At 36.9% G+C, this 60,753-nt stretch overlaps 1 protein-coding gene across 1 annotated transcript; it reads right to left on the bottom strand.

Moving 5' to 3' along the window:
* Positions 1-17,871: 17,871 nt before the first annotated feature.
* On the bottom strand, positions 17,872-38,271 carry CHMP2B (charged multivesicular body protein 2B). Its single transcript, XM_037833855.1, has 6 exons — positions 38,000-38,271; positions 27,266-27,357; positions 24,376-24,570; positions 22,465-22,567; positions 18,575-18,681; positions 17,872-18,379 (listed from the first exon to the last, which is right to left on the bottom strand). The coding sequence occupies exons 1-6, from the start codon at positions 38,031-38,033 to the stop codon at positions 18,269-18,271; spliced, it is 642 nt and encodes a 213-aa protein (XP_037689783.1). The 5' UTR covers positions 38,034-38,271; the 3' UTR covers positions 17,872-18,268.
* Between the last annotated feature and the right edge of the window lie 22,482 nt (positions 38,272-60,753).

The following is a 60,753-nucleotide window of genomic DNA, read 5'->3' as shown; positions in this document are numbered from 1 at the left end:
TTTTGTGATGTGTAGTTATAGAAAATTGCTGTGTGAAAACTTGAGTCATAAACCACTAGTATGTAAGCTTCAGTAGGACAGGAAATATGTCAGGCTTGTTTGCTATCATTTCTGCTGTGCCTGAGAAAGTGTTTGTTCATACTAGGTGTGCAATCTTTGTTAAATGAATGAACATTCCTTTAACAGTGACTACAAACTTGAAAGTTGACTAAATTTAAGAATGTAATCTACTTTTATAATCTCATAATCTGGAAAATCACCTGGGATACTATCAAAAAACTATCACTTTTGTTTTAATTGGTTAGAATCTAATTCATTAATAATAATTTTTAAAAGTTTGATATACTGAGTTTCTCAATTCAGGGAATTGTATCTCAAGGAGCATATTTATTTCATTTATAAGAATGCACTTCTTTGAAGCTTGCAGCAGAAGCAAACTGTAATGTGTTATCAATCTAGAAGTGTCTGATTTTGCATTCTGTATGTGAATGTGCTGGCAATATTGATCTAACATACTTTACATAACAAAAATGGAAACAATGAGACCATTTTTTATTGTTGATTTAAACTGCTTACAAATAAATTATACTATCCTATTTTCTTGCTTTTTATATTATTAACATACATATATTATACAGGCAATAATCTACTTAAATCATATATGTATGTACCCACATAATCTCTATCAATTAGATGGTTAGAAATTTCAACATATTAAAAAAAAGTGATGACCTGTGTATGCTTAAGTGCAAAACTAGCCCTCAAGGGGTGTTAAATACAATCTACATATAAAGGCTTATATTATGCAGAAGTAAATTCCAAATTATTCAGCCATGGAGATGTTTAAGTTCCTTCTCTGGATAATTCAGTGTTTGTTTCTTCACCAACTCAAAACATATTAATTGAGGAGGGGCTTCTTTAGTTTGTAGAGGACCAGGACAATAGATAGACAGATAGTTGGATGGATGGATAGATAGAAACATAGATAGACAGATAGATAGATAGATAGATAGATAGAATGAATATATATATTTCTTTGAAACTTGTAAATAGAAACAAACTGTAATGAAAAATAAATCTAGAATAGTGAACTTCTTGCATTTTGAATATGAATCTGCTGGAAGCATTTAACCTTACTTTATATATAAAAAATAAGTATGTATATATGCTTAGATCATAATAGTATTCATCCATAAAGTCATTCTTTCCAGGTTTAGATATAATCAGTATTAGGAACCAAAATTCATCCCTAAAATAAATTATTTTGAATCAATACTTAATATTTGAATATCAATTCTTCAATTATTTAGCTATTTATGAGTTGGTTGAAATGCACTGGTATTTACTGTTAACTCATCTGTATTAATAAGTTTTGACATTGGACAATCTGACCAGTAAGTGTCTTGGAGTAGGTCTATTGGGATCTATTCTATTTGGGGTACGTTGTACTTCTTGAATCTCTAATTTTCTGTCTTTTATAAGAGTTGGGAAATTTTCAGTGAATATGTCGTCTATTACTCTTTCTGCCCCTTTACCCCTCTCTTCTCCTTCTGGGATACCCATAACACGTATATTTGTGCATTTCATGTTGTCACTCAGCTCCCTAAGACCCTGCTCATATTTTTCCATTTTTTTCACCATCTGTTCTTTTGTGTGTATGAATTCGAATGACCTGTCTTCCAGTTCACTGATCCTTTCTTCTGCCTGTTCAAATCTACTGTTGTGTCCCTCCATTGTGTTTTTCATTTCCTCCATTGTGGCCTTCATTCCCATGAGTTCTGTCATTTGTTTTTTTAAGTTTATGAATTCTTCTTTATGGTCAGCCAGTGTCTTCTTTATATCCTTCAGCTCTTTTGCTATGTCTTCCTTCATTTCATCGAATTTATTTAGCATTAGTTGCCTCCACTCCTGTGTCTCAGCTGAGCTATTAGTTTGTTCCTTTGGCTGGTCCATGTTTTCGTGTTTCCTGGTATGGCTTGTTATCTTAAGTTGTCTAGGCATCTGATTTTCTTGATTAGTTTATTTTGGAGCTTGTTTTCTGTCTTTTACCTAGTGGTTTTCTTGTTAGTTGGCTTTGTTTTCTGGCCTCTGTTATTCAGTTCAACTTATTCTAGACCTCTAACTTAGGTTCTATTTAGTTGATCAGAATTTTTCCCCTCTTGTTTTTTCTGTTTCTTGCTCTGCCTCTATGTAACCTTTTTGTGAGTGGGTCTCCTCAGATATGGTCGACCCTAGTCAGATTTTCCCAGTCTAGTGAGGCCCAGGTCTCATGGGGAGGGTATGGAGTTTTCCTGAGAATGAGACCCTCCTATGAGGCCTTTAGAATTGGTGCTTTTCCTCTCCTGTCCAGCAGGTGGCGCTGGCCAGCCCACAGCTCCCCCACCAGTGTAAGGAGGTATGGAGCCTTTAGTTCTCCTGGTGACTCTGATCCTGTCAGGGGCGTGGCTGACTGAAGCTGGAATCTGAATTCCAGCCCCTGGGGTCTGAATTCCCAGAAGGAGGACTGCCAGTTGAGCTGGGCCTCCCTCCACTCTCCCAGTCCTCAGAATTCCAGTTGTCTCTCAGGGGCACTATTCCCTTCTCCTCTCTCCTCTTTGGGGCCTCTCCAGGTAGATTCCTTGGTCAGCCTGAGTTGCCAATTAAAGACAGGGCTGGAGGCCTTCAGTAGTGAATACGGAACTCAAAGACACTGTGGGTACTCTGTCTCCCCTCAAGCCCAGCCTAGTCCCTCAACCTGGGCTTTCTGATAGAAAATAACCACATATATTACTTTTAGATTAAAAAAAAAAAAAAAAAAGGTAGAAAACAAATAAAGAAAAATAAAAAAGTAAAAAAAAAAGAAAAAAAAAAAAAGAGTCTCTTTTAAATGTCTTTCCCCAGCCTGGAAGTTTTGTCAGTGTCAGAATAGAGCATTTAAAGATATGCTTTGGGCTATTGTCTGATAATTACTCTCCAACTGCTTCAGTTCCACCCCTGCCGGGGGCTATTGAAATGCAAAAAGATAAGGGATCAGTGAGAAACCAGAAGGGACAAAATGTAAGGGAAAAAAAAAATGGCTTTTTTGGAGTCTGGGAATGGGTGCCCGCTTTTATGTGCCCCCACTTCTTGGAGCCCAGCCCTTCTTTAGCACCCCAGCTCCCAAAGTTAGTTAATTAATTTGTTAATTAATTCTGCAGTTGAGGCTGGGTTGAGCCTCCCTTCTTGCCCTCAGCAGATTGCCGTTTTTTGGTTTTTTTCTTCCCCTCCTTTCAGGGAGCCGGCAGCAAGACAGTCTGTGAGGTCTGGGTGGGGAGGGGCGCCAGACCCCTGGTCCGGGAAACTTACAGTGTTCGCTGCGATCTCAGCTTTTCCTCCAAATCCAAACTTGTGTCCAATGTGTGACTGGTTACTGGAGACCCTGAAAACACTGTTCCGTATAGTTCTTGGGTAATTGCCAGCTGCTCTAGGGGAGAGACGAAATTCTGCTCCTCACCACTCCGCCATCTTGCCCCACCTCCTGTATTAGTAAGTTTTGAGACTACACTTTTTAACTACATTGAGACTGTATTTTCATAGACACTAATGGACCTTTTAAAAATAGAAAATGGTTAATGTTATTTAGAATCCTAAACTGTGATTAAGATATAAATGGCATGTAATTCAATGTACAATATTTATTTGTTCATCCTTTGGGGAATAAAAATCAATGGCTGAATTTAGCTATCCAGGAGTGAATAGCTCCTTGTGAGCCTCTCTCCAATGATAAGCCTCAGGAATTCAATAGACTCATCCATTAAAATGGGAAAGATGTGTTTGTCATTTATACTTGATTGGTGCATCAACTTTAACTATCACAAACACAGGCTAAGTGGCCATCCTCCAGGGTTCCACTACCCCTACCTCTTTTACTATTGTATGTGTCGGAAATAAAGCGGTGCCTGTAAGGGAATAAACGCTCTCTCGGTTCTGGAGGAGAAAAGAATTTATTTACAATCTTGCAAGATGTGGGCGTCCAGCCAAACACGCGGGAGGCTGGCGCGCCAGAGGAAGAGAATGGCGATGTTTAAATCCCCTACTCCTAATTCGCAAGTCCCTCCCCTGTTTCCCCATTGACTGGGTACTACAGAGGTTACAGCCTATCCGAGAACACTAACTAATTCATCTTTTGAGATTTTAATTTGTACAGCCAATCCCAGAGAGCCAACTAGCTCATTATTGAGATTTTGAACTGATTAGCCAATGCCCCCCCAAATTTTTATTTTTTGCTTTTAGTTCCCGCCTCTGATACTACCTCATGTCTCTTTACATCAGGCAGATTCTCTCTTCTCTTTGTCTGGGGCTTGTTTAAACTGGTTTTGCCTCCATTTCCCTTATTCCATGCTGTCTCTATGTGAAAACGAAACTTATTCCTTTCTTACAGATTCCCTCCTCTTTCTTTTTTAAACACTTTTAGTTTTCACATTTTAGATTCTCAAATTTGCTAAGGGCTTTTTCACATTCCTCATCATACGGATCTTTCTTATTTTTGATTCTAGTGGTTTTGATGGGTTTTTGAACTAGCCTTTGAGCACACAGGATTATGTAGCACCCAGCTGTTATAAACATTTTGGCTGGAATGATAAGGAAAATTAAAATAGATGTTGCAATTCCTTTCCATTTCTCGAACCAATTTTCCAACCATTCTATGAGTGGGTTGTTAATGCTAGAATTCTTTTCTAGTTTCTGAAATAAGGCTGTTAAGCCTTGTAGGGCTTTGGTGATAGTTCCATTAGGCGCGGTATTATAGGGGATGAATGTGCGACAATTTCCCCCAACTATAGCACAGATGCCTCCTTTTTCAGCTAGCATCATGTCTAGGGCCATTCTGTTTTCCCATGCCATTCGGCTAGTGGCATCTAACTGTTCTGCTATTTCTTTAATGACATCCCTGGTATAGTTGATAAATTTTAGCTGATGATTGACATTTTTATTGATGGTGACCCACCAGAATAAGGACGATTTAAATTCTGCAGCTACTTGATTTTTAGCTTTAAACTCATTAGGAACTTTCTGGGGAACCCCTATACTATCTACAAACATTTTTTTATTGAAGGAACTAGGTACACTTTGTACATTTTTCTTTTCTCCTTTGCCTTGGGTTGGTACTTTTTTATTACTTTCAAATGCCAGGGTAAATGAGATAGCCAATTGAACCAGAGCACAGGTTCCTCTCCACCTTTCAGGTAGTGTTGGCCAGAGGATGCCCTTCCCACAGTACCACCAGAGGTCTGCTCGGGGTATAGTTAGGCTGGAGAAGTTGCCAGTACTATCCTTGCTCACATTCCACACCTGTGTACACAAAGCCATGGTACCAAGATCCTGGAGCCCTTCTTCCCATCTGGAGAGACAGGCAGAGTGGTTTCCGGGACCGAGGTGAGACGCTGGTATGGCTTTGACACTTCCCTTCTGGACTGGAGGGAAAAGGGAGGACAACGTACTACAACTTTCACCAGGAGTAGCATTTTGAAAGAGGAGTGTTATACATTTAAACTCCCTTTCATGCTTTTTCATCCCCAAGGGGAAGGGCATAATCTGAACAGTGGGTTGTTTGGTTGTACAAGCATAACAGTCACTTCTGTTTAGACTCTGGATGGTATGTTTGCCCCATTCTACCCAGGCATTTGTATTTCCATAACCTGTCTCTATTTCTGTGGTTTGCTTTAAGTCTTTGGTCTTAAGTGTTCTAATGACCTTGGGGTCAATTTGAACTGGAGAGTTAAATTCCAGCCAAGTTTCCCTTAATGGTTTTTCCTCCAATCTGGGTAAGACCCATCCCTCATACTGTGTGGTCCACCAAGCAGTGTCCCAAGAATAACAGGGGTTAGGTGTCTCATAAGTTATACTCTCAAATGTTCGCCCCCCAACAATCTTGCTTTCTATTTGAACAGTCTGCTTACATAAATGCTTATATTCCTCACTCAGTTGTTGCTGACGTTTTAGATTTTTACAGCTCATTACTTGACAAACATCAAATTGTACAGTTTGAGACTTTAAGCCTTTGACTACACTTATAACCAGCTTAGCAGAACCTGTTACTCCTTGAATATAGAACATTATGATCAGTATAAGCAATTTCATCATTAAGCTATACACAGAGCACAATGCAAACATAGGGTTTAATTCAGCCCTTCCTCCCTCCTAGTATGTTCTTTCAACTGTTGCCTATTTAAAGTGATCCTTAGGGGATCTGAGGTAGGAGTCACTTTCCAGGATTCAGGTTGAGTTGCTGGATACTTATCGTCTGGTTCAGGCACCGGTCCCTTCACTCGTGTGTAATGAGTCCAGCCTCTTTCTGCCGTTCGGACTGCCGTCTCAGTTGTCAGCAAGACCTGATAGGGTCCTTCCCAGATCGGTTGAAGTTTGGATTCTTTCCACGACTGGATCAGAACCCAGCTGCCAGGCTGATGTCGATGGGCAGCAAATTCAAGAGGCGGGGTCTGAGCCAGCAGTCCACGGTGCCTGAGAGATGATAAAGTAGAAGACAAGGCCAGTATATAATTCTTAAGAAAAAGATCTTTTGTGTCTAGGGAGGGGAGCTCTCCAGTCCACCTGGGGAAAGGCAAACCAAAAAGCATTTCATAAGGGGAAATTCCCAGTTCTTTTCTAGGGGCAGTCCTGATTCTTAGTAGAGCTATAGGTAAGCACTTGATCCAAGGTAACTTTGTTTCCAAAACTAATTTAGAAAGATGTTTCTTTATGGTTTGATTCATTCTTTCCACTCTCCCAGAGGATGGTGGATGCCAGGGAGTGTGGAAGTCCCAAGTGACACCCAGGCTTCTCATGACATTCTGCAACACACAGGAGGTAAAGTGACTGCCATTATCAGAGTCTATATTTTCCACTAACCCATAACGGGGAATGATTTGTTCAAGGATAACTTTAGAAGTTCCCAATGCTGTAGCTGAGGATAGAGGGTAGGCTTCCACCCATCCAGTGAGGTGGTCGACAATTACCAAAATATATTTTAAACGACCGATTGGTGGCATTTCAGTATAATCAACTTGAATGCTCTGGAATGGTCTCAGGCCCGGCTCTCTTCCCCCTTGTACCTGTTTTCTTAAAACCTTTTTATTAATTTTTTGACAAATTATGCACCGCTCACAGATTTGTTTAGCAACTGTATAAAGGCCTACACATCCAAATTGTCTAAGTACTACATCACACATGGCTTGTACCCCCCAATGACTCCCCTGGTGTAGGACTGCTAATATCTCCCTCATTATTTGTTTATTTAACATTTGTCTGCCATCTGGGAGAAACCATTTCCCCTGATCATTTAAGGTTGCTCCTAACTGTTTCAACTCTTTTACTTCTTTGGCAGAGAATGTAGGGACCCCAAATTCCTTAGGGATAGAGGGTATTAGGATCATTATTTTTAAAGGGGGGTAGAGAGAGGCCTCCTTAGCCTTTTCATCAGCCAACCTATTGCCTTTTGCCTCAAAAGTAGGTCCCTTCTGGTGTCCATTTATATGCACCACTGATATTTCTCTAGGTAAGAGTAGATTGGTTAATACTTGTTTCACCAATTCCCCATGAACCAGTTCTTTTCCTTTGCTATTGATTAATCCCCTTTCTTCCCAGATCTTTCCAAAGGTGTGGACTACCCCAAAGGCATACTTAGAGTCAGTGTATATTGTACCATCCTTTCCTTCTAATAATTTGAGGGCTTGATTTAGTGCATACAATTCACAAGTTTGAGCTGACCACTTATTGGGCAATCGGCTAGCTTCTTTTACTTCACAAGTTATCCCATCCACAACTGCATAGCCATTGTGCCTTTCTCCTTCTAGGACTTTGGAGGATCCATCTATGAACAGTTTTTCCCCCGAGTGCAGGGGAAGATCCCTTAGGTCAGGTCGGACTCGAGTTTGGTATTCAATTAGGTCTAAACAGTCATGCTCAGGGGTCTCTACTTGCTCAGGCCCCTTCCAGAGGAAGGAGGCCGGGTTTAGGCTATGATCTGTTGTTAAGACCAAATCATCTTTTTCCATTAGGATTGCTTCATATTTTAAGATTCGAGAATCAGTTAACCATTTCCCTGCCCTTTGAGACAGAATAGTTCTCACTTGATGAGGAGTACTAACTACTAATGCCCCTCCAAAGGTTAATTTCCTGCTTTCTTCTACTAAAAGGGCAGTTGCTGCAATGGCTTGAACACACCCAGGCCACCCCCTAGAGACTGGATCTAAAACCTTCGAAAGGAAAGCCACCGGCCTTCTTTGGCCTCCCCAGATTTGGGTTAGGACCCCCAAAGCTGTTCCCTTATCTACTGTAACAAACAGGTGAAAGGGTTTTTCGAGGGAAGGAAGTGCTAGAACAGGAGCTTGCACCAGTGCCTGCTTGAGTTCATTTAATGCCTTTATTTCCACTTCCTCCCATTCTATCTTGTCAGGCTCTTCCTCTAGTAATTTTTGGTATAGCTCTTTAGTTCGAGATGCAAAAGAATCTATCCACAATCTACAGTACCCTACCAATCCCAGGAATTTTCTTAGCTCTCTTTTTGTTTGAGGAAGAGGCAACTCTACTATGGCCTGGATTCTTTCTGGATGGATTTTTCTTTTTCCTTCACTTATGAGGTGGCCTAGGTACTTAACTTCCCTTGCTACAAATTGCAGTTTACTTTTAGATACCCTTAATCCTTGTTCCCCTAAAAAGTTCAGTAGATTTTTCGTAGCTTGAGCCACCACTTGCCTTTCTTTACCTGATATTAATAGATCATCTACATATTGCAGAAGGGTGATTTCAGGTGGGACTGGAAATTTTTCCAGTACCCTCTCTAACTCTTGCCCAAAGAGATTGGGGGACTCCGTGAAACCCTGAGGTAAGACCGTCCATCTGTATTGCTGCTTTCGCCCATTGAAGGGATCTTCCCACTCAAAGGCAAACAGGTCTCTACTTTCTGGATCAAGGGGACAGGCCCAGAAGGCATCCTTTAAATCTACTACACTAAACCACTTATGATGGAAGGGAATTTTACTCAGGAGAGTGTAAGGATTAGGAACTACAGGGTGTCGAACCTGGACAATTTTATTAATGGCCCTTAGATCCTGCACCATTCTCCAGCTACCATCTGGTTTCTGAATGGGGAGAATGGGAGTATTAAAAGAGGACATACAGGTTTCCAAGAGTCCATCCCGAAGGAGACCCTCAATGATGGGTTGGAGTCCCTGTCTTCCTTTAAGAGGAATAGGATATTGTTTCTGGCACACGACCTCCCCTTCCTTTTTTAACTTGATTTTAATTGGGGGAATTTGCAACCCTCCCCTGTTTCCTTCTTTTACCCATACCTCCTCCTTAATGTCTCTTTCATCTTCTTCAGTGAGCAGGGCCAAAACCTCAATCCGTCCATTCCTTACCTCTAAATCCAGTCCCATAGGTATTATTAGGTCTCTTCCTAATAAATTACTCCCAGCTTCTGGGATGTGCAACAAGGGAGCTATGATTTGATTATTTTCCCAACAAATGTTAGTAGGTTCAAGAATGGGAACTTTAAATCCCTCCCCTTTTACCCCTGTGACGGTGAGGGAACTGCCAGAGAGCCTGGCCCCCTTTGGAAGATGATTTACAGAGGAGCAAGCTGCTCCAGTGTCTACCAAGAATGTAATTTCCTCTTGATATGGGCCCACCTTTAAATTTACTAAAGGCTCCCGGTGGGCTTCTGAGATGAGGAGCCTCTGACTCTCCTAGTCTTCAAAATTCATTAGCGGTATAACTCGACCCTCCTTCTGTAAGTCTGGGCACTCCCTTTTGAAATGGCCAGGCTTTTCACAATGATAACACCCTGCAGAGTTCTGCATTTTCCTTGCTCCTTTTTTTTAAATCAGCCCAGCCCCCTCCCCTATCTCGCCTCTGTCTGCATCCCCCATTTCCTGTTTCTAATCTTTTCTTGACCAAGTGGTCAACAGTGGCTATCATGACTTTAGTCTGCTGCTTTTGTTTTTCGTCCTCCCTTCTTACAAATACTTTCTGTGCTTCCCTTAATAACTCCTCCAATGGCTTATTCATCCATCCATCTATTTTCTGAATCTTTTTCCGAATATCAGGCCAAGATCCCTTCACATAGCTGACCTTTAACATTCCCTGGGCTACAGGGTCATCAGGGTTCATACCTGAATATTTCCTTACTTGTTCTCTCAATCTTTGTAGATAAGCAGAGGGAGACTCATCTTTCTCTTGATTTACCTCAAAGGCCTTATCCAAATTTTGAGATTTGGGTACCGCCAATTTTATTCCCTCTACAATGAGGTCTCTGAGATCCTTCATTTGTGCCCTATCCTCTTTATCATTATTATCCCAATCAGGGTCAGTATTTGGAAATTTTTGCTCTGCTGCCATCACCCCTTGCCCTGGCGGGTGTTGCCTTTCCCATTCTTTCATAGCAGCCCCTCTTATCATTCCTCTCTCCTCTTTTGTAAAGAGGATGTTTAATATGGACATAAGTTCAGACCACGTGTATAGGCTAGAGCCTAGGAACTGATCTATTTGCTCAGCCAGCCCCATTGGGTCCTCTATTAGCAATTTCATCTCCTTCTTAAAATTTCTTACTTCTGCACTCGTTAATGGGGCATTTACATACCCGACTTCCTTTGGCCCCATAGGCACCTCCCTCAAGGGGTAAAGGGATTTAACGGGGTGATGTTCCCTTACTCTCTTTCCTTCAAGAGTTTTTGGAAATGGAAAATTCTGTACATCCTTTTTGCACTGTATTAATTCTTTCCTCAACCATTGATGGGTCATATCTGGTGGGGCAGTTGGCGCCGATGGGCCTCCTGATTCCCCTGGAACCTGTGCGGACCTTATTAGGTCCTCAGACTCTAACAATCTCTGCCCTGGGGGAGGAGGGGAATAGTAGGGAGGAGGAAGGCTTAATAAGGGGTCCCAGGGTTTAGATTCTACCAACTCATCTTCCAAGTTTGGGTTTTTATCTTTCACAAGGTAAAGGGGAGTTTTTTTGTTCTTTAGCCAGCACGTGGCATAATCAGACTCCTCCTTAGAAAAGGGTTTCTTCTCATTAACATAAATTACAAGGTTGGCACAGAGCCAGTCCTCCTCTGACCCATACTTTGGCCAGAATACGTCTGGTGGTGAAATGCTTTCTTCAGTCCAAATGTAACAACAGTATTTAATCATTTTCTTTTTGTCCTTTCCCTTGGTCCGATCGCTATCGGTCCAATATTTTAACATCCTACCTAGTGGGCTATCTGGAGGGATGTCCCCGAGGGACTCTATAGGTGCCCCCTTTTCTTCTTCCCCGGCCGGCCAACTGCCTCTATTTCCCATCCTGAGTCTTGTCTGGGCTTCTTTCTCTCAGTTCCTTTCGCTTCGTCTGTCTCTGGCCCTTTCCCTCGCGGGAGAAGGGAACCGCAGATTGAGACTCCGCACTCGCTTCGTGCAGTATGTCGCACGTCTCAGTCACACACAAGCAGCTCCAGACTCATCAGGAATTCCCGACCACCAAGGCAATATATTACTTTCCTTACCTTGGTCCGTGCACGGAGTTGCCTGGTCAAACAGAGGCAAGCCCTTTCCCCCTTTTCTCATCCACAACCGGCAGATCCAAGCGTCTGGTCTCGGGCCCTTTAGCTGCCGGAGATGGGCCCCCAATGGCGGAGTCCGAGACCGCTCAATCAGCGGGGCGCGCCTTCCCTTTGTCCACCTCGGGGGTCCCCCTCCGAAGCTTTGGATCCCGGACGAGCCCCCAAGTTGTCGGAAATAAAGCGGTGCCTGTAAGGGAATAAACGCTCTCTCGGTTCTGGAGGAGAAAAGAATTTATTTACAATCTTGCAAGATGGGGCGTCCAGCCAAACACGCGGGAGGCTGGCGCGCCAGAGGAAGAGAATGGCGATGTTTAAATCCCCTACTCCTAATTCGCAAGTCCCTCCCCTGTTTCCCCATTGACTGGGTACTACAGAGGTTACAGCCTATCCGAGAACACTAACTAATTCATCTTTTGAGATTTTAATTTGTACAGCCAATCCCAGAGAGCCAACTAGCTCATTATTGAGATTTTGAACTGATTAGCCAATGCCCCCCCAAATTTTTATTTTTTGCTTTTAGTTCCCGCCTCTGATACTACCTCATGTCTCTTTACATCAGGCAGATTCTCTCTTCTCTTTGTCTGGGGCTTGTTTAAACTGGTTTTGCCTCCATTTCCCTTATTCCATGCTGTCTCTATGTGAAAACGAAACTTATTCCTTTCTTACAGTATGCTGTTCCCCAAACTGGGGGACCTGTTAAGTGAAATGAAAAAGCCCTACCAGAACTTGAAACCAGGAAGCAGCAGCAGAAGCTTATCAAAACAGGAATCCTCAGTGGTAGGGTCCCATCTCCTGAGGTGGATAAAACCTGCACTCAGTTTGGATTGGTGTCTCTTCTCCAGCACAAGTGGAGCATGAGGAGCTGCCATCTACTGACTCAGCCCAGGAGCAGTTTTCAGCCACCCCGGGAGACCAGTGTGATGAGACTTCTTCCTCTGCTCTTTTGGACTCTTTGTGCCATGTAAATGGAAGGGAGATTATTTGCCCTTTCTGGACTTTATTCTGTGCAAGTAGTAAAAGGATCGTTTGCTGAAAATTTCTATCGTGTCCCAAACCTGTATTCCTATGACACATTCTTGTAGCAACTGCTCCACCGTATTGTTTGTGGATAGGAAATATGTGTGTGTTTTCAAGTTCGGGGAGGGACAAGAGAGGGGTGCAGAAACAGTAGGGGACCTGAAGTCAGACTTCACAATCCTCTGCCCTTCTCTAAGGCACATCCAATGCCATTGACTCTTAAAGGAAGGAAGGTTAGAAAAAACAGTCTTAAGTCCCGTTATGAGATTTGGCTTCTAAGGGAGGGAATTGAAAGTTGAACTGCTTTTCTATAGCTAGGAAAATTATTCAGGCAGAGTAAGGGCATCAAAGGAGTAAATTTATCATTGGTCCCTTTTCAGACTTCAAACATTCCTCAGCTTACAACACCTTTTATTTTAATATAGACATGTCCAAGATAGGAATACATATTTAAATTAGGCCTACAGGGATCAGGCTAGAAGTGAGGCTCCTAGGCATCCAGGGAGAGAACAAATGCAAACATGAAATATAGGCATACTTCACTTTATTGTGCTTAGTGGATATTGCATTCTTTACAAATTAAATGTTTGTGGCAACCCTGCATCCAGCAAGACTGAGAGCACATTTTTTTCCCAACAGAATGTGTTTACTTTGTATCCCTGTGTCACATTTTGGTTATCCTTGCAAAATTTCAATTTTTTTCATTACTATTATATCTGTCATGATGATCTGCGATTTGTGAACTTTGATGTTACTATTGTAATTGTTTTGGGGTGCCACAAACCATGCCTATGTAAAACAGCGAACTTAATTGATATGTCACATGTTTTGACTGCTCCACCAACCAGCCATTCCCCTGGCTCTCTCCTTCTCCTCAGCCCTCCTTATTCTGAGAAACAATATTGAAATTAGAACAGTTAATAAACCTACAATGGCCTCTAAAGGGTTCAAGGGAAAGGAATAGTCCCACATCTCTCACTTTAAATCAAAAGCTAGAAATGATTTTTTTCTCAGCATGTCAAAAGCCAAGAAATGCCAAAAACTAGGCCTCTCATACCAAAAATTAGCCAATTTGTGAATGCAAAGAAAAAGTTCTTGAAGGAAATTTAAAAAGTGCTACTGGAGTGAATACATGAATTATAAGAAAGCAAAACAGCCTTATTGCTGATAAGGAGAAAGTTTTAGTTGTCTGGATAGATCAAACCAGCCACATTCTTTTAAGTAAAGCCTAATCTGGAGAAAGGCACTAATTCTCTTCAATTTTACGAAGGCTGAGAGAGGTTAGGAAGCTGAAGAAAAGTTTGATGCTAGCAGAGGATGGTTCTTGAGGTTTAAGGAAAGAAGCCATCTCCCAAACATAAAAGTGCAAGACAAAGCAGCAAGTACTGATGTAGAATCTGCAGCAAGTAATCCAGATCTAGTTAAGATACTTGATGAAGGTGGTTAAGCTAAACAACAGATTTTCAATGTAGATGAAACAGCCTTATATTGAAGAAGATGCCTTCTATTACTTTCATAGCTAGAGAGAAGTCAATGCATGGCTTCAAAGCTTCAAAGAACAGGCTGACTTGCTTGTTAAAGCTAATGCAGCTGGTGACTTTAAGTTGAAGCCAATGCTCATTTAATATTCCAAAAATCCTAGGGCCCTTAGGAATTGTGCTAAATCTACTCTGTACTCTGTACATGAAACAACAAAGCCTGGATGACAGCACATCTGTTTACAATATGGTTTAGTGAATATTTTAAGCCCACTGTTGAGATCTACTGCTCAGTATTTTGAAAGATTCTGTGCTGATTTGGAGCTGTTATCTATCCCAGAAAAGACCATATTCTTTAGTCCATTCTTATGGATGCAGACCTATTGTGGGTGGGACCTTTTGATTAGGTTGTTTCAGTTGAGATGTGATCCAGACCATTCAAGGTGGGTCTTAAACCTCTACTGAATCCTTTTTGAGAGGATAAAAGGCAGACATTTGGAGAGACAGCAGAGAAACAAGAAGGACCCACAAGAAAAAAGGAGAGCCACTGAAACCAGAACCCAGGAAAGAACCAGTAGATGTCGCCATATGCCTTCCCATGTGACAGAAGAGCCCTGTATGCCAGCAGCCTTTCTTCAGAGAAGGTATCCTCTTATTGATGCCTTAATTTGGACATTTTCATGGCCTTAGAATTATAACTTTTAACTTAATAAATCCCCATTATTAATAGTCAACCCATTTTCTGGAATATTGCATTTTGGCAACTTTGCAAACTGAAACAAATTCCTTTCAAAATACTGTGCTGCTCATTGACTAGGTACCTGGTCACCTAAAGGTGCTGATGGAGCTGCACAATGACATGCATGTTTTTTTCATGCCTGCTAGCACATCATCCATTCTGCAGCCCATGGATCAAGGAGTCATTTCAACTTTCAAGACTTATTATTTAAGAAATACACTTCAAAAGACTATAGCTGCCATTGATAGTGATTCCTCTGATGGATCTGGGCAAAGGAAAGGAATCCCCATTCTAAATGCCACTAAGTACACTCGTGACTCATAGGAGAAGGTCAAAATATCAACATTTACAAGAGTTTGGAAGCTGATCCCAAGGTTCAAGACTTCAGTGGAGGAAGTAACTATACATGTGGTGGAAACAGCAGGAGAACTATAATTAGAAGTGTAGCCTGAAAATGTAATTGACTTGCTTCAGTCCTCATGATAAAACTTTAATGAAGTGTTGCTTCTGATAGATGAGCAAAGAAAGTGATTTCTTGAGATGGAATCTACTTCTCGTGAAGATACTATAAGCATTGTTGAAGTGACAACAAAGGATTTAGAATATTACATAAACTTAGTTTAGATAAAGCAGTGGCAGGGCTCAGATGACAGAATTGTTTGGCAATGAAAGATTTTTAAATTAAGATATGTACATTGTTTAGACATAATGCTTTGGCATAGTTAATAGACTATAATATAGTATAAACATAACTTTTATAAGCACTGGAAAACCAAAAAAATTGTGTGACTCACTTTATTGTGCTATTCACTTTATTGCAGTTGTCTGGAACTGAACCCACAATATCTCCAAGGAATACCTGTATACATCACTGTGTAGGCAACATAAAACCCACAGGCTGCCAGATTCTCCCTTCTGGTCTAGAGGATCACACTCTTGCACCTCCTTTCACCAGCCCCTGCCATGACCAGGTTACTCCCTCCAGAGCCCAGTCTGTTTAACATAAGATCATCTGGCAGATGTTCACTTTTATGTTTTCTAAGACTAGTTGTTACCATCATCTGTATTGACATTTTCATACCATATTCTACTTCTCATGCTGTGAAGTCTTCTCCATGACTTTTATGTTTGGCAATAACTGGCATTGGGGTGCATCCTTTTTGGTACTAGATATTGCTATATTCTGCTCTTTCTATTGGTAACTCCTTGTTGGAACACATGGACACACTTTAAAAACAATTGCTAAAGAAACCCTTTTGCTAAAAAGGGAAGTTACAGGAAGCAAGTTTTCAAAAAAATCAACATTTTTGTTATGTTCAATCTATAAGAATCATAATTTCCCAATCTTTAAGGGCCCCAAAAGTTTTAGTTTTAGCAAAGGACAGAGTAACATTACAAATTTATAGTGATTGTGAAAGCTGCCACAAGAGGATTTTATAAATGTAGCTGAATCAGAATCGCCCCACTCTCTCTTCAGGTCCAAAAGTCTGTGGTATCCATGTTTGACTGGAAGGAAGAAATCACTAAAACGTACATATCTGAATATAAGACTTAAAAATGTTTATACCCTAGAATGTATAGTAAAGAGATTATCAGATCATTATAATATGAACCCACTGATTCTTAGGCTTATGCCACTCACAAAACACCAGTCCTGAGCCAACTGCTAATTTTTAAAAATATAATTTGTGTTAAAATGTAAGTAGCAGTTATCTAATTTTGCCTTCAGGAAAATAATAAAAACCATTCATTTGAAAAATTACCAATTACACTTAACTTAAATTTTAGCAGAAGCCAAAAGTAGAGTAAAGCACAGAAGGAAAAAAAAAAAAAAAAAAAAAAAGCCAAAAAGCAATAAATCTTTATCGGGATTTTTTATTTAAACAAAATAATTTATAAAAACAAAAGCCCCTACAAGTATACAAGAAAGTAAATAAAGTTAATTGGCATTATTATAGACATCCAAGAATCAAAAACCTGTTCTGGGTTAATATTCCATAATCCAGTAAAATTTTTTGACCTGTCAATTTTCAGGGAAACTGTGTATTCAATACTATCAATAATGAAATATAAACTTTGAACATTAGAAAATGGATTATGAATTACAAACTATATAGGCTGGCTTTTCTTTGCTTCTACCAATTCTTACACCAAATGTACCCTTGTCCTAAGACTTATTTACTGTTTGTCAAAATTGGTCTAAAATGTCCATCATCCCCAATTACCCAGGTTATATATCGCTGATCCCCTCCAAGGTTTTTAAGGTGGGATGTGCTGGAAATCATATATTACAAAGCCATTTTTCAAAACTACTCTATTTCTAAATTCTATTTCTAACTAATCTTCCACTTTTCATTTTCCCCTCTTTCTCTATATATACATTAAACATGATAGCACCTTTACCTGAAAAAATACTGCTATTATGTTAATACACATTTAGGCAGTAATTTCTGACAAAGTTGTACTTTATTTACCAGGAAAAAATGTTAATTTTTATTTTAAAAATTCTGGTTGAGTATAGTCATTGAAGTAGTACTTAATTAAAGGTGATGGCTTCAATTTAGAGGGCTCAATAAATACATTAAACATTTCAAAATTAAACATTAAATTATAACCCATTTGGAGAAAATCTTAGTTCTTTAAAGACCAAAAAAAGTGGCATTTTATTATTATAAAATGTTATTAATTCAGTATTTGGTTTTGCTAATTAGATTCAGTTTATTCTTATAGGCTTTATCAAAAAAAGTCTGGATAATTTTTATAAAAGGCCTAAATTTTAGTTTTAAAATGTAATTTTTTTTCCTGCCAGTTAAATAATTTATAGATGCACACAAATGTTTGCACTATTTAAGGCAGGTGCCAAGCACATTTTAAAAGGTAATAAATTTACCAACTAGAATGTTCTCCCAAAGGAAAAAGGAAAAAAAAAAAAAAAAAAACAGAAACAAAAAATAAACTCATGACAGTACTTTTTTTGACAGATGTTTAAATAGCATTTTTCTTTTAGATCATTTAACAACCATTTGGCAGCTGAACAACCTAGCATCATAATACATAATCACTTACAAAAACAAGCAACAGATACAGAATTAATGATATACCTTTAATATTTTTACAAGTCTCTTTAAGTTGATGCCCACTGGCATTTAACAAAATTTTTGTATTCAGTGTAAAAAGATTTAGACATAAACTGACATTAAGTAATGAATATAATTTCTCTATGCCATGCAGAAAAGAAGTCAAGTTTTTACACATCATCACTTCTATATAGTTCTAATTAAATCCAAACTGCTCCCATTTTTGCATCATTGTTATTCTTTGGCAAAAGACTCTTTTGAAATAGCCATGGGTTAGGAAACAACTGTTCACTCATGGTCTTTATTTTTGCAAAATAAATTTGTTTTGTAAAAGGAATCTGCACTGTGCCTGGTTTATACTAAGTAATTATAATTAAGCAAAAAATATTATGACGTTTTTGGCTAATCTACTCCTAAAGCTTTGAGTTGCCTTTCAATCTCTTCATCAGAGATTGTAGCCTTTGAAGTAGAAGCAGATGGTAAACTTCGGGCAGCTGATGGAGCTTTGGCCATCTATATGAATGAAAAAAAAATGTGCATTATTAAACATTTTGACTAGGACATGAGAGATGTGCTGCATGGAGTTCAATTTATTTTTCAAACAAATATAAAAACATGCACCTAATATTAAAGGAGCATTTAAAACAATTAAGTGACCAAAGTGATGGAAACTATTTCCAACTAAGAAAATAAGATGATAATTTATACCTTTCCAGAGATTTCGATTCCAATTTCATCAAGAACTTGATTCACAATATCCTGGCTTTCTTCTTCATCATCAGAGCCATCAAAGATGTCATCAAGTGTGTCATTGACTTGTGGGAAGAAGAGGGGGAAAAGCAATTACTTTCAAACACATTTCAGATTAGATTTACTTTTTTTTAAGAAAGCCCAACTACACTTACATATTTTATATATTACAGAAATGCAAATTTAGGTGAACAAACAACAAAAGCCCCTTTCAAACATCAGTGACATGCATTTATAAATACATTTTTGAGGCACTAAATCCGGAATAATGTCCATTTAAACACAAATTATCCTATAATAAAATGAATCTACAATGATATTTAAAATTTTTATCTTCAAAAGATAATAACTATATAATAACACAGTTACAGACTTAAGGTTTTTATAAATGATTCCAGAAATTGTATCCACTGAGCTGGTAGAAGAATATATAAGAATCAAATATCCTATTAATTTTGGGGAACCAACTTATTCCTTTTATACTTATTTATAACCATATTATCAGCCTTCTTAAATTTATAATTGAGATGCAAGTAGAATATTCTAACAAATTTTAAGTAGAATATTTTATTAAATCTGTCCAAAACAAGAATGGTGCCCAATATAAGCTTGCAACAATTATTACTGCTACAGCCCTTCTTTCCTCTCTTCCTTTCCCTTCTCAAAATATTTACTGCAAGTCTTCTGTATACAAGCATCATGCTAGGAGTTGCAGGGAAATAATTTTCCAAGGAATGTGATCATGTCTTATACATCTTTCAAACTGGGCACCTAAGTATCTGGCACAGTACAAACATAATGGTGGTTTATACTTCTGTAGAAGAAAAAAAATATAATAAATTGAAGCTCCAAATGATTATGAAACTTGCAAGAGAAGAGATTACATGCAACTGAAAGTAAATAACATGGTCCTTGAAGGAAGAGGATATGATGAAACACGAGGCATAAAGGGAAGAGTGTGAGCAAAGGCAAGGAGGAAGGAAATCAGGACACATAAAAGGAAAAAAACGTTATTCTGCTTGTGTAATTTAAGGTGTTTCAATAGAAATAGTTTGGAGGGAAGGAATTAAAGAAGCTGACCTGTGATCTATTTCTCTCCTGATTACTGGGGGATGCCCCAGAGGAAGACAGGTAACCCAGTCTGGTCTCTTGGTAACCATTCTGATAAACGGGCTCCTGGTAAATGGACTAATCTTTGCTACCAGGAGATTCCTTATCTATGGAATACTCTTAGCAGGATAACCCCTGTTTAGGATTGTTACAGTGAACAAGCCTACAATCTATGGGTTTATGGGCCATGTTTCCCTGCAAAATGCCATGTAAGGAAGGTGATCATCTGGAAAATACATAGGTGATGCTTCATAACCTGTATGCTCCCTCCAACATGAGACGATCAGCAAACTTCATTAGACATATCATCTACTATTCTGGGTCACACAGCTTGTGTCTAATATGGGAAGAGAAGATCTGGGGAGTCATTTGTCCCAGCACTTTTCCTAAATGCCTGTGCCTCTTAATTAATTATATCCTTGAACATATTATAAGCCTTGATACTGGTTAAGATCTCTGATTTGTGAAAGCATGATTTTACAATCTGATTTCTTAGGTTAGCTCAATAGTACAAAGGGAATTTAGAAAAGGCTAAGGAGTTAAGAGCAAAAAAAAAAAAAAAAAATAGAATATCATCAATGAAGAAATAAAGTGAGTGTTAAGACCACAATTAGAATTGTAATTGCTCCATTCAGTACCTATGCAACTTTGGAGAAAACCACTTTACAGCTCTGGGTTACAGTGTTCACATTAGTAAAATAAAGAGATTAGCCAGAAAATTGTTATTGATTTATGATACTCTGATTTTATTTTGTATTCAGCAGGAAGGAATTTGATCAGCATGTTGAGAGGTAAAATTCTAGAAAAATAATTTAGTAGTTGTGTAACTCAGATGGCAGTGAAATATAATGGAGGCGGGAGAATCCCAGTCAGAGGTTTTAAGAGCCTGAATGAAGAAGTGATGGTAGAAAGAAATGAAGAGGACAGATGAGAAAAAACAGAAAGCTGTAATATGTGAGTAACAGAGAGGAATGCTTTCTGAAAAAGTTCAACAAAATTAATAAAGAACACAATAAAGATTTCCTAAAGATTTCCTAAAACCTGAACATGAATACATTTTGGAGCAGGATGATACAATATAAATCCAAGTTAGAAAAAGATATGTCCATTTAAACTTTGAATTTATCTTTGGACAAAAATACTAATGTTAACATACTTCACTAGGATATTGAAAAAACAAATGACTACCAACGACTACTAATGTTTCAGAATTATTTGCAAGGCACTAACATACAAGTGAGAATAAATGTGGTAAGTATGAATTTTTAGTACAGGCTTACTAATAGTCTTCATTACAGTTTAATGGAAAAGTTAATTTTTCTGATAAGACCTGCCCACACCTGTGCCATCACTGGAAACTAAATAAACATGTTAGATACGATGCTCATTAAATAAATAGCAATTCTCCAAGTCATTAAAAATTCACTAATGAGGTTTCAAGAGCCATGAAAATATCATAATACTCAGTGGGCTCAAAGTAAAACTAAAGGACTTTTGGAATTATCAAAGATACAGACATACAGTAGCATCAAACACTAGAAGGAAAAAAAGTTACTCTGAAGTAAGATGCTGGAACAATGGTGAGTTTAGTAATCCCAGTAATTTAATCAGATATTATTTTATACTTTAAATGCTGCTATACTAAAATGATAGAAGATAAGCTAACTGGCATATCCATAATTAGTTTAAAAATAATTAGAAAATATCTTTGTAAAACAATGATGACATGTAAGTTATGATTCAGTGTTAACCAGGTGGTATAGACCAGGTCCCTCATTCAGTGTTGGTGAAATAAAAATTGGTTTATAGTCTTTCTGGAAAGAATTTGGTAGTATGAATCAAAAGTTAATACTCTAAGAAGAGATTCAGAAATTCAGAAAAAGATAATACATCAACCTATTATCAAAAGATTACCAAATACACTGCAATTTTGAAACCTTACTGACCAACATAAGAATGGTATAATAAATTAAGGTGAATTGATGTGGTAAGCATTAAACAGCAATTGATAAAAGAAAAAGACAGCAGAGAAGATTTAGCCAAGCGTAACATGCTTATGTTATACCAATATGTTTTTACAAAGCAGGATAAGATTCAAAATTATATAATATATATAATATGACTTCATTTATAAAATATGGGAAAATATAGGAAAGAAATTAAAACAACAGAGACAACATCTGGGGAGCTGATGATAGATGATTCTTATATACTTTGTTCCTTTGTATTCTTCATATTTCACCACATCATATAATTAATTTATTTTCAAAAAGAGAAGACTAATAATGTATTTTAAATATTAGATGACTTTGGGATGGGGCAATAAAAGAATGAAGAGTTCCATTATTCTTACCTCTTATACAAACAGATCCTCTGTGGTATGAAACAATCAACAAACTCTGATGAAACTACTAATTTATTCAAGGAAAAGTTGTTATTCGCAAATTGGTTGTGGTCACTCATCTATTAGTAAAACTATGGGGCCAATATGTCATATAAATATAGCATAACACATTTACATTTTTCTTCAGTTAAACATTCATAGAAGGTTAAGCCTCATACATTGCCAATTTTAAAATGCACTGATGCTACAAAAAAATGTCAACCTATAGTGGGGCTGTATCATTTTTTTTCATCATTTGTGCTTTCAAGTATGAGAACATGAGCTTGCTAAGAAATAAACTTGGCTAATTCAAGATGAGAAAACTGAATATTTAATTACAACTTATTAAACTTACTCATTTCTTCAGTCATTTCCATTTTCATATTTTCCTTCTGGAAATTCTGCATTGTTTGTAATGTCTTTTGTGGATCCATCTTCTTGTTAACTGCCTGCATTGTCTTTAAAATATGAAAAAAATATGTGTTAGCTACAGAAATTATGGAAATTTACTTGAAAGAAGCCAAAGGGAACATATCACATGGAGACAGGCTTTAAAAAGATACTTCCTGTCATAATCAAACATAAGAATTTAAGCATTTAGAAAAAAATGAACTAATCATTTGGAAACATCTGCTTAACATAAATGATAAAGACCATGTGAAAAATGCCATCTGAACAGCAGGCAAAAAATTATGTAATTAAAAATTATAACATCAAATCAACTTATATTCAAATGGGAAAATTTAATTTACCTGAGGTGGCAAGTCGGTTTTTGTTGTTGTTAAGGTCTAAATTTAAAAGTTCTAGAGGCTATGACAAAACAGTATTAATCTAGTAATACGTTTTAAACCATGATTAAAGAAATGGAAAAAAAAAAAAACTTGAGTTTGGCAAAAAACATGAAAAGAAGTCCGTTACATTATAGATTCACAACTTACTTTATTAAAAAAGATTAATGTTATCTAGTTTGGCCACATAAATACACACAGAGACGCATACAAATATACACATATAGAGTGACTTCAGTGTATTAAAGGCGACTATACAAAAGAGAACATGCTGGTTTTGAAAGATATGATGCAAACACACTCTTTGCTCAGACAATCTATATTCAGTGCTATAGCCAAAGTAATCTTTTCAAATATGACACTCCACACACCCTCATTCCATACATACAACTAACTCTCAAGTGGTTTTTCACCACTCTTAGTATTAAAAGCCAAATTCCATAATTTGGCCTAAAAGACCTCACATGGATTTAATTCTGTTTAACATTCCAGTTTCATTTTGTACCACTGCCCTCTAGCCACACTGATCTTTTATTTCCTTAAATGAGTCATGCACTTGCCTGCCACAAGACCTTTGCACATGCCAATCCCTCAGCTGGAATGCTCTCCTCCATCTACTTTCATTATCAATGCTTCTTACTGCAGTTTATGTACCACTTTCTTAGGGAAGTAGTCCCTAACTCTCTAGATTACAATAGGTACTCTGTTAAATCCCACTCACCAGAGTTGAAATGTTATATTTACTGGTGTAAATTATATTACCATAATTGCACCTTACATCATTATGTAAATGATACGAATAACCATGATGATGATGCTATTAACAGAGCAGCTAATATTCATATAATCTTGCTGTGTGCCAAGTACTATTCTAAGCATTTTATGTATAATATGCAAGTTAAGTGACATTAGAGCTGGCAAAAACTTTATGTGGTAGGTACCACCATTTTCCCTATATTACAAATGGAGAATGGAGGTACAGAGGGGCTAAGTAACTTGCTCAAGTTCACACAGCTTTCTAAGTGGAAGTGAAATCTGAACCCAAGCAGTCTGGCTCCAGAACATATACTCTTAACCACTGCACTAACTGCCTCTCAAACGGGCTGCCACTTAAATAGACTGCAAACTCCATGACAACTAAGCCCTTGCATGCTTTTACTTTCCATTTCATGCCCTCATCACTTGTTATAGTCCTTTCCTAGAGGATATATACAAATATTTGCTGAATTAACACACTTCCAAGAAATTTAAGTGAAAATTCAAATTAAGACATTTCTATATGGCATGACAACACTAGGTATGTTTTCACAGCCCACCAACTGCAAAAATGAATGTCTTCTCCCTCATCACTATTGAAAATTCATCCAGCCCAGACATCTATATATACAAGGTGGTGCTTTAAAATTTGATTTGAATACTGCTATTTAAATATCTTAGGTAAAAACCATAAATCTATGAGCATAAAGACTCAAACTTACTTTTGCTGTAGTAGACATCGCTCCGGCCATCTTCATCTGGGAATTCATCACTTTTGTTTGCGTGGACATAGAAGTGACTTTTGAACTTACAGCAAAAGTTCTTGTTTTCTGTTTCCGTAGATGTACAAGCTGTTTTGCTAAAACCCTGCAAGCTTCTTTATTACCAATCTTGGCCATTTTCTTAATTTCTAATTCCTAAGAGAGGAAGTAAAAGGGAGAGGAATAAAATAATGTCTGTAGAGTAGGCCCCAATGATTTACTTCAGAAGCACAGATCTAACATATCTAATATTTTGTTTCTCCTCGATTACAAAGAGGAAGAGGCTGGCCAGGAAAAAGCTGTCATGAAGTCATGTGAGGAAAGAGTAGTTTGAGGAAGCAATTTATTTCACATGTTTACATGCTTGTATGTCATCCACAAAGACAAAGCAATTCTACAAAGCAGCACATACACAGATCCCAGAAGAAAATAAAAACCCTCAATCCAAAAGTAGGTAGAGTAAAAGAGGAAAAACAAAGTATAGATGGGACAAATAACTAATAAAGAGCAAGGTGACAGATAAAAAGTCAATCATATAATTACATTACATGAAAAGGCCCATCTAACACCTCAATTAAAAAGCACACTGTCAGATTACGTAAGAAAGCAAACCCATCCATATGTTATTCCAAGAAACCAACTTTAAATATAAAATCAAAGCTAGATTACATGTAAAAGGATGAAAAGTGTGTACTGTATGAAGATTTATCAAAAGAAATCTGAACATAACAACTATGCTTCAAAATATATGAAGCACAAACTGATAATACTGAAAGGAGAAACAGACAAATACGCCCATACTGTGAGAGAAATCAAAATCTCCTCTCTTTAAATATACCATTTTCATTGTTAGAACAAGTAGATGGCAAATCTGTAATAACAGAGAAGACTTAAAAAAAACAACTAACCTAACTGACATTTATAAAATACTCCATCACCACAGCAGAATACACATTCTTCACAAGTGTACACTAAACAAGGACCAAGATATACCATATTCCATGCCAGCAAACAAGGTTCAGTACATTTAAGAGTATTTAAGTCATACCAAGTTTGTTTTCTGATGACAATTAAACTGGAAATCAATAGGGGATACACAAATGGAAAATCACCAAATAAGCACAAAGAAATGATGGTGGAGCAACTGAATTTGTATATACAAAAAGCGAACCTCGACCCTGACCTAATACTGAAATTTAATTCAAAATGGATCATAGTCTTAAATACAAAAATTAAAACTATAAAACTTCTAGAAGAAAGAATAATAGAAAATGTTAGTGACTTTGGATTAGGCAAAGATCTCTTTGATAAGACACTAGAAGTACTAGCCATAGAAGGAAAGAATGATAAATTACACTTGATCAAAATAAAAGGTTTCTGGTCTTCAAACAAAAATTAAGAAAATGAAAAGGTCAGGTCAGAAACTAGGAAAAAATATTTGCAAGACATATACCCAATAAAGCACTTGTATCCAAAATATATAAGGAACTCTTACAACTAAATAATAAGATAAACAAATTATTTTTTAAATGAATAAAATATTTGAATAATCACTTTGGCAAAGAACGTAAATAGAACATAGGTACATTAAAAGATGTTCAACATCAGTAGTACTCAGAGAAATGCAATTTTAAACCACCATGAGATACCACTACACACCCACTAGAACTGCTAACATTAAAAATACTGTCAATTCCAAGTGTTGGGATGTGGAACAACTGTAACTTTCTTATCTTGCTGGTGGAACAGAAAACATTTCAGCCACTTTTCAAAATTATTTGGCAATTTCTTACACAGTTAAAAATACACTTACCCTATGACCCACCAATCCCACTCCTAGGAATACACCAAAGAGAAATGAAAACATATGTTCACACGAAGACTTCACTTGAATATTTTGAACTTGATTCAAAATAGCCAAACCTGTAAACTGGATGGTGAATGGACTAACAAACTGTGGGACATCCACACAATGGAATAACATTCATCAATAAAAAGGAATGAATATCAATGCATGCAACAACATTGATTAATTTCTAATTATGCTGAAAGAACCTATGTAAAAAGATAGTTCATACTGAATGATTTCATTATACAAAGTTCTAGAAGAAAATGCAGAATAATCATGGTTACAGAGCAATGTTTGCCTCGCTTGGAAGACGGGAACGGAAAGGATGTGTGGGAGGGATTATAAGAGCATCGGGAAACTTTGGGGGATGATGGATATGTTCATTACCTTGATTACTGTAATGGTTTTGTGAGTGCAAACATATGTCAAAAACATATCAAACTGTACGCTTTAAAATTTGCAGTTTATTGCAAGTCAATTTTACCTCAACACAGCTGTTTTTTTCAAAAAGGATTCAAGTCTCATACATTTAACAAAAACATAGCATAAAAAGTATTTAAAGATGAGTACAGTCTATTAAAAAATAAGTACATTTGTTGTCACAAATATGATTAAAAAATTAAGTAAGACACCTGTGAGTTAACATAATTATTTTCTTGTATCCCTTTTCTATTTTCCATGACTATTTTAGCTTTACAGTTAAATGAGGCTACTTCATGATTTGAACAAACATATTTCTTCCTAGGCATTCACAGCTTTTACAAACTAAAGAATAATTTGTTTCTATAATCAGAAGAATACATAGAATCCTGATATAAGTCAGCAGAATGACAATAAACAAAGGTAAGCAGAAAAATGCAGGAAGGCATTAAATGCCATTTCTTGGTCAAGTAAATCACTTACCACCTGCCATGTGCGCCTTTTTCCTAGTTAGCTAATTATTCCAGCACTAATTTCCAAATTTGTCTGAAAAGTTAAACTGAAATTTAATGTCCTACTTACCAGCTGTTTTTCTTGTTTCTCTAAAGCTGCTCGATCTCTGATTATAGCCCTCTGTGTACCTCGTAACTCTCGATTCTGCTCCTTTATTACATCTAAGAGAACCGCAAAAGAAACCTAAATTTACGGGTTGTAAAAATTTCTTCAGCATCATTTCAAATATTTGGCTCAGAGAATACAATAAAAAAATGAAACTTTGATTTATTAGAGGTTAAAATTTTTTCTTTAAATTCAATATGCTAAAAAACTAAATATTAAACTTGGATTACAAATATGTATTATATAAAAAATTGACAGAACATGTATTCAAATATGTTACAGTCTGAGGTTTAACCAAAAGTATACATAAATCACAACACATTTCCTTAGAAAACTGATTAGCATAAAATGTTTTATATGGCATATATATATGTTGTGCATACACACATACTTTTTATCCCTTTTTACTCAATTATTGTATGAAATTCTAGAGAGACAAGTCATGTGTTTATTAAATCATTTTTCTTTTGTAATCATCATAACAGAGTGAAGCAGCAGATCTTTGCAAGAAGCGGAACTGAATTTGAATCCCACCCCTGTCACTGGATCACTATATGATGGTATCAGGGAAAAATGCAGTTAATCCTCCAAACCTCAGGTTTCTTATTCATAAAATAGAGATTGTCTTGAGGAATGAATAACATACATAATGCTCCAATATACGGTAAGTGTCCATTAAATCTTAATGTCTTTCTAATTTATCTTAACACATTTGCATTCATTAGCCCTACCCATTTAAGAATCAAAGTATTATTCTGGGCCTAATGGAGTTTAACTTGGGTTATGTAAGAAAGGAATAAGTTTCGTTTTCACATAGAGACAGCATGGAATAAGGGAAATGGAGGCAAAACCAGTTTAAACAAGCCCCAGACAAAGAGAAGAGAGAATCTGCCTGATGTAAAGAGATATGAGGTAGTATCAGAGGCGGGAACTCACAGCAAAAAAATAAAAATTTGGGGGGGGATTGGCTAATCAGTTCAAAATCTCAATAATGAGCTAGTTGGCTCTCTGGGATTGGCTGTACAAATTAAAATCTCAAAAGATGAATTAGTTAGTGTTCTCGGATAGGCTGTAACCTCTGTAGTACCCAGTCAATGGGGAAACAGGGGAGGGACTTGCGAATTAGGAGTAGGAGATTTAAACATCGCCATTCTCTTCCTCTGGCGCGCCAGCCTTCCGCGTGTTTGGCTGGACGCCCCATCTTGCAAGATCGTAAATAAATTCTTTTCTCCTCCAGAACCGAGAGAGCGTTTATTCCCTTACAGGTACCACTTTATTTCCGACAGGTTAGTTGTTACTAAATAGCGATTTTTTTTTTCAAAAGATCCCAAATAGCAATGATAATTCTTGCCAACACTGGGCTCAGGAATCTTGCTAAGTGCTTTACATAAATAATTTAATGTTCCTAATAATGCTAATCGTCCTTTTTCCTATTATTTCATACCTAAGAAAATTGAATATTAAGAAGGTTAAATAACTTGCCTATGGTCACAAGAATAGTAAAATGTAAGGCCAGATTTGGATCCAAGTGATCTGTCTCCTAAACCAGTGATCTTAACTACTTCACTAGAGTGCCTCTTTAATAAAAAGTAGATTAAGACAACAACAAAGCCAGCACCCATTATCCTCTTTGGTAATAAAGCATCACAACTTATGCTTATGCATTTCTGTGTAGATCAAAACTTTACTCAGACTACAAATAACTAACATTTACTGAGTACTGGCACTATACTGAGTGCTTCATAACAAACCCACAAGGTAGTACTATTATCCACCACCACCCTCCACCCCACCCCCACCCCGCAGGGCTACATTTTTTTTTTCAGCAGAAGGAAGTGAAGGTTTGGTGATGTACATAACTTGCCCAAGGGAGAATTCAGACCCAGCTGTTCTGATTCCAAGGCCTCTGATGTTAACCACTAAGCTATGCTGTGATGCTTTTCAGGCAAAGAAAAAACAAAATTATCAGAGATACAATCCTTGTAAATATAGCTTCATATCAATAAACACATACAGTATTTAAACAGAATGAAAAACATTTCAAGTCATTTTATAAATATAACTAATCAGCCACAATGATTTTCTCAATGAAAGTTAAATAAGATGTGAAAACTTCTATATCCTACACAGAAGATATATTTTTCCTTTGTTTACTATGTTTCTCAATTAAATATATGGTGGATACCTAATCCTCAGGATTTATGGGGTATGCATTCTAAATGTTCTACACCATTCAATAAGACAGATCAAGAAAAAGGTTTTTCTCTTTCCTCACTCCTTTCTAAAACTGACTAGGACTGGAAGGGAACCACATATTTCATTTTAAAGAGATGGAGATGTTCTGTAGCCAAATATACTTAGGAAATGTCAAAGATGAAAAGAATAAACAGATTCTTTGAATCAAGGCTTCTAAGGAACTTTAATACATAATATGCATTATCAATTGATAAGAGGAGAATCTACTATGGGTTATTTCCAAAGCTTATTCAATCAAGGGCCCCTTTTTAGGAAATATCAATTAAGGACTTCCTAGATACTGTGTTCCCATAGAGCACTAGTTGATATCCTATTGTAATATAACACGAATCTTTCCTCAGACTTCTATAGACTAACCCTAAACAAAACAGCAAAGAAGGCTCTCTCCCCCTATCTTCCAAAGCAATTATTAGTCATTTCTTCCTCAACAACTGAAACTCTCTCTTTTCTTCTTTTGGACTTGTTTCCCTAACTTGCCAAAGCCAATAGAGTGAAATGAAAACATTCACACTTATACCACTGTTTCTACATTAAATGTTGTAAATTTAAAACATTTAATTACAATGAATGTCCAGAGTATACCCCCTTGTATACAGAGACTCCCTAAACTCAACTAGTGCAGTATTGCAATAGAGATGACAGTATTCAAAGATACAGCAGTATGGGGCTGCCAGAGAAGGTCCACTATATTGATGATACGTTAAAACTGTATCCAGAGAATTGACACAAGGTACAAAGCAGGCTGCTGAAAACTCTGATGGCTGAACTCTAGAATTCTATCAATATACATTTTTTCATTTCTAGATATAGTCATCTTTGTGAAAATCAAGTATTATGGCACGTGGTTTAAACAAAACATAAAATTTAATCAAATGGTTTGATTTTCACTTTTCTTAATTTTATGTAACTATATGTACCATAATGTCATTGTATTTAGAGAAGAAAATAAAGAAAATTAACTACTGCATATTCCACAGCCTCATAGTGTTGAATAGACCTATTAATATTTAAACAAGTCTAAGCTATAAACTGAGAGCATCTAATGTTACATGCTAAAACACAATCATAACACTTTAAAACATATTAGTGTAAGTAGAAAAAGATAGTTAAAACATCCTTTCATTTGAGCAATAAGTATATTCTATAAACAAAAAGAATTACTCTTCAGATTTTTTTTTTAAACAATCCCTATACTAAACCCATATTAATGATTTGATTTCTAAATAATTCAGAGGGAATAACACAAGAAAGGCTCCCAGACACTTCAAATGCTTTTAACATCAAGTTTATTTCCATTATTTCTTAGGAGGTCTGACTTCTCCAAAGTTATAAGCTCCTTAAGAGCGAGAAATACTTGTACTTTATTTATTTATTATTTTTATTCCCCTCTCACTTCATGACAAATACTAACCAAATAAATATATTATACTAATAGTGATCTAAGACGGTATAAAATATTCATTGAAAGTTAAAAGGATTTTTCTTTCAGGCATATTTAACACCCTCCTTAATTTTTGGTTGTTGAAATTTATTGGTTATCAAGTAATAAGGTTCATAGTTTAACAACAGTAAAATCTGAATTATGACAGGTGCCTTTCTACAATGAAGATGGAACATTGAAATAATAGATATTTCCATAGTTTTCTGCTTTCTCCTTCTTTCAATGTGAGTCAAAACAATGAAATACACATGTATGGGGTATTGTTGACATCTAGAAGAGATGGTGTACTTGGTTTCTGCCCATCCCCTGCTTCCTTCTTTAGAAAGAAGAGGATACCCTGAAATTTCCATACTCTAGCACTTCATAAAAGGTGGTGTTGTAGAGTGTGGAGATTTCAAAGTGTTAAAATATCAAAATACATGGGTGTGACAACGCTCTCTCAAGAAACATTCAGGGAGGAAAAATGGGCCTGGAGGCTGCCCCATCCACCACTCCCTCCTCAGCCATACCCAGCACCAACACCAAGGTGAAGTGCCAGCTCCACTCTGGACATAAAACCTGGTCTCAAGCCTTTCAGGCTCTTCTGATTCAGCAAAGGACACATCCTTTGTACTAAAGGGTTAAGATCACAGACTTCAGTTTAGTATTTAAGGAGATGTAGAGTGAGTTCTTTCTGCCTTCTTTGATTCTGATTCAGTAAAGTCTATCTGTTACCAAAAAAAAAAGGGGCAAAAAATAAAATAAATAATAAAAACAAAACAAAAAAAAGGGTCTCACGTGGTGTGGTCCAGCCAAGTTCACTGGAGTTCTATACTTGGGGTTTGAGGCCAATCCCTAACTTGAATTATGGCTGTCCTTCCCCCCTCCCTATTTACATACAATTGCACATTTGAGGAATAAAGCAATGTAATTATCACTTGTAAATACAGACATTCATTAATTTGCAATATTGTTTAAAGTGTCTTTTTTTGGGGGTGGGGAGCAGAGTCGGGGGGAAGGTGGCCTTTCTCAAGCATGCAGGGCAGTTCAGGACCATTGTCTCAGGAATGCTGAGGTAAAATATGCACATCATACCACGCAGAGGGATTCAAACTGGTCTCCTAATCAGCATCCAGTCTACCACATACTGTGTTTTGTGTTCCACTATGAGGGCAAGACTGTCTTTTTAATCTAATAAACCACACCTTCTACTTTTAAATGTTTTTCTTTTTAGAAAAAAATCACTTTGATCTATGCAGTTTTATTGTTCATAAGTTATTCTGAATCTAACCATCATATGAATTGAGATAGGAGCATAAAATGATTCACACTCTGCTTTATAGTCTCTATTAACTGGTAATTGGGTAGGAAGGTCCTACAGCAGAGGGAGTTTCTACATTAGATTTTACCTGCAAAATCTGGTTTTAGTGGGAAAAAGTGGGTATTGTGGGCCATGTTGTAGTGGATTTGAGTCTCATTTGGTTCTCAAAGACCAGGCTCTGGCAACATCACCAATAACCGCTTCAGTTCAGAAAACTTACAAATGAGGGAATGAGAAGAGCCAAGTTCCCCCGGAAGAAAGTCTCATAGACCTATGGATTTAGAGGTACGAAATGGTAGCAAGAAGGGAAACATCAGTCTTTGGTGTCATGCTGAGGATGGAGAAATGCAGGGGGAAGAAATTTCCTATAAAAATATCTGTTATAAAAGTATGGAGAACTCTGCTCACGAAAGAGTTCTCTGCTCCTGAATCCCACATTCAATTATTTCTTCTTAGCATGCCAAGAATATAGGAGTCAATGGAAAGTAAACTTGAGTTTTGAGTTTTTTAAAACTATTCAGAAGAGTAAAACACCAACTGGACACCCAGCTTCCTAGAAAGATCCAGATACTGTAGGTTGTCACCATTAGCATGTTACATTTTTATTTTGGAAGAAGCAGAAATGTTTTGGAGAGGATTCATTTCATACAGATTGCAGATTTTATTTTTTATTTAGCACACCCTCTTAAGATATGGGAAATTTGGCGTTACAACTGACCTCTTGGTGCGAGGTTTTTCCCAACTTAGTAAAAGATTCACAGATTTTGAATTCTGGGCAACTATCATACATGGGTATCACACCAATAAGGCAACAACCAAGCAGTTTGCTCCTTATTATTATCCCTCAAATTATCTCTTAATTTGATTAAGGTTCTTGGTGTGTGGTAATAATATGGATGGTAGACATAATAATCTCTGGACACTGGAATCACTACTTTTGGTTAGTAAATGCTATTATTTAGAAGAATAGTTTTCTAAATTATAAACTCCTGCAGATATATATTCATGTATGCTGAAGACTATCTGAAATCTTGCAAATATGGAATGTAAGAAAGACACAGTAAGAATAATCCAACTTGGGAAGGGCTGAAGGATCTACATTGGTTCCAGTGAAGGCAACTCAGGAACAGATGCTGAAAAAACGGTTAAACAAGGAGTTAAGTATGTAATACAGATTGAAATGACATCACAGAAAACTTTCTGGAGAAGGGAAAAACCTGCGATACTTCAAGCTAGCTAGAGGAAAGGAAAAAGAGAATTCTAGCCATAAGGGCATCATAAGCAAACATGTGAGGCATGAGAAGAGGTGGTGTTGTTGGACAGTGAAATGCCCAGAGATATTACTAGAAAAAGAAGGCAAGAACCAGATAAAGGAGGGCCATATATGCTTTATTAATGAGCTCACATTTGATCATGTAAGTAACAGTGAGTCAACAAAGGGTTTTACACTGAGAAACACCATGTGTCATATTTGAGTTTCAGGTATATCAATCATGCAGACAATTTTGTAGATAAAAGATTTGAGAGCTACAAGGCTATAGGAAAGAAAACAGAAAGGCAATAAAGTAAAGTGCAAGATAAGTAGGACATGAACTATGGAGTAAGGAGTTACAGGCACAAAGGAAAGACAAATGTGCCAAATATCTGAGAGACAAAAGGAGCAGTACTTGTTAATTAATGGAAGGTGGAGAACAAAATTAAGAATTGCCAACACTAGAAAAAGGATACTGATTTAAAGGAGATGGTGATGAGATCTATTTAATTTGAGATATTTTAGGACATCCAGGTGTAGATATTCAGTAAATTATTGGATATATTGGTTTGGAATTCAGAAAAAATATATCTAGAGGAACAAATTTGGGATCCATCAGTACTTAGGTTATAACCAAAATAATAATAGTGGGTAAGACTATGCAGGGAAAGAGCAGAAAGTAAAAAAAGAAAAAAAGAAAAAAAGAAAAACCTGAAAGGAATGGCCAGAGGAGTTTGAGGAGAATTAAGAATTAAGAGAGTGTATGGTCTCTCCTGGGAGAAAAGAGAGAATTTTAAGGTAGAAATTGTCACGATCAAAGGCCAAATATAAGCCCACAAGATGAGAACTAAAAAGTGACCGCTGGATTTGACAATCTAAGTGTCAGTTCTTAGCAAGAACTGATTCCATGAGGTATAAAGCAAACTGCTATGGAACTGGGGAGAGAGGCAGAGTGTCTGAGAAGTAAAGAAGTGGAGACAGAAGACATCAGTGCTTTTTCAAAAGGTACTGATGAAGAGCAAAAAGAGATTGGATTCTACTTCCTAAGAAATACTGGGTTAAGGGAGGGACAGGAAAAGGAGGGTTATTTCCAGTTTTACTACTGTTAGAGATTAGAGTTCTACCATTAATCTCAAGAGAAAAGAATTTGGTTCAAAGGTAAAAAAGGTAAACAGTACACGGTACCTACCCAAAATTGAGAATTCCTCATATTCAACTACTGAACAACAATAGCAAACTTAAAACCATGCCATGGGATCTCTAATAAGAAAGAACAAAACAAAACACACTCACACAAACAATGATAGTATTCAAAGGGATAAGGTCCCGGATCTGCCGTGATAACAATTCTGTGATCTTGGGCATGTAACTTAGTCCTTTACTTCTCAATTTCCTCATCCACAAAATGGGGATAATAATAGCACCTATCACAGTACCTCATATGTTTTGTGAAAATTAAATAAGATACTGTATGCAAAGTGCTTAGCACGGTGCTGGCTTAGAACAGGATCTCAAATTTGTCCTTAATGGGGGTAACAGACAACAAATATGTACTGCTTAAAGAACTTCATGTTCTAGGAGACATGTATGCATTTATGACAACTCCTTATGGCATCCCAATTTACAGGTTCATAATTAGCATCAATAAGTAGGTCACCAATAGTATACTAATGGAAAAAACCACTATAAACAAATATATAACACTATATATGTGTGTGTATGTATGTGTATATATGTACACATTCATCCCTGTGTGTGTCTGTGTGTGTACTGCTAGTCAGTAAAAAAAAAACACCAAGTACTCAATTGTAATTTCAAATTCAAAAGACTCCTATGGCATTGAGATACACTTCTCATTAATTTCTGAACAAAGTATATACTGCAGAAACTTGTTCATCTTTGTGTCAAAATGAATTAAACATAACTTTGAATAGTAATGTGCTGTAATGTTGTCTCCCTTTTTAATTTACATGTACAGTAGTCTTTAATGATAGAGTATATAACTCTTCCAGACAATCCAAAGAGACAAAAAGATTCAATTATTCCCCAGATCTAAAAGCTGTTACATTTTCCCCTTATATATCAGAATTTCATTACTGCTGAAACAAAAAGACAGCATACAGTAAAAGATCTTATGATCAATAACCAGTGAGTCCAAGGATCTGAAAGAATGCATAAAAATGCACTGAATTTCAGAATATATAGCCTCATTACTGCTAAAAAGAATGCTGTCACTTTTTAAACAAAACAAAACAAAAAACCTTCCTGTTAATAAAACAAGGTGCAAAAAATCAGTAAAGCTCTATATCAAAATAATGAAAATAGAGATTCATAATTAAAATGTCAGTAGGTGATTTGAATTGACAAGATACTTTAAGAAAACATCAAACATGCAACTTGGTATTTATAGTAAATGTACATTCAGAAATTTCATACATAAATCTTTAATTTAGTAGCATAGTACCTAACAAAAGTCCTTAAGATTTCCTTCACAAATAAGTTTATTTAGAAGAATCACTATTTCTTTGAAGAATTAACTCACTGCTAGTGAGTTGATAACCAGGTAAGCATCCTCACAGCACATACATTGTCTTTTCCTTTTTTTCCCCCCAATACACTTGAAGTACAATAGTCACTAGACTGTCAAGAGGACACCAAGTATGATAATGAGAATGCTATAAAACTGAGATTTATGTCTTTGAAACTGTTTGACACCTATGAAGCAATTAAAACTATTTAAGATGCTTTGGCCTTTAATGTGAAAAAAAAAGTTTTAAAATTCAAGTTGTAACCTCACAATAAGAAAGATACAACCATATTTCCTTCAACTCAGCAAATTTTCACTTTGTATAAACCTCAAGCAGGAAGAAAATAAAACTTTTTTTTTTCCTAGAGTATTATAATAATAACTGATGATAAGAATATCGGTCTTGAAATACTGAAAAAAGAAAAGTGCCATGTTAAAGATTATAAACAGCATTTTCAGGAAAAATACACACATATACATAAAACCCATTTCATATAATTATATTATATCATATAAAAAGTTGGTAGTTCTTCCAGGTATCATAAACAGTACTTATCATGTATTCAAAGTCAATAAACAAAAACAACAAAAATTAAACCATTTGGGATAAGCAAAAATGTATTATTCTGTGTGATAAACTAGCGATAAAATTATACTGTATGTTGAACTGAAGGGTGGGGTGGCAGGGTAAAGATGATGTTTTTTTTCCTCCTTCCCCCAAATTTTGCTGACATTGGAACAGTCAATACAAAGGAATGAAGGAATTATCCTCAGGTCTGCATTGAGCACCCTGTTTATACCAATTACTGTCTCGCTACCACTGTTACTTTTGTGGCAGAGTTGGTTAGACCTTACAAAGAAGTAATTCTTTGATTGAAAAGCAACAACCTAGACTGAACATGTAATGGGAAACACATTTTTAATTACTCGAATGAATTTAGCTCCTGGTAGTGTGAATGAAGCTATGAAGACTCATCAGTACTATATAAATATACATTACAGGTGTTACTAACATCACACAACTTATACATTCCCATACATGAAAATGTCTCTCTTAATTGTATAGTTTCTATTTGAGGTGACAGAAAAGTTCCCGGTAAAGGATAGTGGAAGATGGTAGCACAAAACTGTGAACCTAATTAATATGACTGAATTACATATTTGCATGTGGTTAAAAGGAGAAATTTTAGGCTGTATAGATGTTAGTAAAATAAAAATTTTAAGAAAAAGACTGAGCTAAATGTCTGAAACAATGCAAATATCTTTAAAACTTAAACTTCTATGCAGATAATATATACTATATTCCTTTTACTTTAATTAGCAAAAGATAATTATAGGAAGAAAATCCATATAAAAACTAAATCCAGGAATGTCCCTTGAGTTTCTTTTCTTTTGCTGCTGGGGTCAGTCAAGAAGCATTTGTTTTATATCCCTACAGATGTTGTATTCTCAGGGCAAGACCCACCCAGACCCAAGTTCATTTAGTAACCAGGGTTTTTTACCTCTGTCCACCCATCCAATACCCCCAATACACACGTTTCTGTTTAGATGTCTAGATGTCTAACTGAAGGAGCAGCAAACTAAGCAGAACAAGAAATTCATCAAATCACCAAATCATAATTACACTCAAGGACCAGAAGCAATCGGCCTCCTCGAAATACTCAGAATCCCGCTAAAGAAACAACGGAGGGGAATCGGGGGAAGTTGTCAGAGGGAAAAACACCGATTGCTCAGGTGAGATAGAGGTGGGAAGGATCAGAAGAAATGGGAAGCCGAGAAATGACGCAGCGAGGGCGGTCACCTGTGGGGCCACTCGATCTGGCTCCGCCCCCAGGGACCACAGCAAGAATCGCGGACCCGGAACCCACAAAGACGGCGGGGAAACTCAGGGATGGGCCCCTCCAACCCGTTTTGGAACTCACCATCCACGGTTTTCTTCTTGAAGAGGGACGCCATGGTCACGACCGCGCCTGGGCGGCCCAGCTCTGCCCGGTCCGGCCCGCGGCTGGGGAAAGACAGAAGGAAAAGGACAGGCACTTGGAAGGTTTAAGATGGCAAAGCGGATGAGCAGGCAAAGAGGATGGGGTAGCTAGAAAGGACTAGGGTAGGACACGTATCCACGAAGCTACCGCAGCCGCGTCGCGAGGAGCTCAGGTGACCGGGAACTAAGACACTTTTTGGAGAAGTCACTTCTCATCCGCGCCTGCGCGCTGGGCTTGCGCGTCTGCGCACTGGAACTCCTGAAGTCGCCACCTCTGCCCTTACCTCCGTTGCTGCCAGGTCATGCGGCAGCTAGGGTCTCCGCAGAGCAAGTCAGTGGCTTGCGGTGGTAAAGGGCGCGGGACGCTGCAGACGGTGTCTGGTTACTTCTGTGCACGGTTCTGTTCTGATGGTTGACAGAGATGAGCCTTCCTTAGCGCTTTCTTCCTCGCCCCGGAGGAAGCTCAAATTAGAGGTCCCCAGGATCCAAGGACAAGTGTGGGTCGCCCCTGGACCACCTGGACCCAATTTTATTCACTACTATAAATTTTATCTCCTTACGAGAATAAATGAGGAGGCTGGTGGCAATGCTGAGTTCCGTGCCCCGTTGTCACTTGTCTCTAGAGTTAACGCTCTTTGCCCAGCGATCTACGCTACGGGACGCAGGGTTTTCATCTGTCTTCCTGGACCCCGGGGCTCTGACGACCTGATGGGGTCTCCTGGGATCCATTTTCCAGAGATGATGCGGGGAGGAAGAGAATAGGGAGCAAATTTCTAAATGCAACACGTTTTGTATAGTGTTCGTGGATGGAAACGTGGGAGAAAAATCTCACAATCCCATGTCGTTTTAGAAGTCTCCACTACGTTTTCTTAATTTAATTGCTCACAGAAAAATTCATGGGCATACTGTGAAACTATTAGTAACTCTATACAGCTGTATATTGGCGCTTAATGTGAAAAGAGCTCCGTATCATATTAAAGGAAAAGCATAATGAATTGTTTAAAGAAACCCGTGTGTTTTAAAGCATAAATATGGAACTACACACTCTTTAGCTAAAGACCATAAGTTCTTTAATTTACTTTGTTATATATATATGTGTGTGTGTGTGTGTTTAATACATTATTTCCCTATTTCGAATCTTAATTCTGCTTTGAACTTTCCCCTTCTAATTTATTGGTGCTTTAAGAAATACTGCCTTCTACAGGATAAAAATAATAGTAGCATTTATTTTATAGATATAATTCCTGGAATAGGAGACCAATAACAGTGTCAATATTATCTGTCACCTCTGGGTTCGTAAATCATGTCTCAAGGATTTTCAAAGTATTTATAGTAATCAGACTTCCCTTCCCCATTTTTCCCCCTCCTAAGACATCAAAGCTTGATAGCAGTGCTATCAGGGCCACCAGTAATATTCTGCTGCTGCTGCTAAAATTTAACCGAGTCTGTTCATGGAAAACTTTCTCAGAATGACTTATATGTAAGGTATGTAACTTACTCAAAGTTTTTCTAGATGTTATGAGAATATAAAGAAATATAAGAAGAAAATGTAAATGAGGAGACGTAGTCTTCACACCCAAGGCCTGGCTTTCCTGGAGTCGGCTCTATGGCAAAAAGCATTTTGCCCTGGCTGCCTGTTGTAATGAATGGTATAGAGCTGTGCTTGAATGCATGAGAGGCAATAAGCTGTTATCTGTGTAGTAATCATACTCCTCCCTGCAGTCACCCTTGTTTTATTACTCCTACACAATCCCCCCCACTGACCCAATTGTAACAGTTGGGAAAATGCCAAAATACTTAGCAGCAACCATATGGAAGACCCTCCAAAAGTGCACAGCGGGAGCTAAAGACAGGGTTTATTCATTACAATAAAGACAAAACAGAAATATGTACTATTTAAACTCAGCACTCTAATAGCTTGTTTCTCTCATAGTTTGAAGCAGGGTGTTATTCAGCTGGTTGGCATCCATTCTGATTAGTTAGCAGCTGTGCTCTAACAATATATATTGTATATCTCTCTTTATTTGGTAGGCATGTAGACTTAAATATAGAAACCATAAAACTAGAATACAATAGTATTCTTCATTTGTTTAAAATCACGTCATAGCCAACAAAGCTACTGAATCGACAGGGCGCACATATAAGCATAGAGGATATAGAAAACATTTTAATTGTATTCCTTTTATTAACATCACTAAGAAATAACAAATGAATATTCTATAATCACATCATTATACCCCAACACTCTTTCCACAAATTTCTCAGACAATGAAAAATATTTATTACATATCCAACGAAAGCATCATATTATTTCTAGGTATGTACTAGGTGAAGCAAACAAACACAATCCCTTCTCTTTTTTCTCTTACTTACATTTTGCCTGTGTTTTCATCTTTTCCCACTCACTTGTCCAGCATGGAGTGAGGTTTTGGCTTGTTAGAAGTTAAAAAAAGGGCTCTTCTAAAATGGAATAGGTACTGTGTAAGGTAGTTAAGTTCTTTATCACTGAAATACTCAAGTGGGAGCAGTTGTTGTAGACAGGATTCCTCTACAGAATCAAAACCTTGATTAGATGATTCCTAAGGTTCCTTACAGAGCTAAAATTTTATTATGAATAAACCATTGTTCAGGCCAAACACCTTGGTGTTTCACACCCTACACATAATAGCAGACAGAGTGATCATGTTGAAATGTGAATGGGATGTTACTCTTTTTCTCTAAAAAGCTATCAACATATTCTCAGTACTTACAACTGAACCTACATACACATGCGTGTGCGCACACACACACACACATCCCACATCTGTTTTGAAGATTAAACTTCTGTTATTCATTCATTAAGTCACCCAATTTTTACCATCCAGGTTGCCCTTCTAAATATTCCTCTTTATTATTAATCACCAAGGTGGAACATAATTCTTTAGCTGTGACCCGAGAATTATGCAATCTATTAACTCCCTCAGTCTGTACACTGTATTTCTGATAGCCCACTCTAAGATTACACTAGCTGTTTTGACAAACATATATTTTGAATCAAACTTTTAGTCAAGGAAAACATTTACCAATGTTTTACATAAATTCCTAGTTGGTCCTCCCCATTTTGCACGTGGGTAATGGATAATTGTAATCCAAATACAAAGCTTTTCAGGTATCATCTAGAGACATTATTTTTGCTTCGATCCATTTATATATACTTCAGAGGTGTTATAACTATGTATGAACCCAGTCAAACTAAATCAAGATTTTATTAAACTTTCTTTTATAAGACATTCAAAAAGACATTGCATTTTCTGCTGAAATCAAGGTAAGCTATGCCCATGTCATATTCATAACTTCTCAGTTATAGTAAACATAGTAATAAAATAAATAAGTTTACTTTGACATAATTCCTTCTTGGAGAAACCATATTCACTCCATATAACCAATATTTTCTTTTTCAATAAATTATTATTTGATAATATAAGTTTGTTTTCTGGAGTTTTTCATAACATAGTTTTTTTCTCTTTAAAGACAGAATATTTGCCATTTTTCAATCTTTTGTTATCTTGAGATATAATTTGAATGATGCATTGAATTAAAGTAGCTAAATACCCTTTTTTACTCTTTTGCTCTTGAAGACATACTGTATAGTGGTTGGGAGACGGACTGCCTGGGTCTGTAACCAGCTCTGCCATTTTCTAGTTATTTGTTCCAGACAAGTCACTGAACCTCTCCATACCCCTGTTTCCTCACATGTACAATAGGAATAATAGGACCTTTGCTTGGCTGTTAAAATAATTAAGTTAGTTAATATATATATATAAAACATTTGGGATAGTGCCTGATATGTAAGAAACTCTAAATAAGTATTGTCTGTCTCTATTATTATACCCAGCTCTCTTCCCTTTTTCTATTTTCTTAATAGTTATCTTATTATATCCAGCTCTCTTTCCTTTTTCTATTTTCTTAGTCATGATTTCTTAATAAGAAACTTATTCTTCTTTAACAGGGAAATCAGAAATTGGAGGATTATGCTCTCTGATTCTGATCCCAGTTACCTTCATACTGTCAACCCCAATTAGCCCATTTCTTCCTCCTTGATTAGAAACCAACCGAACAGTTTTTTGTTTACATTAGATTAGATTCTTGACTTTGAATCTATTATTTTTATAGGAGTTGACTTGTTATAGGAATATGTGTCTAACACTGGGTTGTTTATTATGTCAAAAGGGTTCATCACAGGTTCACTTGTGTGGATCGTTTCTCCCCAGCTCCAGATTCTAAACTCCTTGGAAACAGAGAGTATGTATTGTCATATCTTTCAATCATTTTCCTATTGAAATTTAAATATATTTAGTAGAAACAATGCAATAGCATTTCAATATTACCTATGTTTTTAATAACACACTACACATTTAGAGCATTTGTATTGGCTTGACACAATTTCAAGTGCCCGTATATTGGAATGGCAGCCAACGTTGTCTGTCTCCACAAACATAGGTCTAGAGTTCTGGGTTTGATGTCAATAAATAACTCTGTCTTAGCTCCAAATGAAGATTTAGTGTGGATTCCCCCTTCTTCTTTTCCTGTTTCAGTTAGGTTCACATTTGTACATACTGAAAACTTTTTATTTCACTTATATGGCATTTTAAATACTTCTTCAAGTCACAAAGGCTTAGGACAGAATCATTTAAAAACTTCTCATTTTTTTATGAGGTAAACAATTACCAGAGAAGTGTAATGGCTTCTCTAAGTTATATAGCTAGTAGTGTGCTGAGACAGTAAATGTGAAAACAAACTCTTTTAGTGTGTTCACACTGCATAGCCAATGATATCAGCTTCTGTTTGCCAATTTCCTTGTGACTATGTTTAGGTTAGTTGTGTGTGCCAGACAGGCAGGTGGGACAGTAAAGAATATGAGTGAACCTTTCTGAAGTTTCCACTTCCAACATTCACTCAGAGAGGAACATAGAATTTGGTTTCTGGGAAAGGTGAGCCAGTGAAGAAACTCCTGCGATATCCTCCCTTTTTGCCTCCCTCCCTCCTCAGTAGCTCAACAGCTATATTTGGATGCTGTGGTAGAGGGAATCAAGTGCCCCAACCAAAGATGTATTCTTCCATATTCCTGTGTGTGTGGACCCATTGTAAATAAGACTGTTTGAAGATGAATTATTAGTTAAGGTGGGGACTCATTTGTGAAAAAGATCTTCTAAGATTCTATTTAGGTGTGGCCAAACTAAATCAGGGCGAGCATTAAACTGAGTCCTTATAAAGAGAAATGAAGAAGGAGAGAAGAATCCGGAAGGCAGCAGAAACAGAACAGATACAAGGAGAGGTCGCCATGGAGGATTGCTGGAAAGCTGTAGACCCCAGGAGAAAGTAAGCCCTGCCAATACTTGATTTGGACTTCTCACTTCTAAAACCTTAAGACAATAAGTTCATGTTGTTAAGCCAACTAGTGTATGATATTTGCCATGTTAGCTTTAGCAAACTAAGACAGATGCTCCTCTCTCAATTTCAGAGAATTGAAAGCAGATAGCACTTACTCTGCCTGGCAAAAGTTCAACACTCAAATAATATTATCTCAGACACGTGCATAATTTTTGTACATTTCAGGCCAAATACTATAATTAACACTTTCCCATGTTTCAGCATGTAAGCCTTAAAATTTGGAATTTTTTCTATAATTTCTGCATCCATGCTTTAATAGCTAGAGAAATGCATCCCATTTCTTTCTTTGTCAGCTGTTCCTTTAAAAAAGGCAAAAAGAATGAAAATCAGACTATTCAGACATTTAGTCAATGAAAAAGCTAAATGGGTACTCTGAATGTGTGTGGCTCCACATCATTGGTTTTATAGTCTAAAATACTTCATGTGTTATTTGGAATATGTAGCAATATGATCCTTTTTGAAAAATAAACTAAACTTTGCCCTGAATTCTTCACAGTGTTAATAGTAGTTGCACATGAGTAAATCAAGACGGAATTTGTGCCCCCGGCACAACAGAGCATATGTATATATTTGCTCTTCAATTCAGTAAGGACTCTAGAGTGCAGAACTACTGCAACACAAAATAGAAATGAACTTAAATATGGGGGTAATGATTTTATTCTGCAATAAAATAAAACCTTAATAGCTATCTGACTGTCTATTTTAAATAATTAGAAATTAAAAGAGTTTCTGGATGTTAGATCTTGGTAAATTAGTGAGTATGAATAATTTACTAAAACGACTGCACTGCATTTTCCATATAAATAAGGTGGTCTTTTTATCATGATCCCCATGTCAAGCTACATTTAAGTGGCCTTCTCTTCATTGCTTTATTCAATCAGGTAACGAATCCTTATAAAGCATATAGTACATGAAATATGTATTGCTAGTTAGCCATTCTAAGGTATCATAGATTCTGTTCAAAAGAAGCTTCAAGTTCAGTAAAGACATTATATGTACATCAAGAACTAAATTGCAAGGCCATACAACTTGTAGGCATGAACAAAACTACATAATTAATTGAATTTATGAGGGCAAATTTTATGCTTGAAATCTGTCAGATAGTTGGGCTATAATTAAGGTATTGCATTTAGAATAGAATATAACCCCATTTTAAAAATATTTCCTCTTAAATTTGTTCCTCTTATGTGCAAAGAACTGATTCAGAAGCTTGAAATCTTAAGATGGCTGAGATCAGCTGAAAAATTAAAGCAATTTTGAAAATAATTTTAGATACTCTTAATTCAAAAAAGTGTCTAAAATTTGTAAACCTGTATTTGCTGAGAGGCATAATAGTAGTGATTAATAATATCTGAATGTTTATAATTTTCAGACTCTGAGAGAATGCTGGATTGTATTTTGATAGTTTAATTTGAGAAATGCTTATTGTCACTGTCCCTATTTTTGCCTTGTGAGAATTACAATTTAGGCTACAAACCAGCACTATGAAACCAATGTAATAAAAAATAAATTTTGATTATTAATTTTTAAATTATAAGATGATCATTCATAAACAAAGACCCAAATAGTCATTTTGTTGCAATCTAACATTTACATGTATTTAAGACCCAGTTGGGGGACTGCTTTATTCCTGAGACTAACTTTTACAAGGTCTTTATGATAACACAATCAATAATCATGTTTAACGAGGGCCTAATCTATGTATGGCATAAAGAAGTATAGAGAACTTTGAAGATAGGGCCTCTGTCAAATTAAGAATTATCTGCTTTGGATGATAAAACAACTAACTACATAGGCAATATACCTTGTATTGAGAGGGCTAAATTTGTAGTTCAGAAGAGCAAGTTGATGTATCTGGTCAGAACAGATTTTATGGGTTAAAAACAGATTTTATGACAACAGCTGTTGCATTTGGAGATGTGGAGAGACTCAAGGACAATTTTGAGATTAGTTGGAACAGGATGTTGATTTATAAGAGAAATTGTTCAGAAGTTGTTTTCTTCCAGCCTCTACTTTGGATGTCTTCCCCTAGTTAAAATGCTATCAGAGGGATGCTGTATTAGTTTCCTATTTATCCTGTAATAATTACCACAAACACAGTAACTTCAAACCACACAAATTTATTATCTTACAGTTCTAGAGGTCAGAAGTACAAAATGGGTCTCATTGGGCTAAAATAAAGAAATTAGCAAGGCTGCATTCTCTCTGAAAGCTCTAGGGAAGAATCCATTTCCTTGCTTTTCCCAGCTTCTAGAAGCTTCCTTCCTCCATATTCAAAGCATCTTCCAATCTCTGTCTGGCTGTGACTCTTGTGCTTCCTCTTAAGAACTCTTGTAATTAAATTGGGCCCTCATAGATAATCCAGGATAATCTCTTTATTTTATTGTCAGCTGATTAGCAACTTTAATTCCACCCCAAACCTTAATTCCCCCTTGCCATGTAACATAACATATTCATAGGTTCCAGGGATTAGGATGCGGACATTTTTGAGGAACCATTATTATACCTATCACAGATACAAGTTTTAAAATGAAGTATAATGAATGCACAACTATATGATGATACTGTGAATTATTGGTTGCACACTTTGGATGATTATCTGGTATGTGAATATATCTCAATAAAATTGCATTAAAAATTAGTGTCAATCATTGGCTCTGCATGACATTTTTTCAATAGTACCTCACATGAATATGCTATTCTTTGCCCTCGTTGCGCAGCATTGTTAGATGTGTTCAAAATGTTATCCTATCTGAACTTCATCTGGCAGGGGTACTCTTGATGCTTTCCTAGATCAGTCGTAACAAAGTTCTGGGAAAGTGAGCAAAAGACAGTTGAAAAAATGCTGACATGGAATTTTTCATTGGAACAGACTTGATTTAATACTTTGCTTCAATCTAGTGCATTAGTATTTACTCAAAGTTGTATTTAATTGATATTTAATGTTGGACTCAAGTGGCATTTGTAGTACTTAGCAACATATTTTAAGTGTTTGATTAACTGACTACCTTTTTCTTTTATGTTCCATACATGTCTGGCAGACAATGATCCAACAAATATTTGCCATATTCAATCATCACAATTCAGTCTACATTTATCTTATAATTAAAGTACATTTTAAACACATATTTGAGTAACATCAGCTTCTGGAATCAGAAGCTGAAAGCAACGCAACCCGGGAGCAAAGGACCAGCAGATGCCAGCCACGTGCCTTCCCAGCTGACAGAGGTGTTCCGGAGGCCATTGGCCTTTCCTCAGTGAAGGTACCCTCTTGTTGATGCCTTAGTTTGGACACTTTTATGGCCTTAGAACCATAAATTTGTAGCCTAATAAATCCCCATTGTAAAAGCCAACCCATTTCTGGTGTTTTGCATTCTGGCAGCTTTAGCAAACTGGAACAATCTGGCATTAAAAAAAGAGAAGCAAAGACCTGGTAAAATCTGCAGATGTCATTGATAAATTCAGGCATTTAGGCCTATGAAAAAATCAACTTCAGTGTCCAGCATATTTTTCACATGCTCATGGAGGCTCATTGTGTAATTAGCAGAAGCCAGCCTTTTGGACATCCTGCTTCTTGGTCTGTTAGGTTTACTGAGGTAGGAATTTTTTTGAGCAAATGTTTTTTTGCCATTCAATGTGGAGATTCTATAGCACATTAATAGTTTTATAAAGATATTCTGATTCTAATGAAGACAGAAAATTATTCTAGGTGAGAATATAAAGTGATAGAAATGGGATCATTCCCTGAAAGGAATGAAGCACAAATGGGATGGGGGTAATGGAGATGAGGCTTTCTGAACCCCTGTCCACAATGTCTTAAGGAAATCAGAAAGGAAAAAAGGCTACTCCCACAAACAAGTTATGACGTAGACATATACTCAGAAAATAATCCATATTTAAACCATAAGAAATTGGCCTTAATTCTCACAGTTCCCTCAAACTCAGTCTGAGGTTATCCTGTTGTGGTTGTAGAGTAGGGATTGGGAGAAAGTACTAATATCAATTAAATTGTAGGTATTCAGTATCTTTTAGGATATGATTTCAAACTGAAAGTTAAATTACAACAGGTTTTACCTCAAAAGAATGCCCAATGACAAGAGAGATTTTCCAATATAGAATCTGAAATGTTGATCAGATGGTAAGAAATTATGTGGGTACCAGTATATATTACGGTTAATCTTACTCGTTTTAGCAATATCTGACATTACAAGGGAGGGCAGATTCTTTTTTTTTTTTTTTTCTCATTGATTTTGCACATTACCTATTATGTAGTAAAGCAGATCTAAGCACACAGTTGTGCTACCAAGGGAGGTTGGGGACTCTCTCTTTGGGGGTCATAAATACAGTTTTCCATCTGCCTGAAACTGTTTAGGTTAAACATGCCTGAAGTCAGGGGCTGGATCAGATGATCTCTAGGGGTCTCTTCCCGCCTTTTGAGTCTTTGAAAGAAATTTCTAATCAGCATGTTAATGAGTACTTTAAATTTGTATTCTGGTTTCCTTGAAGATAATTAGCAGAAACACAAAAATGAGAACAGCATTTCTAAATGCCCGTTTAAAAGAAGAAAAAGAAGAAAGAAAGGTTCTATTAAAAAAAAAAGAAGTAATAAAATTTGATCCACTTGATATCAGAGAGGCAATTATCTGGGAAGGTAGTATGGTTCAGTGGTCTTGGTAATGTCTGAGGAAGTCCAAGGCTACTGGTCCTATACCCTATTCTTATGATGTCTTGCTGTGTGACCCAGGACAAGTCTCTTGACCTTAGTTTTCTCAATTGAAAACATAAAAGCACAGGAGTTGTGCTTGACTACCTGACTAATATCAAGCTACAGGAATTAAATGAAGAATGGAATTTCATTTTGGGCTTCATCACTGTTGCAGCAATGACAGATGAGAATCATATGAATTAGGTTAGTCTCTGTGCTTCATTAACTGACGGAAAAAAAAAGTCTGAATGTCATGGATGGCAAACTCAACTTTGAAAACCCCTTAAGAAATCATAATTTCAGATATAATATAGATGATAAATACAGCAAAATTTATTTTGATTTCTGCATTATGAAAAATTTATTGTGATATTATCAGGTGTTCAGTTAACCTATAGATACTCCAAAATTGGTCCTAGAAGAAAAGGAAGGAAAAAAAAATGCATCCTAGGTATGCCAATCTCTTTTCTTCCTGTACTTAGCTTTTAGGGGGGAAATACATTTTTAGTAATATTGATTTATAGCTTCTTCATAATAAGAAAAATGTAAAGTCCAAATTATTTTTCTCCCTCTGTCTTTCCCTTCTTTATCTGTAGTAATATAAATTCAATCTGAATTTTCACATATTTTGTGCTACAAAATGTGATTTACCCTCCATGGTTAAGCTGGCAGATTTCCAAACTTGATGCAAAGGGTTAAATGCTTAACTCCATGCCATTTGCAACAACACATTTTTTTCCACCAGAGATCACTACTGCTAATAAACATGCCCTAAACAAGAAATCAAATGAAGAAGGATTTGAACTTCTGCATAACACAAAAGATAATGCTTTCTAAAATCACCTAAAAATAATGTTTTGGATACACTCTTTTGAGGATGTAAATACTAAATTAAAAAACAAAATAAAATGATATAAGGATTAATAGACATTACATTTGTGGCCATGATTCAAAAACTGAAACATCTATTCAAGTTAGGAATTCAAAAACTAAAACATCTATTCAAGTTAGGAACTCTGAGTACTATTAATATGATTATCTATATTTTAACACACTGTATATTCCAGTTAAAGTCACAGACCCAAACCCATTCTGAAAAGTAATTGGCATTTTGATAAGAGATTGAAATTATGTAGCCTTTTGTTCCTGAGCATGAAAGGGAGGGCAGGGAGTTCATAGGAAATACTTCTCTACATGTGGTTTGGGGGGTCATAAATTCTGGCTCTGACTCTGCTATTCAGCTTTCAGATGGCATTATACCTTGGTCTCACCATCTGTACAGTATGAATAATCATATTTAGTTAACTCACATGTGTGTTGTAAAGACCAGACAATAAAAACTAACTGAACATTGCAGCCTTCTCAGAGCCCAGGCGATAAGGAAGACAAATGGTTAAGAGATACAAAGCAAATGGTTTAAATTTTGTGATGATAATCTATGAGAATCACATTTAACCTGATTTTTTTTAAAAACAGCATTTTCTAACAAAGTTTACCTGCTAAAATTTCCATGTGACTTAATTTTTTTTTCCCACATTCCCAGGTCTAAGAAGGACAACAAAGGAGACAAACACATCCTGACTCTACAGAGTGTTTTGGTATCTTTTACACAAGGAATCAGCTAATGGTTGTTTCTTGCTCTAAGTTTTTGCAGTATTTAGTATCAAATTATCATATAATTGAAGGATTGCACAGTATACTTTATCGGGAGAGCAGGAACTAGGACAACTGTTAAGACCTTAACAACAGTGTTTGTGGAACTCCTCTTCAATTCTAGGTATTGATCATTATTAACATGACACAGGTGAAATGCCAAGCGGGCCTTTGTCTCTCTCCATTCCAAATTTCAAATTCCAAGGATACCAAATCTATATTCCCAATTTGGGTCAGATATCTATGCCTGGACATTCAGGTACATTCAGGACAGAAAGTTTTGCTTATTAATGGGCTATTCCAAGATATGGGAAAAATCACTGTGACTCAAGAACTCACCCCAGGTGGTGACTTCTAAAAGTGTACTACTAAATGTTAGTAACCACTGGGCATATGGGAGAAAGATAACACCATCACTTTCTTCTCTTCATAATTGAGAAAACTTTTCCTACTCTACTGAAAGATAACAATCTTTTCTTTTTAGTCCCTTCAACCTTTATGGAAGAAAATCAAAGTTAAGCTGTGGTGTTGGAAAATTATGTGTCTACAAATTCCTTTCTTTGTTTGACTTTCTGGGGGGGTGGGGAGGAGTGGAGATTTTGCTGTCAACATGCTACTTTCTTTACCCAATCCCTTTTACCATCTTTCTTTTGTGAATTTTGATCATTTTACAAGAAAAATAAAATTAACAACACGAACAAGTTGAAGACCTCTAATTTTGTGTTATGAAAGTCAAAACCAAAGAGTATTTCAAGAATAGATGGTCAAAATTGTTAAAATCCTACAGAGTGGATGAAAAGTATGGCATAGAAGAAAAGCCATTTTATTACTATTATTATTATCTTTGGTGATCTTCAGAAATGAAGTTTTATTAGTATAGGGGCAGAAGGTCAAAATATATTGAGTTAAAAAGCAAATGATGGTGAGAAAGGAAGTAATATCAACAAGTAGAGAATATACTTCAAAGTTCTGAGAATGAAATTGAGGGTAGGAGATCATTTTCAAGATACTTGAAATATTATCTCACCATTATGCCTTACATCTGGTGGTGGTGTTTGCAGGTCCAAGAATACTCTTTCAATTAGTGGAGCCAACTACACACATTTTATGAAGAAAGGTGAGAGACATTTTTAGATTTTGTCCTTGACTCCCTTTAGTCCATGAATCAGCCATGAATCAGTGCATGAATTGGTACTTCTAACTTTTCTCCTTAATCCCTTTCTATTTTCTACCCATTTCCCTCTCCCCCTTCTCCTCACCTTCAATGGACTGAGGGCAATAGAGTACCTTGCATTCAGGGTAACTAAAAGTGATATTTGGGAACTCTATCTTCTTCTCCGTTTATAATAGTTTAGAGAATTAGGATTCCTTTGAATCCAAACACATTTCTTTATTAATATAAAGTTTAAAGGAAAGAAATGCATAAAAGGATCAGGAACCTTATATTGCTCCTATGAGTATATTTATAGCAGCAGGGAAGGAGTTGATGGAGAAGTAGCACTGAGATTGGTAGTACCACTTTTTTTCAAACTGGTCTGAAGGGCATCTACATCACAATCATCTGGGGTACTTATCTATGCACCCAAAATTGTCAGGTAAAGAGCAAAACAGAGATTTTATTCTTGGAAGGGAAAAGGAATACCTTTCCCTTTGAGATTTAAGCAAAAAAAGGGCTGTATGTGATTTATGGAAAAGTGGAAAAGAAAGCATAATTCTAACACCTTGACTCTCTAAGTAACATAGGCAGCAGAAGACTAAATAAATGAGTGACATTGTGACTTGAGAAACATATAAAAATTTTAGAATAGTTACTGTGCTGAATTCTCTAGGAATCAACAATATTTTGTTGTTTATAGGACACAATTTTTTGTACACATTGTAACAGCTGATGGCACCTTACAGTCACTGTTGGCTGTGTCTTGATGAAATTGCTATTTCCTGCACATGTGGGAACTCAGTCATGGCTATTCATATTGCCACTTAAATTGAGTTATATGCATTGCTGAAAATATCATCAAAAAGATTACTCTGTCATTCACTGTTAAAACAATATTCCTTGCTCAGAAATGCATAGAAACAGAAACATAGGGCATGAATTTGATACTAATGAAGCAAAAATTCATCAGAAGAGGAGTGAACACAATTCCATGATTTCTTGCAAAAACAACCAAAAGCTTTAGTGGGACTACAATATAATATATTCACATATTTACTACTGATATGTTTGTGATGGATTGGCTAACACACATCAAGCAATACAACTTAAGGCAGAGGAGGTTGCCATACACCTCAAAATAGGTGAAGGAAATTTAAGGGCAACAAGAAGCTGGTGTGACCAATTCAAGTAACAGTATTGTCTTTGAAGTGTTTGATATCCGTTTGTCAGAAACTCCTAGCTAATTGAATAGTAGCACCTTTATTTCAAATGACAGGTGATTCAGTTAAGGAAAACTAGCAAAAATAAGCTTTAACCAAATAGGCAATACCAATGAATACTGGAGCTCTTTGATATGCTTCAAAATTATACTGTCAATGCAAAAGGCACTAAAAATATAAAGATCATGAGCATGGATTAAGAAAGGCAATGTATCACTGTGAAGCTATTCATAACTATCAAAAGCAAAATATTTCCTCTGTGTTATATTTTAACCTGAAAATAGTTCTAAGGAATAACTCCTCATAAATGTTACTGCACTCACATATAGATGGATGGGTGATGTATTAGCTATATGTTATCTGAAATAGACACCTAGGAACCATTCTTAACAAGTATAATATTTTACTTATTAATTTTAGTTAGTGTACATGCAAGTATCCAACTCAAAATGTGCAGAATAGATGTCAGAGTCTACAAAAAAATCTTGAAGGAAATAGTCACAAAAAATAACTGTGCGTCAACAAACTTGGCAACACAGAGAATGGTAATTGGTTGAAAAACATGGTCATTGATGAATGAGTCAAAATGAGAATCAGAAGGGTGATGTCATCAATGTGACAACATAAAAACTACTGAAAACTCCTCCAGAGATTCAACGAATAAAAAGGACAATTCTGAATTGCTTGAAACTCTGGAGGAGGATATAGACTTCAGATGCTGAATTGAAGAAAGAGAAGAAATATCAGGTAGGAATCTTCTGTGCCAGATTAGCTGGTCCTCTCCCCTCCCTCTCAAACAGGCTCAGTGCAGGAAAGGCACAGAATCAGCAGACAGGAACCTCCCCACCAGGGACACAGATTTTAAAATCTTTCACAACTGTGAGACATATCCCACTGTTTTAAGACCTGGGGAACAGGGGAGGACATTTCAAGACCCAGGTCAGTGAGGGACAAAGAGATCTAAAAAATGTGGACAGAGACTGCATTTCCAGTCCTGAGTCTGAAAACCCTTCCCCCATCCTTGAGGGAAGAAGCAGCCAGCAGCCATTTCCTTGCCTTGGGGATGGCTGGAGTACTGGGTCTGCTGAGGGAGTACTCTGCCACAGGTGTAGCCCCACATTGAGCCAGATTTTGGTCAGCAAAGTGAGGGCATAGGAATCCTGTGGTTTCAGCTCACCTGTGTAGATGCAGCCTGTGCTCGGAGGCAAAGAGTTTTCTGAGGACAAGTTGCAGAACAGTGCCATCTGCTGGACAGTCCAGAAAGTGCAAGGAAATAGAAACATAAAAACATGCTTCAGACCCATTAGTAGGACCACAGGAGCTAGTCTATATGCCCTGCACAGAAACCCAGCCAGTTTGGGCTGAGAAATATGGACAACCCAACTGTCAAAGCAGGGCTCTAAAGCAAACCCTGGTCTTGCTGACCAGCAGAAAACAAAGCACCACTGGAAGCCAACAGATTTATATTACCACAGAAAGTTAATTTATTGGGGTGCCCATTGCCTTCCTCCCATCCCTGTGACAGGCCATGGTGGGTGCCTGATTTTGGGAGAAATCTGGGAAGCAGAGCCAATCTGACAACTAGCCAGTGAAAGAAACAAAAAAATACAGAGATCAAAGAAAACCAACATGAAAAGCCAAGGCAAAAGGAAGAAAAAAAATCTCCAAAATAAACTAATCAAGAAAATCAGATGCCTAGACAGCAAAAAGTCATGAGCCACACCAGGAAACATGAAGGTATGGCCCAACCAAAGGAACAAACTAACACCTCAACTGAGATCCAAGATTTGAAGCAACTAATTAAAGATGTTCAAACAAATCTTCTAAATCAAATCACCGAGTTGAAAGAAAATGTGATGAAAGAGATGAAGAATATAAAGAAGACACTGGGTGAACATAAGGAAGAAATTGTAAGCTTGAAAAAACAAATGACAGAACTTATGGGAATGAAAGGCACAACAGAAGAGATGAAAAGCACAATAGAGACATACAACAGCAGACATGGAGAGGCAGAAGAAAGGATTACTGAACTAGAGGACAGGACATCTGAAATCCTACACACAAAAGAACAGATAGGGAAAAGAATGGGAACTGAATAACAACATGAAGTGCTCAAATATACATGTTATAGGTGTCCCAAAAGGAGAAGAGAAGGAAAAGGTGGCAGAAAGAATAATAGAGAAAATAATCAATGAAAATCTCCCAACTATTATGAAAAACAAACAAAAAAATATATCCAAGAAGCACAGTGTACCCCAAACAGAATTGATCCAAATAGACCTACTCCAAGACACTTACTAATCAGATTGTCAAATGTCAAAGACAGAGAATTCTGAAGGCAGCAAGAGAAAAGCAATTCATCACATACAAGGGAAGCTCAATAACACTATGTATGGATTTCTTAGTGGAGACCATGGAGGTAAGAAGGCAATGGTATGATATATTCAAGATACTGAAAGAGAAAAATAGACAACCAAGAATCCTATATCCAGCAAAACTGTCCTTCAACAATGAGGGAGAGTTAAAAATATTTACAGATAAACAGGCACTGAGACAGTTCGTGAACAAGAGAACTCCTCTACAAGAAATACTGAAGGGAATGCTACAGAGAGATAGGAAAAGACAGGAAACAGAGGTTTGGGGAAGAGTCTAGAAATGAAGATACCAGGAGATAGAAAGAGAGTAAAGATCAGGCACTTGATGCTGAAGGAGTACATTATGTTCATCCTGATTGATTGTACAGATCCAGAAATGAATAGCACAATATTGGTTGGTGGTTAGCACAATGTTGTAAGTACACTGAACACAGATGATTGTGAGTATGGTTGAAAGAGGAAGGTTAGGGCATGTAGGACACCAGAAGGAAAGATAGAAGATAAAGACTGGGACTGTATAACTTAGTGAAACCTAGAGTGGTCGATGATTGTGATTAAATGTACAAATATGTTTTTACATGAGGGAGAACAAATGAATGTCAACTTTGCAAGGTGTTAAAAATGGGATGGTGTACCAGTTTGTATATATTATGTCCCCCAGAAGAAGCCATGTTCTTTGATGCAATCTTGTGGGGGCAGACATATTACTGTTGATTAAGTTGGAACATTTGGATTAGGTTGTTTCCATGGAGAGGTGTCCCACCCAATTGTGGGTGATAACTCTGAGTGGATAATTTCCATGGAGGTGTGGCCCTATCTATTCAGTGTGGGCCTTGCTTAGTTTACTGGTGCACTATATGAGCTCAGACAGAAGGAGCAAGTTCTTTACAGCCAAGAGGGACACTTTGAAGAATGCACAGGAGTCAAGAGAGGAGCTGCAGCTTACAGAGCAACATTTTGGAGACAGCCTTTGAAAGAAGACTTTAGCTTTCTGGAGAAGCTAAGAGAGGACAAATGCCCCAAGAGCAACTAAGAGTAACATTTTGGAGGAGCTGCAGCCTAGAGAGGAAAGCATTTTGGGAGAAAGGCATTTTGAAACCAGAACTTGGAGCAGTCGCCAGCCACATGTCTTCCCAGCTAGCAGAGGTTTTCCAGATACCATTGGTCATCCTCCAGTGAAGGTACCTGACTGTTGATGACTTACCTTGGACACTTTATGTCCTTAAGACTGTAACTTTGTAACCAAATAAACCCCATTTATAAAAGCTGATCCATTTCTGGTATTTTGCATAATGGGCAGCATTAGCAAACTGAAACAGATGGTATCGGGGAAAAATACAATCAATACAAACTAGAGTCTATATTTAAGAGTAACACTGTAATATGCTTCCATTAATTGTAACAAAGGCAATACACCAAAGCTAAATGTCCATAAGAGGGGGATATAAGGGAGGGGTTTGGGACTCTTGAAGTTGGTGTTGTTGTCGACTTTTTTATTGTATTTTACCTTAATTTTATTTTTGCTTTGGTTGCTTTTTAATTGTCAATTTTTCCTCTCTTTTTCTTTTTTACTCTTTTCTTTTTTCTTTTTTTTTTTTGGTCTCTTCTTTCTTTGTGGAAGAAATAGAAATGTTCTCACATAGATAGTGATGGTGAATGCATAACTATGTGATTATGCAGGGAACCATTGATTGTTTACTTTGGATAGAATGTATGGTGTGTAAATAAAACCATCTAAAAATAAACAGAAGGATACAAGTGTTGAGAAAATGTGGAAAAAGGGAAGTACCTAATCACCATTGGTGGGGAAATAAAATGATGCAGTGCATCTGGAGGGCAGTGTTGTGGTTCCACAGGAAGCTAAGCATGGGGTTACCATATGGTCCTGCAACCCTGTATATACTTGTAAGAACTGAAAAGAGGGACACAAATGGATATTTGCACAAAGGGGATTATGGTGGCGGTATTCACAATTCACTGCCCTCCCCCGTACATGGCCTAAGGGCACATTGACTGACAAACAGAATGGTGAACTGTGGTGTATACATACAGTGGAATATTGAGCTGCTACAAGAAGTAATGAAGTTGTGAGGTGACTGGACATTGAGGACAGTATGATGAGTGAAATAAACATAAATGAAAAGAAAAATATTCTAATGCCTCACTAATATGGACTAACTATAATGTGCAAACTCTGAGAATTGAATCTGAGAGCGTAGGTTATCAGGGGAAGGCTTATTGTAAAGGTTCCTCGATGGTAAGCTCTTACTGTAGTTACATCTATTCCTGAGTTGTAATGGCTATTTCTAAATTCTGAGATGCTGAGCTCTTTGTGTATAGCTGGTCAGTCCCTGGATCTTTGGTTATCTGTGTGACACCTGAGACTCAGAGCCAGATTTCAGTAGCTATGAATTCAGCATTACCCTATACAGCAAATGTTAAAGAGTATTAAAAAAGAGATCAGACTTCAATTAGAGATATGAATGAAAGGCCATGGTTAGGACTAAGGTAAATAAGACTAAAGGGTAAAGGACGATATTGATAGTGTTTTTTTTTGTTTTTTTTTTTTTTCTTTTATCATCATTTTATTGAGATATATTCACGTACCACGCAGTCATACAAAACAAATTGTACTTTCGATTGTTTACAGTACCATTACATAGTTGTACATTCATCACCTAAATCAATCCCTGACACCTTCATTAGCACACACACAAAAATAACAAGAATAATAATTAGAGTGAAAAAGAGCAATTGAAGTAAAAAAGAACACTAGGTACCTTTGTCTGTTTGTTTGCTTCCCCTACTTTTCTACACATCGATCCATAAACTAGACAAAGTGGAGTTTGGTCCTTATGGCATTCCCAATCCCACTGTCACCCCTCATAAGCTACATTTTTATACAACTGTCTTCGAGATTCATGGGTTCTGGGTTGTAGTTTAATAGTTTCAGGTATCCACCACCAGCTACCCCAATTCTTTAGAACCTAAAAAAGGTTGTCTAAAGTGTGCGTAAGAGTGCCCACCAGAGTGATCTCTCGGCTCGTTTTGGAATCTCTCTGCCACTGAAGCTTATTTCATTTCCTTTCACATCCCCCTTTTGGTCAAGAAGATGTTCTCCATCCCACGATGCCGGGTCTACATTCCTCCCCGGGAGTCATATTCCACATTGCCAGGGAGATTCACTTCCCTGGGTGTCTGATCCCACGTAGGGGGGAGGGCAGTGATTTCACCTTTCAAGTTGGCTTAGCCAGAGAGAGAGGGCCACATCTGAGCAACAAAGAGGCATTCAGGAGGAGACTCTTAGGCACAAATACAGGGAGGCCTAGCCTCTCCTTTGCAGCAACCGTCTTCCCAAGGGTAAAACTTATGGTAGAGGGCTCAACCCATCAAACCACCAGTCCCCTATGTCTGTGGTCATGTTAGCAACCATGGAGGTGGGGTAGGCGAATACCCCTGCATTCTCCACAGGCTCCTCAAGGGGGCACTACATCGTTTTTGTTTTTTTTTTTTTATTTTTTTCCTTGTTTGTCTTTTTTCTTTTTTTTTTTTTTTTAACTTTCCCTTCTTTTTTCAAATCAACTGTATGAAAAAAAAAGTTAAAAAGAAAACAAACATACAATAAAAGAACATTTCAAAGAGACCATAGCAAGGGAGTAAGAAAAAGACAACTAACCTAAGATAACTGCTTAACTTCCAACATGTTCCTACTTTACCCCAAGAAAGTTACATACTATAGCAACATTTCAGTGAACTTGTTCCTACTACATCCATCAGAAATTAACAGACCATAGTCATTTCTGGGCATCCCCAGAACGTTAAATAGCTTATCTGTTCTTCTTGGATTATTGTTCCCCCTTCCTTAATTGCTCTCTACTGCTAGTTCCCCTACATTCTACATTATAAACCATTTGTTTTACATTTTTCAAAGTTCACATTAGTGGTAGCATATAATATTTCTCTTTTTGTGCCTGGCTTATTTCGCTCAGCATTATGTCTTCAAGGTTCATCCATGTTGTCATATGTTTCACCAGATCATTCCTTCTTACTGCCGCGTAGTATTCCATCGTGTGTATATACCACATTTTATTTATCCACTCATCTGTTGATGGACATTTGGGTTGTTTCCATCTCTTGGCAATTGTGAATAATGCTGCTATGAACATTGGCGTGCAGATATCTGTTCGTGTCACTGCTTTCCGATCTTCCGGGTATATCCCGAGAAGTGCAATCGCTGGATCGAATGGTAGCTCTATCTCTAGTTTTCTAAGGAACTGCCAGACTGACTTCCAGAGTGGCTGAACCATTATACAGTCCCACCAACAATGAATAAGAGTTCCAATTTCTCCACATCCCCTCCAGCATTTGTAGTTTCCTGTTTGTTTAATGGCAGCCATTCTAACCGGTGTTAGATGGTATCTCATTGTGGTCTTAATTTGCATCTCTCTAATAGCTAGTGAAGCTGAACATTTTTTCATGTGTTTCTTGGCCATTTGTATTTCCTCTTCAGAGAACTGTCTTTTCATATCTTTTGCCCATTTTATAATTGGGCTGTCTGTACTATTGTCATTGAGTTGTAGGATTTCTTTGTATATGCAAGATATCAGTCTTTTGTCAGATACATGGTTTCCAAAAATTTTTTCCCATTGAGTTGGCTGCCTCTTTACCTTTTTGAGAAATTCCTTGGAGGTGCAGAAACTTCTAAGCTTGAGGAGTTCCCATTTATCTATTTTCTCTTTTGTTGCTTGTGCTTTGGGTGTAAAGTCTAGGAAGTGGCCTCCTAATACAAGGTCTTGAAGATGTTTTCCTACATTATCTTCTAGGAGTTTAATGGTACTTTCTTTTATATTGAGATCTTTGGTCCATTTTGAGTTAATTTTTGTGTAGGGGGTGAGGTAGGGGTCCTCTTTCATTCTTTTGGATATGGATATCCAACTCTCCCAGCCCCATTTGTTGAAAAGACCATTATGGCTCAGTTCGGTGACTTTGGGGGCCTTATCAAAGATCAGTCGGCCATAGATCTGAGGGTCTATCTCTGAATTCTCAATTCGATTCCATTGATCTATATGTCTATCTTTGTGCCAGTACCATGCTGTTTTGGCAACTGTGGCTTTATAATAAGCTTCAAAGTCAGGGAGTGTAAGTCCTCCCACTTCGTTTTTCTTTTTTAAAGTGTCTTTAGCAATTCGAGGCATCTTCCCTTTCCAAATAAATTTGATAACTAGCTTTTCCAAGTCTGCAAAGTAGGTTGTTGGAATTTTGATTGGGATTGCATTGAATCTGTAGATGAGTTTGGGTAGAATTGACATCTTAATGACATTTAGCCTTCCTATCCATGAACATGGAATATTTTTCCATCTTTTAAGGTCCCCTTCTATTTCTTTTAGTAGAGTTATGTAGTTTTCTTTGTATAGGTCTTTTACATCTTTGGTTAAGTTTATTCCTAGGTACTTGATTTTTTTAGTTGCTATTGAAAATGGTATCTTTTTCTTGAGTGTCTCTTCAGTTTGTTCATTTCTAGCATATAGAAACATTACTGACTTATGTGCATTAATCTTGTATCCCGCTACTTTGCTAAATTTGTTTATTAGCTCTAGTAGGTGTATCGTTGATTTCTCAGGGTTTTCTAGATATAAGATCATATCATCTGCAAACAATGACAGTTTTACTTCTTCTTTTCCAATTTGGATGCCTTTTATTTCTTTGTCTTGCCGGATTGCCCTGGCTAGCACTTCCAGCACAATGTTGAATAACAGTGGTGACAGCGGGCATCCTTGTCTTGTTCCTGATCTTAGAGGGAAGGCTTTCAGTCTCTCACCATTGAGTACTATGCTGGCTGTGGGTTTTTCATATATGCTCTTTATCATGTTGAGGAAGTTTCCTTCAATTCCTACCTTTTGAAGTGTTTTTATCAAAAACGGATGTTGGATTTTGTCAAATGCTTTTTCAGCATCTATTGAGATGATCAATTGATTTTTCCCTTTCGAGTTTTTAATGTGTTGTAATACATTGATTGTTTTTCTTATGTTGAACCATCCTTGCATGCCTGGAATGAACCCCACTTGGTCATGGTGTATGATTTTTTTAATGTGTCTTTGGATTCGATTTGCAAGTATTTTGTTGAGGATTTTTGCATCTATATTCATTAGGGAGATT

Source organism: Choloepus didactylus, chromosome 1 (genome assembly GCF_015220235.1).
Source record: "Choloepus didactylus isolate mChoDid1 chromosome 1, mChoDid1.pri, whole genome shotgun sequence".
NCBI lineage: Eukaryota > Metazoa > Chordata > Mammalia > Pilosa > Megalonychidae > Choloepus > Choloepus didactylus.
Note: the sequence above shows the minus strand (reverse complement) of the source record. Positions and strands in the feature narration are given on the sequence as shown.

What these genes read in the sequence shown, in the direction of transcription:
- CHMP2B (XM_037833855.1), bottom strand. Translation starts at nt 38,033, where the DNA reads ATGGCGTCCCTCTTCAAGAAGAAAACCGTGGATG. An exon ending in CGATGTCTACTACAGCAAAA is followed by an intron (nt 22,568 to 24,375) that starts GTAAGTTTGAGT and finishes CATATTTTAAAG; the next exon opens with ACAATGCAGGCAGTTAACAA. An exon ending in GGAAATGACTGAAGAAATGA is followed by an intron (nt 18,682 to 22,464) that starts GTAAGTTTAATA and finishes TCTTCCCACAAG; the next exon opens with TCAATGACACACTTGATGAC.